General features: G+C 37.3%; 2 protein-coding genes across 3 annotated transcripts; both read right to left on the bottom strand.

The window, feature by feature from the left end:
* Positions 1 to 19,601: 19,601 nt before the first annotated feature.
* On the bottom strand, positions 19,602 to 26,641 carry pnrc1 (proline-rich nuclear receptor coactivator 1). Its single transcript, XM_059356744.1, has 2 exons — positions 26,010 to 26,641; positions 19,602 to 22,166 (listed from the first exon to the last, which is right to left on the bottom strand). The coding sequence occupies exons 1-2, from the start codon at positions 26,334 to 26,336 to the stop codon at positions 21,687 to 21,689; spliced, it is 807 nt and encodes a 268-aa protein (XP_059212727.1). The 5' UTR covers positions 26,337 to 26,641; the 3' UTR covers positions 19,602 to 21,686.
* Positions 26,642 to 29,244: 2,603 nt separating this feature from the next.
* On the bottom strand, positions 29,245 to 45,858 carry LOC131991695 (cysteine-rich protein 2-like). Of its 2 annotated transcripts, XM_059357196.1 has the most exons (8): positions 45,676 to 45,857; positions 37,654 to 37,748; positions 33,321 to 33,378; positions 33,101 to 33,229; positions 31,405 to 31,473; positions 31,161 to 31,255; positions 31,022 to 31,079; positions 29,245 to 29,866 (listed from the first exon to the last, which is right to left on the bottom strand). In XM_059357196.1, exons 1-8 carry the CDS (start codon positions 45,716 to 45,718, stop codon positions 29,802 to 29,804), a joined length of 612 nt encoding a protein of 203 aa, XP_059213179.1. In that variant the 5' UTR covers positions 45,719 to 45,857; the 3' UTR covers positions 29,245 to 29,801. The 2 variants fall into 2 exon arrangements, with proteins under 2 accessions (XP_059213179.1, XP_059213180.1); XM_059357197.1 differs by lacking the exon at positions 33,101 to 33,229 and having other exon boundaries at positions 45,676 to 45,858.
* Between the last annotated feature and the right edge of the window lie 26,231 nt (positions 45,859 to 72,089).

Raw genomic sequence — 72,089 nt, 5'->3', positions numbered from 1 at the left:
TCATTTATCCTTTACTTCTTGAGTAATCATTGAGGGCAACCCCTAATTTACAATAATGTCGAGAGCACAAAGAAAACATAAACAAAATGAACAAACAGCACAGACAAAACACTTGAAAAACATTAAAAACAGTTAGTGAAAGGCAGAGTTATTGGTTGTCATAGTTTTAAACTGGCCAATGTTAAGATAAAAAGTCAAAACTGTCACATCGCCGGAAAAATAATAAATGTCCTCCCCCAGAAAACAACCCCCAATTTGTCATTTTGCAGCTTATAAAGAGGGAACAATATGTTGTATTTTTGTCGTCCAACCCAGAGGTTTGCATCACCACGGCATCTATTGAGAATTCTCCTGTGGGAATTTTGCATTGCACTTTGGATCATTGCAGAAAATAAGTTCTGTGGCAAACATACATTTCTGATGCCGACTCCTTTCGTTCAGGAGGATACTTTTTACAAATGAACACCACTTTTATTAAGTTTGAAGTGTTAATGCAGACGACAGAAGTAAAAAGCTAACGTTATGCTTTAGCGAACTACAGCAAATTGCCATTTGGCCAAACAAATCCACGCGGCGATAGTGTTGGCTAATGCCTCTTGCTAGTGTAACCTTAAATAACACAGAAACGCTATCTTTCCGTCCGTATTATGCTTAGCTGTCAGTTAATAAAGTTTTGTTTTTACTGTTTTCAATGGATCAAACTGATGCGGAAGAAAGGGCTTAAATCTCCACTTAGCATGCTAATCGTGAGATAGCACAATACGCAGTGTACTGTACTAAAAGTTCATTAACATGAACCCAATTAACTGATACTATATTGCATCTCATATCAAATGATTATGGGCATTATGCTAAGCAACATGAATGTCATCCCTGAATTACATAGTAATGCAACATAAGTGAATGAAGCTAAATGTCTGCTTAGCATGCAACAACGTCTGCAACTCCATAAAACACTTACCGTAATTTTTGGACTATAAGCCGCGCCTTTTTCCCCATTTTTCGATTCTGCGGCTTATATAACGGTGCGGCTAATCTATGGATTTTTACAGCTAACGGTCACTAGGTTGCCTCCTAAATCTATGGATTTTACAGGTTACAGTCCACCAACTTTAACTCTATGGGCTCTATGACCGGTCCGCGAGGAGCGGCGGGCTCCAGCAGGAAAAGCTGGAGGCAGGTGTACGTACCAGATCGGCTCGGGGTCCTTCATATACTTTTAAGCTATTTTCACTTGTCTGTGTGTATTTGTGTCGAAAGCTACTTAGTTTGTCGGAGTCGCCGTGCCGTAATCAGCGGCAGACGAAGGACCCCGAGCCAATCTGGCAGGGCGCCGGAAAAGAGTGAAACAGGTAGCGGCAAAAATAAAAGTGAAACTGAGAGTGGTACGAGAGACAGAACGAGAGACAGACCGACATTACGAGAGCGAGATAGTTTGTGCAAAGGAAGTTTTCATGCACAAACCCTCATTATGAAAAACAACCGTAGAAATGCATATGATGCAGCTTTCAAGTTAAAGACAGTCAATCTGGCTGTAAAAGAAGCTTCCTCAAGCAGCCATCTCTTTCCCAACAATCCTCTCTGTGCACGAACCCTTACATATGGTAATTAAACATTAAAACACCTGCGGCTTATAGTCCAGTGCGGCTTATATATGTACACATCATTCAATTTAGCTGCTGCGGCTTATACTCCGGTGCGCCTTATAGTGCAGAAAATACGGTACTTCCTAAGGTACGCACACCATCCAGCACATACACATTGAACATTGATATTCGCTGGAAACTATTTGAATATTATTGGAAAATCAAATCTTGTAGCGCACTTTAAAACTCCAAGAAAGGTAGGCTAAACAGATTTACAGATGAGATGAGTCAGGCATGGAAATCCAGAGTGAATTGTGTTACTGACCAGGTGTAGGCCAATCACAAAATGGGGCGGAGCTCCCCTAAAAGGCATCTGATCGAAAACAGTCGAATGCCGCAACACGTCCTACGTAAATAATATTTTGAAAAATGAATTTAAAAAACTTCAAAATCGAGGATGCACACCTTCGTGCCATGCGTAAGCTACATACGAAATCTGAGGTCAGTCTGACTAACGGTCAGAGAGATATGCCCTAGTTTCCATGGTTTTATTGATAATAATAAAACCAAAACCAATAAAACCATGGAAAATGTCTAGATATCAGCTCTTAAATTAAACTCTTTTGAGCTATTTTTGTTGTCATTATATTTGTCCAAACAAATGTATCTTTAGTTGTACCAGGCATATAAATGAACAAATGCAATGAAGAAAACAAGGGTGGTCTAATAATTTTTCCATGACTATATATAGGATGAGAATGGGGGGTGTCCTACATAGGTCAGCAGAGAACGACGGCACTTTACGTATCATCAGTGCACAAATAAAATAACTTTAATCAGGATTATTGTGACGTTTCAGTCGTTTTTTTTCTAACAAGACAAATATTATGATGTGAATACTCACCGGTAACAGTCAGATCATACTGTGCCTCTTCACCGCACTTGTTGCCTTCTTCGTTGAACCTTCTGCAGGTGTAACGGCCATCATCTTCAAATGTCACCTTCTTTATAATCAGAGAATAATTCTGTGGAACACTCAGTCTGTTAGCTCTGTCACCTTGGAGAATCTTCCCATGTTCAAACAGCGCTGTTGTTTTGTCTGAGCGACTCAAGAGCCAGGTAACACTGTTGCATTCACTCTGGTCGTCATTTATACAAGACAGATTAACGTGACCTCCGACAGCAGAAGAGATGACGATTGGATTCTCTACAGTTTCTGGTGACAGAATGAGAAAGAAACAACTTAAATTTGAGTATCTATGTAATCTTATGTTTAAGGCCAGGATTTTAACGTGTTAATTAAGATTAATTAATTACACAAAAAGTAACGCGTTAAAAAAATTGACGCATTTTAATTGCACTTATTTTTGCACCGTGGAACGTTTCTCACTGGATGAGTTTCAGGTGGACCGATTATACTGGAGCACCAACTAGCGTTGATGAGTTCAGACAACAACAAACCACAGTGAACATGAAGGAAGAAGCTGATGAGACCTTTGGTTGGCCCCGTGGATGATGGGACATTTAGTTACTAAAAACCAACGGATGGAAGCGTCGATAAGAGCATGATTGTGTTGCTATGCAACAAGGAATTTGCATATCACCGCAGCACATCCAGCCTCAAGTATCACCTCAATGCTAAACATATAGCAGCTAGCGGCTAGTGTTGTAGCTAACGTGGATTGTGTTTTACTTAATCAAAGTATTCTAGTTTACAGAAGGTCTACCTACCTATAGGCTACCTGGATTTATGAAATGTACTATATTTATAAATATGCTATTGCTACACTTAATGGCAAAAATTGCACTTGTCTGTTGGACTTGAACAAAAATAAACAATATTTGTGTTGCTTAAGCTTATGTATTCAGTCATTATTCAATGGTATACTAAAAAATCCATGTGAAAAAAATTATTTCTCACTGTTCTCAGGTCAAATATTTATTATGCGATTAAAATGCAATTTAATTTTGATTTTTTGATTAATTAATTACAAAGCCTCAAATTAATTAGATTTTTTTTTTTTAAATCGAGTCCCGGCCCTAGTTATGATGCTTAACTTCTAGTATAAATTTGTCTTGACTCTAAACTAAACTCAGCAACTTTTTCCTCCACTACCATTAAGTTACTTACATTAACAAAATTTTAAAATTGCATCCTTACCTTTAAACTGAAGCACGAGAATCAGAAATAAAAAAGTGTTCATCAAGCTGGCTGCAGCCATCACTCTTCCCCGTCTCTCTGCTGTTGACACTCTGAGCTGAGCGCCTATAGCCTCTGCATATATACACACTACTTCCTGTGACGAGTGAAGTGTGACTTCCTCATAACGAGTTTGAGTCAGTTTGCTTAATGTGTGTAGGTGGAAGATTAGACTGACTTCATCATATGGAAATTTGTCCTCGGGGAGGTCATCTACAGGTTATGCACATCATTTAAACCACGACATCATGACTTCTTCGCCCCCACTTTGAGTTCATTTCACTTCTTTGGAAACTAAATCTAATTTTATACAGTCTATGATTAAAAACAAAGTTATATCCATCCATACAAACTTAGTTAAGACCAGTGGTGCAAGAAGTATTCTGATCCTTTACTGCAGTAAAAGTACTAATACCACACTGTGAAATTACTCCACTAGTAGTAAGTTAAGTAAGTTAGTCCTGCATTCAAAACTTACTGAAGTAAAAGTATCAAAAGTAACAGCATCAAAATGTATAAAGTATCAAAAAGGAAAAGTACTCGTTTTGCTGGAACACCATTAAAAAAACACCACATTTTGAGATGTCCAAATAAATGTGTGGGGAAAAAAAAATCACGAAATTTTTTAAATGCTCCAATACTCTCAAAATAGTCTTATTATAGTCTGTTGATACATGTAGTAGGGTGGCATTTCCATAAATAAATAAAAAACAATGTCAAAAATTTGGAATTTGAAAAAAATGGACCCACTCAGATTGTTATTTACATTCTAAATATATTATTAAATTATTTGTATCTAAAGGTAGGGCTCATTTGAACTACTTAATATACTGTTGTGAGCCTAGATAAAATTCAAAAATGTAGTGGAGTAAAAAGTTCAATATTTGCCTCAAAATGCAGTGAAGTAGAAGTATAAAGTTACATAAAATGGAAATACTCAAGTACCTCAAAATTGTATTTAAGTTCAGTACTTCAGTAAATGTACTTTGTTAAGTTCTACCACTGGTAAGGACAATAATCTGGTTTATATATCAGCATGAATCAAGCAACAAATTAGAGGTCAGAGGTCACAGCCTGGAAGGAGATTTTTGTGTTGAGACAGAGGACTGATGTGTTTCCAGACGAGTTCTCAGGAAATTGATTGCTCAGGCTGGTGACAGAACTTCTCCTTCGGTCAGAGAAACTTCCCACAAACACACAAATTAAAGTACAGTAAATAACTACAGGTACGTCTCAAAAAATTTGAATATCATGAAAAAGTTCAATATTTTTTGCCAATCATTTTAGAAAGTGAAACTCATACATTATATAGATTCATTACACATATAGTGAATTATTTCAAGCCTGTTTTTCTTGTAATTTTGATGATTCTGGCTGAGACATAATGAAAACACAAAACTCAGTGTCTCAGAAAGTTAGAATATAGTGAAAAAGTTCAATATGTGAGTCTACAGTCAGTGGTGATTTGGGACAATGTCATTCATTTTCCAACAGGACTTGGCACCTGCCCACACTGGCAAAGGTACCAAAAGCTGCTTCAATGACCATGGTGTTACTGGGCTGGACTGGCCAGCAAACTGGGCTGACCTCAACCCCATAGGAGTCTATGGGCTGTTGTCAAGAGGAAGGTGAGAGACACCAGATGACCTGAAGGCTGCTATAAAAGCAACATGGTGCTGTAGGCTGATCTCCTCCATGCCACCAAGTATTAATGCACTAATTCATGCAAAAGGAGCCCAACCAAGTATTGAGTGTATAGAAATGAACACTTTTCAGAAGCTTGACATTTGAGTTTAAAATATCCTTTTTTTATTGATCTTATGTAATATTCTAATTTTCTGAGACAATGAGTTTTGTGTTTTCATGATCTGTAAGCCATAATCATCAAAATTACAAGTACAGGCTAAATACTAAATACAGGCTTGAAATATTTCACTCTACGCATAATGAATCTATATAATGTACGAGATGAGATGTACCTGTATGTACAGAGGGCTGAAAACGTAGGTATTAGTCCAGTATTATAAAGTTTGTAGAATCGATAAAATACATTTCTTCCATTACTGTATACCTACTTTTGCAGCCTCCTTTTTATGCTTTGATTACCACAAGCTGAGTGCCATTATACTCAAGAGAAAGCAACACACACCAGAACAACCTATACCAGCGGTCTCAAACTAGTGGCCCTTGTGACGATATTTTGTGGCCCCCACCTTGATGTGAAAGTTTAATGTGAGTTTTTATATAAATGGCACTTTACCGTGTTGTGTGTGGAAGGTCTCTTTAATCTTTTAAAAAGTCTTTTTTTAATAATTGTGTCTTTTTTTTGTAATTTAGTGTCTTCTTTTGGTAATGTTGTGTCTTTTTTTAGTAATTTTGTATTTTTTTGGCAATTTTGTGTCTTTTTTTTGTAATTTTGTATTTTTTTGGTAATTTTGTGTCTTTTTTAAAATAATGTTGTGTCTTTTTTGGCAATTCTGTGTCTTTTTTGGTCATTTTGTTTATTTTTTAAGTAATTTCATTTGTTTCTGTCATTTTGTGTCTTTTTTTAGTCATTTTGTGTCTTTTTTTGGTCATTTTGATACTGCCTCCAGCGGCCCCAGGTAATTTGAGTTTGAGACCCCTGATCTAGAGTGATAAACAGGACTACAGATAAGAAAAAACATATGCATTTTTGACTTAGATTAAACTATCCCTTCAATGTAGGTGTGAAGTTAATTTCTGACAACAAACCATCTGTGGCTCATCATCCGTTTCCAATAGCTCACTATTGACCTCACTGGAAAAACTATAATTATGTGTTAAATGGAGGTTAGTCACATCTATCACAATCTATTCTGAGCTGCTGTCAGTTATCAGTAACACATCACTTCCTCATTGTGGCCGTTTTTCTGTTTAAGTTGCCCAAGTTATGTTCCTGGATGCTCTGTCGACATCACCGTGTCTTCAACATTTACAACACTCTTATCCACACTTTAGTAAACAGGGCGGATCCACCACCAACAACAATAATAATTATCAAGCAGTGTTAGAAGAAACAAGCAGAAAATAAAGTTTAGATATAAACCGGAGGAGAAAAGTAGAGGATAATGCTTTTAAAACCTTATTGGCGACCGTTTAAAAATTCCCTATATTTGTTTAATTATGTTATATTTGGATAATTACAAAAAGGCCAACAGCTCAGATAATTGGCTCCACCGTAGCTTTGCTCTTTCCCACAGGCCTGTGAGAGAACAGTTTATGTTCCCACAGAATCAAGATGTGACTACAAACTGTATTTTATCTAGTTTATGCTGGGCTGACACCAAAATATTTCCACAGTCCCAGACTAAAAACTGAAAGTCTTTAGTAAATCTAGGAGTTTTACTGGAGTCACAACGCTCCCGTCATCTCCATCGTTAGTTTAAGGTAGTAATCTGCACTGTTTCATATCAGTCTTTTCCTAGTCTTGGGTTTGGATCATATCAAACGTGTTTGATGTTATCTCAAGTCTCATTGATGTAAAACAATCACCAACCAATAGATGAGCGGGGGAAAGGTCCCTGGTTCCAGACCGGCCAGTAAAACCACTTCCACAGGAAAAAGTAATATCACAATAATGCTAGTAAACTCAGTCCTAAATACATATATAGTTATGTCATATATTTATGGCCACAAGCGGGATTTTGGGGGCGCTGTTTCTTAGTAAAGAGAACAGTAAGGAGACCCAGTTAAAATGTATAAATAAATGTATACATAAATAAGTAATAAATAATTGATGATTAATGTGTGATTAACTAAATGAAACTTGATAGAGCTGATAGATATAATTATTCAATTAAACACATTATAATCAAATAGGACATAAATGTATATCAAGAATTCATTTCTAAATGTTCCTTTATTTTTCCTGTAAAATAGTCAACTTTTCATGTCAGAAAAACAGAAACCCTTTTTCAGCTTTGTGAGGGGGCATTCACAGTTCTGTGATTTCCCTGATGTTCATGAACGCGACATTCACTAAGGGGCTGAGAAGCCTGTCAGTCATGGTCGTTCCCATGACAACGGGTTGTTTTGAGGTGGGCGGGAACTGGGGATGTCCTGAGAGCCGGTGTTACATCCCTACTGGTTTCCACACCAACTGGTTTCCGTACGCGTGCGTGCGTCAACATCAGCAGCTGTGGCCCCGCTCTGTCGGCAGATTCGTCACATATTTATAAACATAATACCTGGCGTTTTACGAGTCGCATCTCCTATCTACTGGGGGGAACATCGTTTAATAAGTGAACACTACATCACAGCTGCCTATAAAAAAAAGAAATGTATGAAAATAAAATGTTTGAGAGATCACTAAGAGCTGGATTCGAACTCACCTAAGCAAAATTAAATAGCACATTATCCATCAGCTATACAGGTTGAGCCATTCGTCTTCTTTTGGTCTCCGTGACTTCAATTATCTATCCTTCAAGTTGCTTACGTCAGTGTCCAGGTAACATTTTGTTTCGGCCCGATCTAAACCAACTGGTTTCCTTGAGCTGAACATAAACAAATACCGAACGTATTTATCACGTTTCTCCCTCTCTCTCTCACTGCCCGTGTCTCGACCGAGGCCATGTCATATTAACCACTTTATGAACCCCATATGAAACATATTGTGACAAATAAATACTTTTAAAAAGTGACGATCTAATTCAGACAATACTTCTCTGGTCAAAATACTCGAACTTGTGTATGTCCATGCTTTTCAAATGCACAAAGTCCACGCACACGTCTTGTAATTTTGTTCCGACTGTACATCATAATCCGGATGGAGCAGTAAAGTAGCTAATCAACATTTAGCACGGAAAACGAGTTTAAAAGATAGATTCGAACTCGCCACAGAAAAAAATAAAAAGCTTAAAAATATTTCTGAGCTTCAATTATATATTCATGAAATTGCCTACCTCAGTGTCCAGGTAACATTTTGTTTTGGCTCGACCTAAAACAACTGGTTACCTTGAGCTGAACAGAGAAAATTACCGAACATATTTATCAAGTTCTTCCCTCGCTCACTCACTGCCCCTGTCTTGACCGAGGCTACTGTCCAATTAACCACTTTATGAGCCACATATGAAACATATTGTGGCATATAAATACTTTTAAAAGTGAAGATCTAACTAGCCAATTTTAAAAGTAATACTTTTAAATACTTTTTGAAGCTCATGTGCATTTGAAAAGCATGGACATACACAAGTTCGAGTATTTTGACCAGAGAAGTATTGTCTGAATTAGATCGTCACTTTTTAAAAGTATTTATTTGTCACAATATGTTTCATATGGGGTTCATAAAGTGGTTAATATGACATGGCCTCGGTCGAGACACGGGCAGTGAGAGAGAGAGGGAGAAACGTAATAAATACGTTCGGTATTTGTTTATGTTCAGCTCAAGGAAACCAGTTGGTTTAGATCGGGCCGAAACAAAATGTTACCTGGACACTGACGTAAGCAACTTGAAGGATAGATAATTGAAGTCACGGAGACCAAAAGAAGACGAATGGCTCAACCTGTATAGCTGATGGATAATGTGCTATTTAATTTTGCTTAGGTGAGTTCGAATCCAGCTCTTAGCGATCTCTCAAACATTTTATTTTCATACATTTCTTTTTTTTATAGGCAGCTGTGATGTAGTGTTCACTTATTAAACGATGTTCCCCCCAGTAGATAGGAGATGCGACTCGTAAAACGCCAGGTATTATGTTTATAAATATGTGACGAATCTGCCGACAGAGCGGGGCCACAGCTGCTGATGTTGACGCACGCACGCGTAAACCAGTTGGTGTGGAAACCAGTAGGGATGTAACACCGGCAGGCGAGAGAGCCGAGCTAACGGTTGGTAAGTTCATGATAATGACAGAAGTTGGTTAGCTTGTTTTGGTGTTAGCTACGGCCCACAGAAGCAGGTTTGTTCACGAATAAAGCACCGTGAAACCAGCTGATGGTAGTTAATATACTGAGGAACGGTACAATATATTAAAATATACCAACAATCACCTGCTATGCTAGTTTCACTTGCCGGTTGGCGTTATGGTGGCGTCGGTCTCCTTCTGAGAAGCTTCATCTTCATCTTCATCTGGTTGTTTGTATCTGTTTTTTTCTCCGGCCTGTTCTGCTGAAGCTGCAGTGTCACACGAAGTGTCTGTGGGTTCAGTGGCACACTTCAGAAAACACTGGAAAAGTGTCTGGCGTTGTTTTTGTTTCATCTCGTTGTAGTTCACGCGCTGATTTTCTCCTTTGTGCCGAGAAAGCCCGCGAAATTAATTTATTGCCGTTTTCATCAACGGACAACGGAAGCCTCAGAGGTCCAAACATCATGTGAACACAGACTGCGTTGATTTAATGCAGCGGTTCCCAAACTTTTTTTTAGCCGCGCACCCCCTTCTATGTCCCATTAAAAAAAAAAACACACCTTAAAAAAAAAAAAAAATGCAATAAGCTTTTTTATAGCCATATTAAATGTGGCATGTTTAATCATGCTCAAATGACCAGAACACGCATATAATAAAATAATCACAATCACAACAATGCGTTCTCCCATTTAGTATTCATCTGAAACACAGTTTCAATATAATGCAAGAAAGTTATGCGCAATCTTCCACTTTTAATAGCAAAGAGGATGAATGACAGGATCAGAGGCAGAAAGCAGATATGCCTGCATTTATTAATTAATTTATATTACAGTTTTTGATTTTACATTTTACAATGGAAATGTTTATTTACACGTCTTTATTGTGTGTGTGTGTGTGTGTGTGGGGGGGGGGGGGGGGCACTTTGGGAATCCCTGATTTAATGAATTAATCAACATCTGAAAACTCTTATTGTTACTGTATTGCTCTCGAATCAAGTGGATATATGAAAAATAAATAAATAAATCTAGCGAGTATATAGAGTATACTGGCGTATCAGAATAAACCACTGGGTATACACGCAAATCACTCCCCTTTTCCAGTGGGTATACGGCGTATACCTGTGTATCACATAGACTACACCACTGTGTTAAATTAAACTCTTAAATCACACCTCACTTTGACTCATGCACTTTTTGGTTACGTAACAGTAACTCTGGGCAACAATATCCACAGAGCTGAGAGAAGAGGACAGGAGAGGCTGGAAACATGACAATACTTCAATATGTACAATATGTGGAGACACACTCAATATTCATGACATTTCTAGGCAACTGAAAAAAGTGTTTATATATAAATTCCATTTTATTCATTTTTTAAAAAATGAAAAATAATTTATTAGAGAAATTCAATTTTTTTTAAAGATGTATTTATGATTTATGTCATTCTAACTTTGTTATTCTGCACAAAGACATATTTAAGTTGTCCCCACTTCTAGCCATGATTGTGCTGATTCCATAGAGCTGCAGGACTTATAGATTTATATATATTTGCAGTGAAATACAAGGACATGGTGAGGAAAATGTAAAAAAGAGCACAAAAACACACACCCTGAAACAGCTTGTTGGAGCTCAGAAGGTTAACACAACATCTCAAAGTGAAATTCATGTTTTCATATAAAACAATGCTGTGAAGAGATGTGTAACAGCAGTGGTGGACTGGTTTCTCTGGTTTCTTTGTGGATCAGGGGAGTCTGACAGAAACAGAAGGTTCTCCGATGTTTTCATAGTTCACTGTCCCATCATGTCCATCTTCATGAGCCTGTAAAAAACAAATAAAAGATCAATCGAACATAAAAACGTTGAACTCAAATCATTTTGTTATGACGACCCCCCAAAAAACTCTTTCAGTTTGAGTTCATAATAAGTTCTTATTAACTCACCTTGTTGTCACCAGCTGCTCTCTGGCTCCCTGGGAAATAAAACACAGTTTAGATCATGGGTCTCAAACTCGCGGCCCCCGGGCCAATTGCGGCCCTCGTGATGATATTTTGTGGCCCCCACCTTGATATGAAAGTTTGGTCATTGTGTCTTTTTGAAGTAATTTAGGTTTTTTTCTGTCATTTTGTGTCTTTTTTATAGTAATTTTGTGTCTTTTTTTAGTAATTTTTTTTTTTTTTTTGTCATTTTGTGTCTTTTTTTAGTAATTTTTTTTTTTTTTATCATTTTGTGTCTTTTTTAAGTATTTTTTTTCTGTCATTTTGTGTCTTTTTTTTTGTAATTATGCGTCTTTTTTTGTCATTTTGTGTCTTTTTTAAGTAATTTAGTTTTTTTCTGTAATTTTTTGTCATTTTGTGTCTTTTTTGGTCGTTTTGTGTCTTTTTTTAGTAATTTTGTGTCTTTTTTAAGTACTTTAGTTTTTTTTCTGTCATTTTGTGTCTTTTTTCTTTTTAGTAATTTTTTCTCTTTTTTTGGTCATTTTGATACTGCCTCCAGTGGCCCCCAGGTAATTTGAGTTTGAGACCCCTGGTTTAGGCTGTAAAAGTGACAGTTTGTGTGAATCAGTCTGAACAAGATGTTGGTGTAAATTTTGTCACCTCGATCTGTGATGAGAAGAACAGTGATCACAGTCACCAGGAGGAGTTCAGCCACACGCATCACCAAAGCCACGTAGTTCAGAGCGGACCAGCCTGCAACACACAAATAAAACCAGAGAAGAATCAGATCTGGATTATTGCAAAACAGCTTTCACACACAAGGATTTTGCTTTGGTGCGTTCGTGCATAACAAAAAATGGATTAGAAGAAAAATACATGTACACAACATAGCTTTTTTATTTTTAAATGTGAGTTGTTCCTCCACTTTGTTTCTCAACAACTATTGGCTTTAAAAATGTGCATCTAAAATATCTGGATTCATACTTCCAATACTTCCAACATTTTGGTGCCAATCATGTATGTTTCACACGTTACAAACAATAATGTGTAAATTGGCAAAATTTAACTGATTGCTCAATGTTTCACATTTTAAATGATGAACAAAAGAATACCTTTATAAAAACGTATTTGTGATATCAACTGTTGACCTGCTATCTCCCCCTAAAAAACACCCCTGTCTCCCGGCCCCAATTCTCAAGAAAAAATTAAGCAGCATTTGTGGGCTTCCAGTAGAGGTGCGAGTGAAATTACCGTCATGTCACCATGTTGACTGTAAAGAACAACTTCTCAGCTATCAGAAACCCTTTAAATTTTTCTGATAGCGTAAACTATTTAGTAATTATGGCAATCTAAAGTGTGCAAAAGGGTTAAACTTGCATTCTCTTTAATGACCAGCAGGAGGCAACTCCAATGGTTGCAAAAAGAAATCAATTGGTATGAAAGTCAACAGGAAAATTACCCTCTCACAATAAGTTTATGATCTCAATCACATTAGGCCTGTCACAATAACAATTTTTGTTAGATGATATATTATCCCAGAAAGTAATTTTTTTTTAAGGTTTCATAATGTACAAAAACAACTTTGCACTTATGTGCAAACTTTTGTCTGAAGCTGCTGTGACACTATAATTTCCTGTAAATCTAAAAAACTGAAGTGGTGTCCAAAAACTTGTCGCTTTGACACAAATTAAGACACTTGAAATAAAGCAGCATTTGTGCATAATTAACATTGCCAGCTCACATATTTGTTCTATGTTATGAGTAAATTACTCACCCTCATGTGGGCATCCTGTTGTTTCTGCATCTTCACCTTCTATACTGCTTGAACTATTGTCATGTTTCGAGCCTCTCCTGTCCTCTACCCTCAGCTCTGTGTAAACAGATTTTCAGTGAATATTTGTCACGTGAACGTTCGTCTCAGCAGAATCAATCATGGCTTCACAGTGTCTCTGAGCAGCAGAATTTACTGTTTTTTAACAGGATCTAGTTATTCCAAACAGTTTATTTTTGGTAATTTTTTTAAATGACACATGTAAAATAACGTGATTCTGACAGAAATATCACAGCTCCCTCGTTTTCTTACCTGACGGCTGGGCACTGAAGTCAAACAGAGTCCCTTTTCCGCTGTTATCAGCCACTTTACACTTGAGCAAACCACGATTGCCCAACGTGTAAATAGGATGAGAACTTGGAAATGTCACATTGGCGGTGCAGTTAAACTGGGATGAGTCTTTACCCTCGTACTGCCAGTTCACGGTGTGTTTACACCGTCCATATGTCGCCACGGAGCAGTGAAAAGTCACCTTATCAGCATCCTTCTGTTCAGTCACTGGTGCAGAAGGAGATATTGTGAGAAAAAAAACAGTAAAAACAACTTTATCACTGTAATTATGATTATTCTAATGTTTCAGCATATTGTTCTAACATTGTCATTAGGGCTGGGCGATATGGCCAAAATCTTCTATCCCTTTATAGGTAATTTCATATCCCAAGAACGATATATACCACAGTATAGCATGTTTTCTGGTTATTTAGTTAATGAATATGAAATAACTACATGGTAAAGCCTAGTTTTGCATGCTCCATACTCAGTGTTCTCTCCAACTTTGCCCCCACCTGCAAGGAAAAGAACGTAAAGTGTCATCTAAATGACGTTAACTTGCTGTAACGCAATTTGTCTGCTGTTTTTTGACATTGCAATACAAATATTATAGAAAAAAAGTAATTTTATATTATTTGGGTGATAGATATTGTTATATTGCCCAGCCCAAGTCCTTGTTATTATCAAATTAGACAATGTAATTTTGTATCACGATAAAAAAAGAAATAATTTGGTATGAAAGTCTATCTATCTATCTATCTATCTAATTAACAATATTATTTATGCCACAAATATAATAATATAATAGGACTATAATGCAAGAACATCCTCTAAAAAGAAATGTCATCTAAATGACGTTAACTTGTTGTACCTTAATTTGGCCACTGGTTCTTGACATTGCAATAAAAATATTATAGATAAAAAAGTATATTTATATCGTTAAGTTGATATATATTGTCATATTGCCCAGCCCTACTGCTTGTCATTATCAAATTAGATAGAAAATGTAATTTTGTATCACAACATCACAATATTTGTTAAATATAATATGACTAATACCCTTTCAAAAAAACATCATCAAATGATGTTAACTTGCTGTAAAGCAATCGGCCACTGGTTTTTGACATTGCTATACAAACATTATAGATACAAATGTTAAAAGTTGATAGATAATGACATATTGCCCAGCCCTAGTACTTGTTATTATAAAATTAGACAATGTAATTTTGTATCAGGACATCTCGATATGTTTTTGTCCCGATATGATGAAAAACAATAAATTATTGTCTTGAATTATTGCCCAGCCCTAGCTGACATCATGATGAACATACTCACTTTTAACAACAGACAGAAGCAACTCAAAATATGAGGTGCGGCGTTCTCCTTTTTTGCGTTTGGGTTCACAGGAATAATACCCAGCGTCCTGCTCTGTGACGTTCTTTATAACCAGAGAACAGTTCTCGGAGACACTCAGTCTGTCTGATTTAGAGTTCCCTCCTCGACCCACGGACGCTGTTCTTGCTGTGAATTGTTTCCAGCCAATGACTGTACAGTTATCCAGACCAGTCGTCACATTCTCACAAGGCAGAGTGATTTTATCTCCAACTCGGACAGTAAAGATGCTGCTGAACTGTCCGTTAGCTGCTGCTGAGAGAATGACAGAGAAATATACAGAATAAGACTATTAATGCCAGTGTAAAGATTAGAGGTAGCCTGGGTATACCTATACTGCCTTGCACGCTCGATTTCATTTTGAACCTGCAGCCAGTCAGGCAACTACAGCCGTTTCTTAGCCTGTTAGCCGTTTCCCTGTTTTAGGGATCCAATCACAGAACGGGGAGGGACGGCAAGACGATGACGCGTACTACTCGGCAGACAGACTTGTAGTTTTGTAGTTTTTTTACGGATCCAACATGGCTGCAGCAGACGTGAAGCTCTCTTTAGCTGTAGACGGCGTTTTAAATAGTTTAGAGCCAAAGTTGATTTTAAAAGAAGAACAACGTTTGACTTTACACTCCTGTTTCACCACCAAAAAGGATGTTTTAGCCTTGCTTCTGACAGGATTTGGCCAAAGCCTAATCTACCAACTAGCCCCGCTACCGCTCGCTGCTGTAACCACGGTGATCTCGTTACGAGCCGGGGGACAGCGGAGCCCCCAGAGACCCCCAGCAGCTCGTCTACTGACCATAAAATCAGTGGATGTGTGGCTGAATGATATGGTGGGGAATAAGGCGTAAAAATAAATAATCTTGCAGAAAGCGAGAACTGGAGAAGCAAAGCAGCAGCAACACTCTCTCACAGACACACACACACACACACACACACTGCCTGTAGACTGTGAGCAGCCAGAGTCAGAACATGCTGCAGAAAAACTTTGCAGAAGCAGAATTGAGCATTTTAGTCTCAAAGTAGAGATGGGCTAGTCCGGCTATGTAAACATCCATTTCTGTCGCTCTACATACGTCATCTGGTATAAATGACGCCAAGTATCGATATTTAGCCGGCGGGCCGTCAGTATTTTTGCCTTTTTTGTTTTTTTCTGGAGGCTATATCGGGCTCACTTCTAGTAATATACTGGAGTTACGAGTTAGTAAGATCTAAGGAATCTATAGGCACCATGTGCGTCAGGATATGATGTCGGGAAGTTGTTGAAATAACGCTGCGAAGTTAGGCTTTTTTTATGCTTCATTAAAAAAAAAAATTAAGAGCAGTGAAGCTGCTGAAGTTGGGGGAAGTTTGATAAATGCTGCAGTTGTTGTCATCCAACATGTTTGATATCAGTTCAGTTTGACTGAATACTTTGTTGGTCATTCTGTGGGTTTGACTCTCATTGTGGAGAAATAAATTAAAAGATTTAAGGAATCTATAGGCACCATGTGCGTCAGGATATTGTTTCGCGAAGTTGTCGAAATAACGCTTCAAAGTTAGGCTATTTTTTTATTTTTCATGGTGATTTTCAAAACACTCGTGACCTCTGACATCATGCTATCTCAATGAAAATAGGCTCTCTGGGTTTCCACAAGTCTCCTATTTACATACATGGTTGTTTCTCAATTCAGAACGCATGAAGGAAATAACACAATCCATTACTTTCTTAATTTGCAAAGACTAGAGGTTGTGGAAAAAGATGGTTTTATCTACATGTTAAAGACACTGGAACCAGTTATGTGACTCTGTCGCAACGTTAAAAGTTTGATAAAATGCTGCAGTTGTTGTCGTCCATACATGTTTAATGTCAGTTCAGTTTGACTGAATACTTTGTTGGTCAGTCTGTGGGTTTGACTCTTATTGTGGAGAAATAAAAAGACTGAAGTGAGATGAATAGACTGAGAATTTTCTCTTATTTGACAAAACAATCCTTGATTTAATTTAATTTTGTGGACACAAAATGCAGTTAAACTGTTGTAAATTGTAATATATTGTATCACAATATTCACCATATCATAAAATGCTTTAAATCGCAATAATATCGTATCGTGACTCAAGTATCGGGATAAAATTGTACCTCTAATAAAGATAATTTTCAGTTTGTATCTGTGCCTCATGATTGGTTTTAAACAGTTTCTCACCAGAAAACATATAGAGAATAAGAAAGAACATATTTTTTAAGTGTTTTTGTTATCCTTACCTGTAAACTGAAGCAGCAGAACCACAAATAAAGTCATTTTAATCCATCTGAGTTCAGCCATAGCTCCTCTTCGACGTATCTCTGCTGCTCTGCTGCTCAAGTCTCTAAACTTCTGCTTCTTATAGAAATAGAAAATGTTGCATGGTGAGGAAATCGTCACTTCCCCTTTTTTTTTTTTTCCAAGTCAGTCATTTATGACTTGTTCTACCTCCTGAGTGAGAGTGTGAGTTAAGATAACTGTTTACAGTGATGAAACTTGTTTTCCTTTATAGTGTTGCTATGACGACGCGAAAGTGTCTGTTGCAAGTGAGCTGTCCGTTCCTCATTCTGCAGAAAGTTCCATAGAAAGTTACTGTTGCATCAACATTTAAAATTGTGTAAAATGTAATTCACCCCGTTACATTCTTTCTGCAGAAAGAGACGGAAGCCACTTCTTGTTTATTTTAAGACTTACAGTGTCTTGTAAAAGTATTCATCCCAATTGGATGTTTCAACCTTTTGTTGCTTTTACACATGAAATCATGGTCGATATAATTTGGCTTTTTTTTTTTTTTTTTTTAAAGAATTTGCAAAAAAAATCCTCTTTAATATCAAACTGAAAAAAGATTTTTACAAAATAGTATAAATGAATTAAAAATATATAAGGTAAGATATAATTATTGCATAAGTATTCATACCCTTTAAAGCAGCTATTCTCCACCTTGGGGTCACAAGATAATTTTCTGGTTTCACTGTGTTAAAGTGTTCATGTGTTTTAGTCTTTTTGGTCATTTAATGTATTTTTTTTGGTCATTTAGTGTGTTTTTTTTGTGTCTTTTTTGGTAATTTTGTGTCTTTTTTTGATCATTTTGTGGTCAATTTGTGTCTTTTTGGTCATTTTGTTCCCTTTTTTGGTCACTTCGTGTCTTTTTTTTTGTCATTTTGTGTCTTTTTTGGTCCTTTTGTGTCTTTTTTGGGTCATTTGTGTCTTTTTGTTGTCATGTTTTGGTCAATTTGAGTCCTTTGCTTAGTTTTATGTAATTTTTTGGTCATTTTGTGTCTTTTTTTTAATATTATTTTGTGGTCAATTTGATTATTTTTTGGGTAATTTTGTGTCTTTTCTGACAAATCCCAAAGTATCAAGTTATTACTTTCCAGGGAGTCTCTGGCTTGAAGCTGACTGTTACACACTCAGGAGGTCAGAATGGACCTTTAAACTGATAGCAAAGCACTTAGATTAAAAGTAACAATAAAATATGAATAAAATATATATAAATGCACAGACAGAGAGATGTTTTAGTTGTTGTCTGCTTCATTATTTCTCCAAAATTCGTCGTATCAACTGAGTTTGTATGAGCGGGGGTCGATGACAACATGCAGGTTAAATTGGGGGTCGCGACTCAAAAAGGTTGAGAACTACTACTTTAAAGTAACTAAAGAAGTAATTCAACAAAGTTCCAGCTAGTTGATGGCAGCAGTGTCACAGTTAGTGAAATGGAGATCACCTGAGTGCAGCTGACATGTGTCAAATGATTACAGTATAAAAAAACATGTGTCTGGGAGGTCCAGTCTCTGGTCCATCACTATTCCTGCTACAATTATACCATGAAGACAAAAGAACACTCCTAGTAACTCAGAGAAAAGATCATTGAACAGTATCAGTCAGGAGATGACTACAAAAAAATATCCAGCTGACTGGACAACCCAGAGTTCAGTTAAACCATCATTAAGAAATGGAAGCAGTATGGCACTTGTTTAAATCTGTGACCGAACATATTACCATAAAATAAATAAAAAATATAACATTTGTCTCTAAATGTGCAAGAAAAAAGGCCATAAAATGGAAACAAGGTACAGATGTTTGTTTGTTTGTTATCGCACAGGGCAATTCTCTCCTCTCTGTGTGACACAAATCAAGACACTTGAAATTAAAGAAAAAAGTATCAAAATCTGATGGTTTTCAAGGTAAAATATTTCACAGTAGAATATAAATTTAAATATTAAGTATTTAGTAATGATTAAATTAAATTATGACAAAATAATCTTTACATACACCAAAATGCAAACTGAGTGACAGGAAAGTAGTTTAATTTAGAGATTTATTCTTTTTTTTTTCCATATAGTTGTTCCTGGCAATAATTTTTGTGTCAAATTATTGTAGAATTTAAAATTTTTCTTCTTAATTTTTTTCCACTATTATTCTGTTCTAAAATATGAACGAGATTATCTCTGGATAAAACATGTTTTATATCCACATTTAACAAGACTGACATCAAATTATCTTGTAATAAACACAGGAGCAACAAATCATAGGGGTAACCAAATTTTAATAGAATTTTTTAAATTTAGATATGAAAGACTTCATAAAATATTTTTTTTTCCCGCAATTTTTTTTTGACATGGGAGCTGTGCTGGGAAGCATATTCTCATGACTGGAATGAAACAAATTTTAAAACACTGTCATAAAATGGGCAGTTTTTGCTACAGTAATACAACTTTCCATGTACGTGACGTCACAGAGGTCAAGAAACGAGATCCGGCAGCTGCCTGCATCCACAGAAACTGTTAAAAACAACAACGAAAAACAAAAACATGTGGTACATAATCACAAGATCATCTGTGCCAAAAATCCAACACATACTGCATCAACGTGCTTTAAAAGAACGTCACAGAAACAAAGAGGTATGTGAAATGAAGTGCGTGAAAATAAGTCCCCTTTAAAAAAGACAAAACACACAGACGGAAGTGAAACTGCGTCCACATGAAGCCATACAATCTTTAAAACGTGTAAAAACAACGCCGTCCACACTGGGAACAGGAAGAAAAAAACAGCTTATTCTCTTATTTTTCTGTCCTCCTTCTCTGCCCTCTTTGATTTTTGTCTTTTAATAGACAAAGTCACCATTTAATTGTCCTCACGTATTGTTTCTATTGCCAGGTATTTTCATAAATACATGTTCGCCAGCTCTCAGGTGCCGATCAAGTCATTATAGATTCTGATCACGAGGCTACAATCTGTTTGTTTATTTTCATAAACCGATTGTTTTCACCACGTTTATTTGCTCTCGATAGAACCTGAAGTGACATATTGAAATGTCTTATCGTGCAAATACTCCAAATTTGATTTAAAACTGGAGCAAATCCTTTTCCGTTTAAGAAGCCGGAAGCAGAAAGTTTTTTTTCGGAAATGACACAAACAATTATCAAAATAGGTGCAGGAGGTGTTTGTGTCGCTCGATTAATGGCTTAATCGGGACAAAAGAGCTGCGCGGGTGATCCATACCGACAATTAGAAACACTGATCGCAGAGAAAACACGATTTTTAAGCCTCGCCAACCCTGGATACGGCTCTGGGAAAAAAGCTTCTGTCAGTGTGGACAGGCAGTCAAGAGAAAAAGATATTTTCACTTAATCCGGCTTGATGTGAACGTATTCAGTGCAATAGAGATAAAAAAGAAAAAGCACTCTGTTTGGATGCTGGAGGCTGGTTCAGCAGCAGCTGGTTGTGAGACTTTTCACATTGTCGTCTTCTCTTCAGTTTGCAGAGGCGTCAGCGGCCTCACAGTCCCTGATTCTGATTCCACTCTTAGCTTTTTTTTCCACCGGCTGGACCCGTGTTTTCCCGGGAAGGGCGGGTAAAATTCGGCGGACCAGCTGGTAGATTTCCTGATTCGTCCTGCTATCTGAGCCAAATTCCTGAAAGGGTCTGGAAGTCCTCTCCTTGTGCGCTCGAAGCTGGCTTGTGAAATCATCAAAGTGGCCGGTCAAGACTCGGAAACAAACAACGTTTCTCCCGCCGCTTCCCAGATTTTCAGTGCAAATCAGTTAGAAAAGTCTCTCTGGTGTCCACTGAGCCGCACGCTGAAGGAGCTGTAACAAAGTGCCTCAGTTCGCAAGGGGACTTTTTTTTTTTATGTTCTTTTTTTTTCTTTTCTTTTTTTTCTGGAAAAAAAACCTCAGTAACAAAACTAGAATCTCAGTTAAAATAACAAGGAAAAATATACACAAATATATGTTTACAATATATTATGTACATTTACACGAGCTCCTTTTTTTAAAAAAAAAACTGCCTTTTTTCGAAAGCGTTTATAAGGAAAGTGCCGTAATCACTCGACGAGATGTAAACATGAGACGCTTGTTCGCGCTGCAGCTGGAGACCACCTCCGACTGATCACATTCATTATTTTATCGTTAATATTTGACAACCCAAGCGTGTCAGTCGGATCTCCAGCAACAACCGACGTCTCATAAATGTTCACAAATGCAGGCAGCGTGTTGAATTATGGGAAATTGTACTACAGTTAATAAAAACGCCCTATATTTTATTGCAGTGTGTTAAAGGCCAATTCACCTCTGTGTCTTTTTTTTTTTTTTTTTGTGTGTTTGTAAATCCGTTCATGATTTATCTTGAACCTTCAGCAGAGATTTGAGATGAACAGTCATTTGCTCTCGGCTTTGGTTGCTCTGTTGAGGCTCGTTTTCTCCGACCCAGTGGCTGGGCGGTTTGGGTAAGACACTCGGTGACGGCGGCTCGCTGAACTTTGCTCCAGCGTAGACCTTCTCGCCGTCTTTGAGGTATTCGGGCGCGACATCAGCAGGCGGCGGCACGTTCGCTAAGATCTTGACGTTGTTGGAGGTGTGCAGGGGCTTCTTCTGCTCTCGGAGGCGTGGAGGCTGGTGGAGAGACGGCGGCTTGTTGGGGCTGTCTCTCTTGGCTGAGGCGTGGCCGGCTCCCGGGGCGTGGCCCGGCTTCGGCTTGGGGCTCCGCACGGCCGCGTTCTGGGCGCTCTGATCATGTCGGGGCAGGTTGCGGGCTGGTTGGCCACCTGGTTGTGCAGCTCCGCGCTCCAGTCTGCCGCCTTTGGATTTCAGCAACTGAGCAACAGAAACACAACTCTTATTAATATTTTTTTTCTGATAATATTGTGATTCTATTACGGGACAAATCCTCATGCTGAGGATTAAAGTCGTTTTATGATCAATATTATTAGTCAGACACTGAAAAAATTGACACTTCTTTTATGTGATGCTTCATAATAAAGGTATTTGAAAGTTCGGGTGGTAGTGAGATGTCTGGATGAAGATAACTGCATCCAAAACAAAGTCTAAAATTGTGATATTTCTGTCAGAATCACTTTATTCTAAAAATAAAGCATTTGCACTAACCAGATCCTGTTAAAAACATTGTCAGATTTTGAACTTTCCAACGGTTCTTGAACAGATGATAGGTTATAAAAGTTTCCTTTAGAAAAAGTAACCAAAACTAAGCTTTAAATTGGCATATTTCTGTCAGAATCACTTTATTATACATGTGTCATTTAAAACATCAAAAAATATAAACCGATTGCAATAACCAGATCCTGTCAAAAACATTAAATTCTGCGCCATGATTGATTCACGTCACAAATATTCACTGAAAATCTGTTTACACAGAGCTGAGAGGAGAGGAGGACAGGAGAGGCTGATAACATGATAATACTTCAGTATGTACAATATGTGGAGACCCACATATTGTACATACCCACCCCTTGAAAGTGTTTAAAAAAAGTGCATATTCCATTTTTTTTCCAATTTGAAAAAATATCTGAGAAACTTGCTGTCACTTTTTTATAATTTGTCATTATAACTGTGTTATTCTGCACAAAAGACATGTTTGAATTGTTTCCACTTCTAGCCATGATTGTACTGATTCCACAGAGCTGCAGGAATTAAATATTGCAGTAGTACACAAGGCCACAGAGAGTAAAAAAAACTTTGAACTTTAAAAAACTCCCTGAAACAGCTTGTGGTTGAGAGGGTTAAGTATTCTGGTGCTGCAGCTGCAAATGTATTCTACAATGAGAATAATGACGAAAAAGTACTCATATAATAATAATAATAATTACAACAGGGTCCTCGCACTTTCAGTGCTCGGTCCCTAATAATAATAATAATAATAATTAATTGAACAACAAAAACAAAGTTGTTGAATATTATTATTCCCCCCTGACCTCACCCATTCAAATATTTAGTAAAATGATCCTCCCTCCTCCAAAAATCCCCACAAGTCCCATTCAACCAGTAAATTAATTGAACATGTGATGGAGGAATGCACTGTGCATATTGGGGGCGTGGTCTCTGTAGGGGGCGTGGCCTCTGCAGCCCTACAGTAAGCAGTGTGCTGGAATAGGAATAGCAGATATTCGGGTATATTTGCATGAAATCTTGTTTTTTTTAGTCAAGATTATGCTCAAGAAATATATTTTCCCAACTTTATTTAAGCTCCCTGTGAATGGCCAACTTTCAATTTTGTAAGTTCTGTGTTTATTCCCATAAATTCCCATTTCCAACTTTAAAAATTCCCGGAATTTTGCAACCATATAGTCCTGAAGCACCTTAACCCTTGATCGTTTTGGACTATTGTTGCAGTTTTTGACGCATATTAACAATATTTAAACTGCAACATCAGACAAAAATAAAAACAATTCTATTATTATTTCTATTTCTTTTTACAGATTCCTTTTTATTATTATTGTTTTATACTTAAAGACGGACAAAAATAAAAACTGCGTGGGAGCTTCATGCCGTTTGTCACACACACACTATGACTTCAGCTATTGGTGAAACCTGAAACCTCATTATTTCCTTTTGTGTGAAGTCAAGTTCCTCAGGTATCGTGTCAATAATAATCACCAGGTAGGGCGGAGGTGATGTCAGTGCGTAACTGTTTAATTAAAGGGCGTCTAAAGACAACCTTCAATTGTGCAACGAAGTTGAACAATTACGACATCATTAACATAGTTTGAGTCACATGAGCCCTGCTTCGTTACTCCCTTTAACTCTACAGACGAGCCTGTCAGCAGCCTGCAGCCTGAGGCTATAAACCGTGAAAGCAGGAAGACAGACGTGTGGTGAACAAGTCTTTCTTCCCTTTAATACTTTCGATTCTTCACAAAGATTAGTAACTGCGTCACTGCCTCTGGCACCACCGGAGACTTTATCATGACACTTTAGAACAAGAATACATGAAAAGACATCATGTTTTAGCTTGAAGCTTAAAAAATATTTATGCTGACAAGGATGGAAATAGGACTTTAACTGACTGTTTGAGCAGCCGATTGTTTTCTAGGCTAATGGAGCAACAGTTCAGTGTCAAACATGTCAGGAAATAGGGAAGTGTCTGATGCAGTTTCAAAGAAACCAGGGTTTCTTTTTGTCCCAACAACTGTCAAAAATATATTTAATTCACTGGGGTAATAATTTAGGGTGATTTATTAACCAGAAACAAACTCAGGATGTCTTTTTAGGTTGAAATACTCTTCAGACGGTAACTGGTTTCAAAGGAAAGATAAGGGTATGTTTTCTTTTTAAAGATCACCAAAAACACTACAAAAAAAAAACAGGAATTATCATCAGAATTTGAACTTTCTGACAGTCCTTGAACACTTCATAGGTGAGGAAAGCTACAATGCTTATAGTTTTGATTTTTTTTTTAAATTAAATTAATGTCACACTCAAAACATTGCCCAAAAAAACACATTAAAAAATTTCTGCAACCCAATAAAACCACGTAAAAGGGTTGTATATGTAAATTTCATTTTAGTGCATTTTTTTTAAAATAGCTGAGATAGTCAAGTTGCATTTTTGCATTTTTTATGCCATTATAACTGTATTATTCTGCACAAAAACATTTTGAATGTATCCCCAATTCTAGCCATGATTGTGCTGATTCAATAAAGGTGCAGGACTTCAATATTGCAGTGAAATTCAAGGCTACAGTGAGTAAAATGTGAACAAAAAACGCCCTGAAACGGTTCAGGCCTCAGAGGGTTAACAGAACTGCGGCACCGGAGAAAACAACAACAACAAAAACAACAACAACAACAATAAAATAAAAAAAAAAGAATACATTCAGAAATTAAGTTATGTGTATAAATGTGAAATGACACAGGGTTGTTGTCCAAAATGCACCAATATAAAACCTTTTTCACACTATATTTATTGCAGAAAACATCTATTTAGAAAATGCAGTGAGCTATTTGTTAATTTTAATTTATTCTTTATTTAAATGGACCGTAACTGACTAACACTGGAAATCAAATTTTATAGTCAATCGGCTTAGGAACAGATTTGAGAAGAATGGCACTGGATTTTAGGTCTTTGTTAAATGTAAGCCATAATCATTATAATTAGAAGAAATTAAATACATTAAGACATGAAATGTTTCATTCTGTGTGTAATTGAGCTCTATAATGTGTTTTTTCCACTTTTTGACTTGAATTACTGACATAAATAAACTTTTCTATGATATTCTAATCTATTGAGATGCACCCTGTTGAACTTGATCCCATTCACATTCGGAAATTAAGTTATGTGTATAAATGTGAAATGACACAGGGTTGTTGTCCAAAATGCAACAACAACAACAACAATAAAATAAAAAAAGAGGACAGTTACCTCAGCATTACACACAGAGACAATGACAGCACAATTAAATAAAAAGAACAACCTAGGCATACTTCAAGCAATAAAATATAAAAATACAATAAAATACAATAAAAATAAAGTGTCTAAAGAAGGAGTATGTATTAAGGAGTGGAATAGAATTCCAGTGCAGAATAAATATGAATATACAGTATAAAAATGTTGGTGCTATGAGTTATGTTATGATAACAACAACAACAACAAAAACAACAACAACAACAATAAAAAAAAAATAAAAAAAAAGAGGAGAGTTACCTCTTTCTTGGCTCCCTGTTTGAGGTGATGGAGGGTGAGGACTGTCTGTGTCCCGGCCGGCAGCTCGGCACCGGGCTGAGCGGCCACAGTGTTGTTGTTGTTGTTGTTGTGGTCGGACAGCCGGATGCTCGGGCCGCTTCTCGGCGGCTTCTGGTGATGCAGCGGCGCCGCCGACCGCAGCTTCCTGCCTCCTTTCTTCAGCAGCGCTGCCTGCCGCGGTTTGTTCACCCCATCGCCGCCGCCGGGAATCAACGAGATCGGGTTGTTGTTCTCCACGTTGCCGATGTTGTTGGCTTCATCGCTGTGAGCCGCAGATCCGTCCAACATTTCTCCGCGGCGGTGAAAACATAAACAGGCTGTGAATGAAATATCCCTCCGCGGACAAGTTAGTACAGCTAACAACGTCACAAGCTAACAGTTAGCTGCTGCTGCTTCTCGGGCGAAAAAACACTATATTACTAAACGAATATAACGTTATAGTGCCGTCTAAGAACTCCCTGGCAACCAATTTACGGAGTTTTAACAATTTATTGTTGTTTTTGCTGCTAAAAAAACGACGGGGGTCCTATATGCGGAGATGGCGTCGATGTCTGTGAGCTCCTCAAAGCAGAAGTAGCGTTAGCACAAATGTTAAGCTAGCCCAAACAAAATATGCGACTTCCGGTGGTGTATTTCAAAATAAGGCGGCTTATTTAGAATCAGAATCAGAAATATACAGTCGTGGAAAAAAGTATGAGACCACCCTTGTTTTCTTCCTTGCATTTGTTCATTTTAATGCCTGGTACAACTAAAGGTTCATTTGTTTGGACAAATATAGTGCTATTGACATGACATTTTCACCAGATGTTGGGACAACCCAATTAATCCACACATGCAAAGAAACAAATACATTCAGAAATTAAGTTATGTGTATAAATGTGAAATGACACAGGGTTGTTGTCCAAAATGCACCAATATAAAACCTTTTTCGCACAATATTTATTGCAGGAACCATCTTTTTAGAAAATGCAGTGAGCTATTTGTTAATTTTAATTTATTCTTTATTTAAATGGACCGTAACTGACTGACACTGGAAATCAAATTTTATAGTCAGTCGGTTTAGGAACAGATTTGAGAAGAATGGCACTGAATTTTAGGTCTTTGTTAAATGTAAGCCATAATCATTATAATTAGAAGAAATTAAATACATTAAGACATGAATTGTTTCATTCTGTGTGTAATGGATCTATATAATGTGTTTTTTCCACTTTTTGAATTGAATTACTGACATAAATAAACTTTTCTATGATATTCTAATTTATTGAGATGCACCCTGTTGATCCCTGGGGTGAAATTACTTTGTTACAGTTGCTGCTGTATAAGAATAGAATAGAAAGTAATTCTGTAAATAAAATAAAGGTTAAAAAGCACTCTACACTAAATATGGAACAATATAAATACAAATTCAAGCCTTAAGTAAATGAAGACATGTACAAATATAAGTATGAAGTATTTTGATTTTAGTGATTTTGATATATACACACATTTCACTTAATAGATGGGACACATCTATAAATAAATAATTTAAATGTTCAGTTTTAAATGTTCTTTTTTACAGTAATTAAAGATATTTGCTTTCATCTTATTCATGGAAGAAGTATTTTGATCGTTGACTTAAGTAAGTAGAAATACCACAGTCTTTGTACTCATATATTCATGCACTCATAACTTTTCAATTGTATCTTATATCAAATGTAATAACAACATCAAGCCCAAACCTCTTAAAGCTACTACGAGTGCAATTGTGGGAGAAATATAGTGAAAATAAATATGTAAATATTAATGGAATACGATTTTAGGGAGAGAAATACTGAAATCAGCATATAAAATACTTAACTGGTGTGTTTAGACCTTTAGAAGAGTATTCATCTTCATTGTTTAATGATGTGATACATGTTTTTTGGTCAGGTATTTAATAATATACTATATTAATATCTTGATAAATGCATTAGTTACATCTCAATGCTGTAGCTTGTCCTGTAAAGTAATTTAAATTGCGAAAAATATGTCTAAAATCATTTTTTTTAACATATTAATATGCTGGTGAAATGTTTTCTAGATATGAAATAAGAATTTGCAAAGCTGACAGATAAATGTACAGCAGTCAAAAGTAAAAGCTAGAAAACGTAGTAAAAGCATAAGGTGTAAGTACCTTGAATTCTTGCATAATTTCCTCATTTTCCCCACTTGTTACTGCAGCATGTTGATACAGTTCATTGTCGTCACTTTATTTTGTAGACAAACTCTCCCAACTTCCGATAGTTTGTCACACACACTCTTTTTAACTTGACAAATCTCCACTTCCGGTAGATCAGTTTCCAGTAAGGGGCGTTCCTAACTGCATCCTGTCTGTGACGTCTCACCGTCTTATTGGTTGAAGGCGGGGCATAGATAGACAGGAAATTATTTATTTAGAGTTTTGACAGGGAATAAACCAATAAAAAAAGATTCATTATTAATAAAATAATAAATTATTAATTTGAAAAAATAATGAAAAAATACAGGTATTTTAAAATTATGTTTACAAGTAAAAAATGATATATATATATAATAACAAATAATAATAATAATAATAATAATAATAATAATAATAGGAGCCCAACAGATGACATCACTGCACTAGTTTCCAGTCTGCACCAAACCTGAGTTTAAGATGTTTACTTTGTCTGGTGAAGCTGTTTTGAATTTAAAATCCCTTTTTTAAATTTTATTTATTTAATTTTGCCAATATATTCTATGCACACTTGGTTTAAGTATGTCTCCTTAATGTCTCTATCAATGTAGAAATTATTTATTATTATAAAGCAGCATAGCATATGCTAAGAATAACAACATTTCTAAAATTTCAGGAGAATTATTGCTATTAACAATAAATAATTATCAAGGAGAAATACCAAACATGTTGGTTGGAGCTTCTTCGTTGTTGTTTTTCTCTGTTTAAATCATCGTAAATGAAATCATTTAGGGTTTTGGATCGTTTGTCTTACAAAACAACCAATTTGCAGACATTTGAGCCCTTGGAAATACGTAATTTTTACTATTTTCTAAACTATTAGATGCTTATTTAAAACAACAGGCAGATCAATAGTAAAACGTTTTAAATATTTATTTCCTTGTGTATGAAATGCTCTACATAAGTAAACATTGTGCTGTTTTTTTTGTAATTAATAACTCACGGAGACACAGAACACACAGGTTTGGCTTCACACAGTTTTACTGTAGAAAATGTGATGCACAGTTGAACACTTTTTATTCCCAACAGACCTCCAACTCACCCTCATAACATTCAGTAAAACTCACGTCTCTGTGTGTACAGTCACACCTCATCCCTCTTTTAGAACCAGGAAGAACCTGTTCAACAACACTGACAATACATTGGTGCGCTGGTACGTTTCATACGGTACATGTCATAAGTGCACAAAAGTCTGAAAAACTATGAATCATTAGTGACAGAGGCGCTTTTAATCCACTACATAATAATTATTTGGCAAAGAGAACCAAGAAACCGAGAAGGCCAATCTGAAAGTCACACGGGAGGACATGTTAAAGGTTTGTATCGGTACAAAAAATAGATATATAAACAATATACAAATACAACAGAAACATCTAAATATCCGTCCCTGTGACCGCAGTGCGTATCATCTGTCACCAAGACTGAAGAAGGCAAATCAAAGAGACACGGAGGGTCCTGGAGGAGTCGGAGGCTCGCGGGGCCCTCAGGGGCCCTCAGGGGCCTCAGGGCCCTCAGGGGCCTCAGGGCTGGGCCTCGGCCTCAGGCTCGTCGTAGATGTAGCTGCCCACACCTCCAGTGTTCACACCTGAGAGAGGCAGAGAGCAGCTTTCACTTTAAAGGGTCACTTCACCCAAATAACAAGTCCATTAGTCATATATTACTAGATGAAATTGTCTTTTTTAATTTTATCTTTGAGTTTATTGTTATTCATTTATGTATCTTTTGGATTTTTTGTTGTTTTTCATTTATGTAAAGCACTTTGGTCAACCTTGGTTGTGTATAAGGTGCTCTAGAAATAAACGTGACCTTGAGCTTGATTCAAGAGAATTAATGCTTTTTGCTCTTACATTTTACTCATTGTAGCACAATCATGGCTAGAAATGGGAACAACTCAAACATGTGCAGAATAACACAGTTATAATGACAGAAATCATTGAAAAAGGAAATAATGCAAGTTGAATTTCACTGATAAATTATTTTTTTTTAATTGGAATAAAATGGAATTCATATATACAACACTTTTCCAAGTGCCCACAAGTGTCATGAATATTTAAGGAAAAAAATGTGTCTCCACATATTGTGCATATTGAAGTATTGTCATGTTTCCAGCCTCTCCTGTCCTCTCCCCTCTGCTCTGTGTAAACAGCCTCTCCTGTCCTCTCCCCTCAGCTCTGCGTAAACAGATTTTCAGTGAATATTTGTCACGTCTCCCTTCGTATCAGCAGAATCAATCATGTCTTCACAGTGTCTCTGAGGAGCAGAATTTAATGTTTTTAACAGGATCTAGTTAGTGCAAACAATTTATTTTTGGTGACGTTTTAAATGAGACATGTAGAATAAAGTGATTCTGACAGAAATATAACAATTTAAAGCTCCGTCTTGGTCACTTTTTTTTTTTAATGAAGAGTGACGTAACCTTTGTTCAAGGACTGTCAGAAAGTTCAAATTCTAATAATGATAATGCCTTTTTTCTGGTTTCTTTCTATGATAAATGATGCATTTTGGGCAATTTTCAAAATAAAACTTTTTCACCCAGTGGGGTTCAGAGGGTTAATATATATGTGAATTTTGTTGGTGTATTCAAACGCACACCTTCAGTTTGGTAAAGAATCGTGAATTTACTGTTTTTACAAAGAGGCTCATGTACATAGAAAGGTGCAGAATGTGTGCATTTGATCTTAAATACGATCCTGTAGGAATAACAGTATTTGTTGTCTTATTTGTGCTCCTGACTTCATACCTTTGGGCCCAAACAGCACAGCGTAGCACGGCTTGTGGCAGTACGGTTGTCCATCATGCTGCAAAAGAAAAAATCCTGTTAATTCCTCCTTGAGAGTAAAACCTTGAGAAACACGAGGAAACATCTGGGCGTGTCTCACCTCTGCGTGGCTGCCGGGAGCCAGAGTCTTACTGCAGCGCTCGCAGCGCAGACAGGGCCGGTGCCAGTTCTTCCCAAGAGACGACACCTTCTCAGCTGCACACACACACACATATGCACCACCATGGAGATAGTCACTATGGAAACCAGCTGCCTTAGTCACTCAGACACATTCCAGCACATAATATAGCACGTGTACAGTACAACACACCAACTGTGAGATAAGAAGACACCGATCTGCTCACCGAAATAAACCGTCTTGTTGCATCGGGGACAGATGTTGGGTCCTCCGGAGAACGAGGAGAAGCTCGCAGCTGAAAAAAAAAAATCACATAAAATTAGACACATAATCTCTCTGATCATCCTCGTACCTATTTTTATCTCCCTGTTTTTTTTAAACGTCTCCGTATGATCACTTTGCCTGAAATTGGCATGACATTTTCTTGTACTCACTCACCGGCCACTTTATTAGGTACACCTGTTCAACTGCTCGTTAATGCAGAAATCTACTCAGCCAATCACGAGGCAGCAGCTCAATGCATTTAGACATGTAGACACGGTGGAGACAAGCTGCTGAAGCATCAGCATGAGGAAAAAAGGGGATTTAAGAGACTTTGAACGTGTTATGGTTGTTGGTCTGAGTGTTTAACAAACTGCTGATCTAACAACCATCTCTAAGGTTTACAGAGAAAACATCCAGAGAGCCTTGATGCTTGTTGATGTCAGAGGTCAGAGGAGAACGGACAGACTAGACCAGAACCAAGGTCTGCAGAAGACCGTCTCTGAACACACAACACGTCCAACCTTGAAGCAGCAGAAGACCACAATGCCACTTTATTAGGTACACCTTGTAGCTAATAGTGTCTAGTGAGTTTATTTTCTCTTTCTGTGACTTTCAGGGCCGTCCTTCACAAGAAGGTCGTCAACTGAATTAGTTGGGTTATGTAACAGATCTGTAAAACTGAGTTTCTCCACAAAGAATCATGCAAAAAAAGAAACTATTTGTGCTCATGAGTTTCTTGGAAATCAGTCATGAAAAAATGTCTCATCAACTATAGAAATCTAAGACCAAAACAACCAATTAGTCCTCTCATCGACTAAGACTCATATCTTGTCATTCTGCATGTTTATACCACTTAAAAATGATTTCTTTATTTTAATTTTTTATGTATATATATATATTTTTTACTTTAGACTGAATGGATCAACATTTTAAAGCCAAAAAAACACACGAAAAAACGTAAAAATCTGCTAAATGTTGGTTAGAAATCTAACATACAACATCTTATATCTGATATAAAATGAGGTGAACATCTAGTTCTATATCTTTATACTAAATATATTTGACCTTATCTCTGGTTTTACTTGGCCGATCATCATCAAACAAAAACTGGCCTCATGGAGTTTAGAGTCAGAACTTTAGAGGGAAGCTGAGGGCAGGAAACACGCTGCTGAAGGTTTTATGTCGTGACGTCATAAAGAAGTAATGTATGAAAGCAGAACGCAGTTAAGATCAAATATAATAAGTATAAAAACATAGAACTAGATTTTATCCTCATTTTACCTCTTATATATTATATCTGTAACCAACACTTAAAATTCGTCACTGAACATGAATGTGTTCCGAAAGTATAATAAATCATTTTCAAAATCAGATTTTTAGGTTTTTAGGCTTTTTGTGTGTTTTTTGGCTTTAAAATGTTGATCCAGTAAGTCAAAGTGAAAAAAAAATATATAAAAAAATAGAATAAAATACTTAAAAAATGTACTTATAATAAGCTGTATATACATGCATAATAAAAAGTATATAAAAACAGATGAAACAGCAAAGGTTTATTAAACTAAACCTCCTTGCAGAGACGCTTCTCTTCTAGCAGATGTTGCAGATTTCTCTTCCCAACATATGACAGTTTTTCTATTTTTACTCCACATATTTCTCACCCTTCACTGGTCCCCGTGCGGGGGCTCTCTTCTCCTCTGGCTTGGCGTTGGTTTCCATGGAAACGGCAGCGGGAGCCTCGTTGACAGGGTTGTCGTACACGTAGGAGCCGGCTCCCCCGATGTTTACGCCTGAAACGCATTTATAGAGCTGACAGTGACTGAAGGTTTGTTTTAAAGTGTAAAAAATAACAATAATAATAATCATAACAATAAACGGCACCTTTTGGTCCAAAGAGGGCGGCGTAGCACGGCTTGTGGCAGTACGGCGTCCCGTCATGCTGCAGGACATAAAAACACAGTCGCTGCTCTGAGTGTCTCAGGTTTAGTTTAACACATTTTTCTATTCGGTCTGTTTGGATTCACATAATGCCACATTACAAATGACTTGTCTGCTCTGTTATTTCTTCCGTTATCTCGCATCAGAGGCCGTTCTGAGGTCTCTTTTCCTCCATTACGTGTTAAAATTCTCTCTGAAAGAAAGAAAAATGACACAAACGGTTTGATAACTGTTGTTTAACCCTTTGATGCACAACATGGGTCTAAAGTTTTTATGTATTATTTTATTTTTATTTTATTCTCTATCTCTACAACATATTAATTTCATCATTCAGTATTCCAGGTTTTCTTCAATCTACTTGTTTTTGATCATTATACATCTTAAATTTTTGTTTTAATTTCTTACTTTTTGAAATAAAACCTTTTTGTATCACTACCTTTCTAATGCACAACATGGGTCAAAAATGACCCATATTCATTTTCAATGTTATTTCATGTATGGCTTCTTTGAAATTAATGTATTTTATCATTTATTGTTCCAAGCATTCAGTAAATATCTTGTTTTTGTTTAGCACAAATCGACTTTTTTTTTTTTTTTACAAAATGATCTGTTGTAATCAAAAACAAGGTATTCAAAAAATACTTGGACTATTCAATCATAAAATGAATTGATTTCTAAAGAAAGAGCAAAGAAACACACAGCCAGACTGAAATAACATGGGGAATGAATTTTTGAGCCATGTTGTGCATTAGAAAAGGTGTCCATATGTTGTGCATCAAAGGGTTAAAGGCGCAATGTGTAAGATCTGGACAGAATTACTGTTTAGAATAAAAAACCTTATGTGAAGAAGTGACAGTTGTGACGTTATGTCAAAGATGTCTCTGTCTTATGTTGCAGAGATATCTACTGTAATTAGCATGTTTAGCTTCAGCCCATCCTGTAGTCATGCAACAAGATCCATTTTACAGTTTGTCTCCTGCACGGACCACTGCTTTGATTTTGTGTCCATTGGCGAAGCTTAAAAACTTCACCTAGATACTTATAACTTGGTGCCAAGTCATTTGAATATATGGAAAAAAGGATTCAAAAGTTATTGCATTCTGTTTTATTTACGTCCAATCCAAGGTTATAATAGTTTTGGGTTTTTCATTAGTTTTAGTTTTAGTTTTGTCATGTTTGGTGCGAGATTCAAAGAGGTCATAATAAATTTTGCCTTTATTTCCTTTGCCTTATCCATCTCAGCCCTAATAAGGTTATTAACTCTTACAGTTCCGGGTGTTTTTTTTATTTTGGTTGGAGTGTAGACATCCCAGTCTCAGTAAACATATTCACCATGTGTTTCTGCATGTTCACAAACCAGCAGCTATTTGGTCGGAGCTAAATAAATACAATTCATATCAACCAAAAAGGATTATCCAGCATCGCCCCTGTATGTATTCTGCTGGATTATCAGCGCCGCCCCCCAAAAAATGTGATTTGTAATATCATGGCCGAATTTAAGACTTTCACTTGCACACAGTGAAAGCAGTGAGCGTTACCTCGGCAACACGTTTAATAACTGGACGATTTATGCTATCCGAAAAATTTCTGTTTTCTGAAAGCAGAGAAGTTGCTCTTTACAGCCAGTATGGTGTCATCTATCTATCTATAAAAGCAAGAAGCATCTGTGTGTGTGTGTGTGTGTGTGTGTGTGTGTGTGTCTAGTTCATATCTCTCTGACCGTTAGTCAGACTGACCTCAGATTTCGTATGTGGCTTGTGCATGGCACGAAGGTGTGCATCCTCGATTTTTATATTTTTTCAAAATAACATTATTTACGTAGGACGTGTTGCGCCATTGCACTGTTTCCGATCGGACGCCTTTTAGGGGAGCTCCGCCCCTTTTAGTGGAGCTCCGCCCCATTGTGTGATAGGCCTACACCTGGTCAGCAACACAATTCACTCTGGATTTCCACCCTGACTCATCTCATCTGTAAGTCTATTTAGCCTACCTATCTTTAGGAGTTTTAAAGTGTGCAACAAGGTTTGATTTTCCAATAATATTCAAATATTTTCCAGCGAATATCAATGTTCAGTGTGTATGTGCTGGATGGTGTGGTACCTTATGAAAAGTAAGTGTTTTATGGAGTTGCAGACGTTGTAGTGGTCTGCATGTAATGTGCAAATTCTGTTATTCATGATTAGCATGCTAAGCAGAGATTTAGCTTTATTCACTTCTTATGTAACATTACTATGTAATTCAGGGATGACATTCATGTTACTTAGCGTTGATATGAGATACTTACATGCAATATAGTATATCAGCTAATTGGGTTCATGTTAATGTACTTTTAGTGCAGCATACTGCGTAATGTGCTATCTCACGATTAGCATGCTAACGAATACATACTTCCTACGGGCACTGCACTAGTTACGGTAATTTAACTCCACAATTTAATTCCACAAAGCAGGAATACACACACTCAGCGGTGGAGAAATAGAAACACTGGATTACGTATGAAAAAAGTTGACAAAGACGAAAACTAAGGACATTTTCACTACAATTTTAGTTTCGTTTTTTAACCACACAATACAGTTTCAGTTAGTTATTGTAGATTTTGTATAAAAACTCTCGTTTTAATTTTTATTTCAGTTAATGAAAGTGTTTTTTTCTATTCTAGTTTTCGTTATTTCGTTAGTTTTCGTTTCCAAACCCCTTTGAATCAGTGCTGTAGTGATGACACATTATTATTGCCTTCGGTTAGTCATATTGCACACGATGTTGCTTTCATGTGGACACAGAAACAAAAAAAGAGAAGCTCCCGAGATGAATCAGCTGTTCATGGTGACTCAGGCTTTCACTTGTTGCCTTTGACCACAAATATTGGGACCCAGAGAGGAAGCAGATGTGGTTTCTCCGCGGTTAGACTCAGTGACATTAACAGACTTCCTCCCGCGGTTAGAAAGTCAATAGAGAAACGGGAAAGTCTGACCACAATGAAACCCTGAACTTCCTGTTGGCGTTATCTTCTCTTTATTCAGAGGCCAAGTTATGTTTTTGGCTTGGTTTCAATGATTAATTACACTTCTTCCCCTTCTGTTGTGATCTATTTCTGCTGCTCTGTCCTGAGTCAGACTTTAAAATGAGAATCATGGACCGGAAATTATGTTTGGTGACACATAAGTTTGGGAATAACATGTAAACTTTAAACATATTACAATTTCTCTTAGCCCGAATACGCACTTTCACTCTCGTTTTATCTCTTGCTCTTTCAAAAAAACACTTTCTGCCTACACACTTCAAGATTTGGTAACACTTTACAATAACCATCATTTATAAATGGTAAACAGATAGTTTATTAATGTTAAATCATCATTTATAAACCGTATATAGGCCATTTAGAATGGTAAATAGATCATTTATTAATGTTTAATCATCATTTATAAACCGTATATAGGCCATTTAGAATGGTAAATGCATAATTTATTAATGTTTGACTAATTAAATAATTTATAAATGGCAAATAGATGATATATTAATGTAAGTTACTTTACCATTAACAAACAATACATTTATAATTAATAATTTATTAATTTTAGTTGCACTCATTATAACATTTTTAACACCTTATTAATGATTTTGAAATGATTCATACACCTTTAAGAAATCAGTTGAAAACATTTAACGATTAAAAAAAAAAAACATATGAAAATAATATTTTGAGAAAAAAGTTTACTTGATTAAAGTGGTGAATCTGCAAGAAAAAAATTGCTTTTTTCCCACTTTTTTCTCATAAATCTGCGACTTTTTTCGCACAGATTTGCCACTTTAAATCTCTTAAATCTGCGACTTTTTTTCTTGTAGATTTGCCACTTTAATCTAGTAAATTTGCAACTTTTTTCTCGAAATATTACCTGAAGTTACCAAATATAGTTCTTTGCCCGATGGATTAAATTAGACTCTTATAAGCTATTTTTCCATTGCTTTTATTATACTTGTCCAAAAAAATGTACCTTTAGTTGTAACAGGCATTAAAATGAACAAGGAACTGAAGAAAAAAGGTGGTCTAATATTTTTTTCCATGACTGTATTTAGAAAAATATTTTCTTTTTTCTGTGTTTTTTTGCACTTTTAAGCAATTTATTTTATTTGTATGGACATAAAACCATATGTCAGAGTTGTATTGATGTTTAGCATATTGAAATGCTCCAAAAAATGGCACCAATGCATGTAAACATGTAAATATCTGCTCTGGCGGACTCGTTCTAGGTGATAAAGGGTTAAAGCATCATCGTACCTCAGCGTGGCCTCCGGGGTTCAGCGTCTTGTTGCAGCGCTCACATTTCAGACAGAACTTGTGCCAGTCTTTCCCCAAAGACGACACCTTCTCCGCTGCAGAAGAGACAGAAATTATGAATTTATATCAACCTGTAAAACAGCGTTGCATGCTCATGTTTTATGTTTTTCATTTAAGGGACTTTGAGAGCCGAGATAAAGATGCAGGTGAGATGAGGAGGTAGAGACAAGTAGACAAGTAAATAACTCAAATCTGAGAATAAATGCACCGAAGAAGGAAATGAAGATGCAATCATAGGAGCAACATCCGGAGGAGTCAGAGGTGTGTAAACAGAAATGTTCCAGAACATTATCACATCCGTGCCAAAAATACTTACAGGGAACCAGTGAAAAAAGCGGTATGCTGTTATATTCTAGGTTGAATATTAAAAGGGAGAATTGCATCTGTGAAACGCTGTATCTTGGAACAAACTGTAGACAAAGAAGAATCTGCTTCCCAAATAGGTGTACAGCAATCAGGGGAAAATTAGAAATGCTTAATTTGTATACAACATCCTGTTGGTTCTGGATTAAACTTCCATTCCATTGCTGATGTTATATATCTGCATTATATTTTCAAACAATCCGTTTTAAATATATTGTTAATATCATGCTTTTTTGCTGCAGTACATTTATTTGATAACTTCAGTTACAGTTTAATAGTGCACAATTTAATCAACAAACTCAGGTATTATTGTTGTTTAACCCTTTGAAAAGTATGTTTTCTTTAAAATAGTTTTTCGTAGAAACTGTAAAACAAGAATTATTGTTGGAATTTGACTTTTCCGGCAGTCCTTGACCAGATTATAGATTATGATCCATGTCGATTAGAAAAGGTAACCAAAACTAAGCTTAAAATGTTGATATTTCAGTATAATTATACATGTAAATGATATGTAAATGATATTTTGATGTTTACACAGAGCAGAGAGGAGAGGACAGGAGAGGCTGTTTACATAGAGCTGAGAGGAGAGGACATACTTAAATATGTTTAGCATGTGGAGACCAAACTTTTTATTTTCTAATTTTCATGGCACTTGAAAAGTGTTGCATACATAGTTTCTATTTCATTCCAATTAGAAAAAGAAATTATATCGAAAAATTCAATTTATCGTGATTTCTGTCATTCTGCACAAAGACATGTTTGAGTTGTTCCCATTTCTAGCCATGATTATGCTGATTCCATAGAGCTGTACTTCTGGTGCTTTCAGTAAAGTTTGATGCTGATAGGTTTGTATTTTTAGAAAGGACAGAAGGACAGACAGAGAGATAGAGGGAGAGAGAGAGAGAGAGAGAGAGAGAGAGAGAGAGAGAGAGATAGATAGAGGGAGAGAGACAGAGGGAGAGAGAGAGAAAGGGAGGGTCACCATCAGTCCCAGAATATCCATCCGACACACTGAGTCCCTGATAAAACATGACACTTCCTGTTTAGACTCTCCGGCCAGCCTGTCACACTGACATGTGACAGTAAGTCACCTTGGCAAACAGCGAGCACTTTGCATTGATGCTGGTGGGCGTGTGTGTGTGTGTGTGTGTGTGTGTTCTTATCATGCCATAACTTATGCTATGAACCCTAACAAACAGCTGACCCAATACAGTTTAACCCTTAATAGGACACTCATTGAAATACTTGCAAATTCCAAATTTCAACCCTAGAGAATATTGGAGGATATTACATACAGCCAGAATGTGTAAAAAAAACAACATACGGACCCAGGGGAGGGGGGTCATATTTTGAGAAAAAAGTTTACGAGATTAAAGCGGCAAATCTACAAGAAAAAAATATGCAGATTTATGAGATTTAAAGTGGCAAATCTGCTCAAAAAAAGTAACAGATTTACGAGAAAAAAGTGGGAAAAAATAAACTTTTTTCTCCCAGATTCACCACATTAAATCTCATTAATCTGTGCATTTTTTTCTTGTAGATTTGCCACTTTAATCTCGTAAACTTTTTCTGAAAATATGACCCCCCTCCCCTGGGCCCCTATGTATTTTTTTTACACATTCTGGCAGTATGTAATATCCTCCAATATTCTCTAGGGTTGAAATTTGGAATTTGCAAGTATTTCAATGAGTGTCCTATTAAGGGTTAAAGTGAATCTGGGAGAAAAAAGTTGCTTTTCCCCCACTTTTTTCTCGTAAATCTGCAACTTTTTTCGCACAAATTTGCCACTTTAAATCTCTTAAATCTGCAACTTTTTTTCTTGTAGATTTGCCACTTTAATCCAGTAAATTTGCAACTTTTTTCTCAAAATATTACCTCCCCACGGGTTTGTATTTTTATTTTTATTCATACTTGGCCCTAATATGCCATCATAGTCAAGTTCTCCTGGTACAAGTCATTGAAGAATAACTCTGTTTGTACGACTGTTTCTTGCAGATTTTTTTTCTAAATTTTTAATTTTTACATTAGAGGTCGAGGTCAATGAAGTTATTATTATTATATTATTAGCTGGAAGAAATCCATGTGGTTCTACGACCAAACAGAGAGACATGGGGACCTCATTTAGATATCCACTGAAGTTATCAAATATAGTTTTTTCGCCCGATAAAGGGTTAATAGAACATATTACAGTTGCAATCTTGAGATTTTAAGATGAAAGTTTCCTCCTTTTCCTGGCTTGTTTTCCTCTTTTTTGTGACTTTTCTTTTTCCATTTTAAACCATTTTGCTGAATGAATAAAATCCTGGATATGAAATGAATACAAATTATGAATCACACCAAAAAGACTTGATGGATGGTGACATGCTTGAAGCTCAAAATCCCAAAATAGACAAAGAAAAAGCAGACAATAGATTCCCCGTGCAGCAGCTCACACTGCCACAGAAGCAGATTTTTTTCTTTGTAAATTTACTGCAGAGTTTCAGGAAAGTGGGAAAGAAAAGGAACAGCATGTTTGGTTGCAGCTGCAGGGCGGGGTTGCTCCTTCCGCTGCTGTTCTCCAGAGATATGAAGATGAAAGAACAAAAGAAAATCGATCCGTGTCACGCACGAGCAATCAATAAATTATTTATAATGCCAGACGGTGTTCCTCCAAAATGAAAAAGAAGCTGGAAACTAATACATGGGCTATAAAGTCACACCTGAGCAAGATTATATCAACCTTTTTATCTCATTTAAAACCAGAAAACTGCTAAAAGAAGAGTAAAAAAGGCATTTAAAGCTTGTATTGTTACGTGTCCAAAGGGTAAAAAATGACCGCTTTTCACTAAACCCCTTAAATAAAGCAGATTAATTGAATTTTAAAACCCAAATCTATATTTTGCATGAAGAAACAACCTGTCAGTCATCACAAGTTTGTGAATATTGAGGTTTTCCCTCTTAACAGTGCAGAAAAGCTGGATTAAATCAGTGTAATCCACTCGTTTTTGTCATAACTGATTTACTGTTTTACTAAAGTAGGGGTTTATTTTTTGCTATTTTTATTGCTAAAGGTACTGCACTGGTGTAAACATATTTTTTATAGCAAGCATGCATGTGCACGTGCATGCATGCATGCATGCATCGTTTTTTATGGTTTTTGTGGTATGAAAATGATTTAATAGCTGCAAAAATGACTCCCAAGACAAGATTTGCACCCAGTTGGTGAACAGCTTTTATGGAAATATGAACAAATGTAATCTTATGTTGGGATCCTTCCAGGAAAAATCATCAAATTTATAGTTCAAAAAAGATTATTTCGGGGCTTTCCTCTGCTGTTAAACTTAGTGGTGGGTCATTTTTGACCCCGAAGACAACACAAGGGTTAAAGGTGGAGTTAAATGTAAAGTGATTTGTCGTAAGCTGTCAGATAAGATATACAGTTTAGGGCTGAAGCAAACAGGAGAGTGAATGGCTCCCTGTAATCTTATCCAAAGATAGTGAACCAATTATAGCTCAGTCTGCACCGCGTCAAACCAGTTTTAGGCCCGGACGCTCCGTCTGAGGCTTTAACTTTCATTTTATATTCATAGAGGCTAACTGAGGAAGTGCAGAGCAGAATTCAGATGATTATTAGATCAGGATGTCGTCTGTTGGAAGCACAGACTGACTGTTCCACCAGTGACTTAATAACTGATGCTTTGTTGCATTAAAGTTTTATTTGCTTGGGTTTTTATCTGTAAAACATGTTGTAACCCTGCAGGCTGCTCTGACTCGCTGCTCACAGTTAAAGATAGAAAAAGTACTGCATTATAATCTGTAGATAGACAATTTATGAGCCAGGAGGTTCAGGTTATTAGAACCCGTATTGGTGTTTTTTGTGAGGCTGCAACTTCTAGAAGCTTCAGTAATTATGATGTGAGGGAAAGAGGAAGTGAGGTTAGGTTTGGCAAAGTATAAACACAGAGAATCCATTTAGCTCAGGGGTCTCAAACTCAAATTACCTGGGGGCCGCTGGAGGCAGTATCAAAATGACCAAAAAAAGACACAAAATAAAAAAAAAAAAGACACAAAATGACCAAAAAAGACACAAAATGACCAAAACAGACACAAAATGACCCTAAAAAGACACAAAATGACCAAAAAAATACACAAAATTACTTAAAAAAGACACAAAATTATTTTATTAAGGCACAAAATTACCAAAAAAAAGACACAGAATTACCAAAAAAGACACAGAATTACCAAAAAAAGACACAAAACTAAAAAAAGACACATTTTTTTTAAAAGACACAAAATAATTTTAAAAAAGACACAAAATTACCAAAAAGACACAAAAATAATAAAAAAGTAATTAAAAGGACCTTCCACACACAACACGGTAAAGTGCCATTCATATAAAACTCACATTAAACACAAAATATCATCACGAGAATTTTTAAGATTATTTCTTCGGCATTTTCAGCTTTTTTTTATTAGCCAGTGACAGAGCGGGAGGTCTGGCCGGATTCAAACCCGAGTCCACTGTGGAAAATAGTCAGCCTTAAGCCCTTTACATACTCCAAGAACAGAGAAATTTGTTCTTGTTCTCTAGGCGGCAATAACAAGAAAAAAGTTCTTTTTGGAGAGTACATTTCATTCTTCACGAAAAACTCCACTGCAGAACTCGTGGTTCTCACAGGGCCCTCCCACTGCAGCACACTTTGTCTCATTCAAAGTCAAATTTTTGACGAGTCAAACAATAGTTCTTGGACACAACACAAGAACAAAGTTCTGTCCAGATGATGTGCCAAGAACAAATAAATGTGTTCTCTCTCCCAGGGCTGCAAGAACAAAGTGACATCATTCTGTTCTTGCAGCCCTGTGAGAGAGAGAGAGAGAACACATTTCTCTGTTCTCTGAACAAAATGTGGCCAATATCAGACTCCAGTGAACTGCTCACGGTCCTGTACTGACCTGCATTACACTAAAAGTTTGGGATCACTTAGAAATGTCTTTACTTTAGAAAGAAAAGTACCGTATACATTGTTAATGGTGGTAAATGACTATTAAAGCTGGAAAACAGCTGATTTTCCTATGAAATATCTATTATATGTTGTCCTGTGTTCCAGTGGCACATTAAGTGGATCATTAAAACACCTGAGCATTATGTTAGTGGAACGGAGTTAATGAGTTCATAAGAAATTTTATTCCACTTGCCATATAACAACGCATCTCTCAACAACCATGGTAATTGAACGCAGCACCCCTGTGGTTTAGGGTGGGGAACCCCGGGGGGCAGCTACAGTCGGACCTTCGTAGCTCCCTGGTAGCTCCGTCATTTTTTATATTAATTGCTTTAATGGAATGCAAATGGGTGGTTTGAGTTGTGTTTGTTTGAACATTTAGCTTCTAGCTAGGTCATGAATTGAATCATCACAGGACATATTTGGTTCAGTAATCCGATTCCACATCATTTGTTCTGTTCACACTTAAACCTACAGTTTGGACATAGCCATAGAGGCACCAATATTAAATTTAAAGAGTTTAATAACCAGCTAAAAGTCCCTTATTGTTGCTTTAAATGACTAAAGAAATGTACAACCTGTTGTGTCAACTTTCAGGTAATTATAACCAGAATAACTCAAGCTTGACTATAGAGGCTAATTTTCATGACTTTAAAACATGGACCAAATAAAGCAAAGATCACATCAACTCACAATATAAAAAAAATATATAAATATATTGCAGGTCCTCAAATTCCAGCTAGGTCATATATTTATCTCAAGAAATGTATATGATGGAAATAGTTACAAATTACTACTTAAAAAAATGTTTTCAATGCTGAAAAATTAATTTTTCACCATGTGGCCCCCACCTTGATATGAAAGTTTAATGTGAGTTTTATATGAATGGCACTTTACCGTGTTGTGTGTGGAAGGTCCCTTTAATTACTTTTTTTGGTAATTTTGTGTCTTTTTTTAAATAATTCTGTGTCTTTTTAATAATTTTGTGTCTTTTTTGGTAATTATGTCTTTTTTTGTCATTTTGTGTCTTTTTTAAGTAATTTAGGTTTTTTTCTGTCATTTTGTGTCTTTTTTTTGTCATTTTGTGTCTTTTTTTGGTCATTGTGATACTGCCTCCAGTGGCCCCCAAGTAATTTGAGTCTGAGACCCCTGATTTAAAGTGTTTAATAACCAGCTAAAATCCCTTATTGTTGCTTTAAATTACTAAAGAAATGTACAACCTGTTGTGTCAACTTTCAGGTAATTATAACCAGAATACCTCAAGCTTGACTCACAATATTAAAAATATGTATAAATATATAACAGGTCCTCAAATTCCAGCCAAGTCATATATTTTACCTCAAGAAATTTATATTTTCCGATTCTTGATCAGTCGGTTTTTGCCACTTACAAAGTGACAATTATGTCTAAATGACGGAAATACTTACAAATTACTACTTAAATTTTTTTTCAATGCTGAAATATTAATTTTTCATCATGTGATGTCATCACAATAAGACCCAGCCCCACCTTTAATAAACCCATTTCTTTAAAAATAACTCAGTCATGAATTAAGTTATCACAGGACATATTTTGTACAGTAATCTTATTCTAGGCGATTTATGCTGTTTACACTGTTATAAAACATTCTGAGCCACTTAAACATGCAGTCTATAGAGTTTAATACCCAGCTAAAAGTCCCTTATTGTTGCTTTAAATGACTAAAGAAATGTACAACCTGTTGTGTGAACTTTCAGGTAATTATAACCAGAATAACTCAAGCTTGTCTCAAAATATAAAAAAAAATATATAAATATATTACAGGTCCTCAAATTCCATCCAAGTAATATATTTTATCTCAAGAAATTCATATTTTTGCCACTTACAAAGTGACAATTATGTCTAAATGACGGAAATACTTACAAATTACTGCATTAAATTGTTTTTTCAATGGTGGAATATTAATTTTGCACCATGTGATTTTGAAGTTCATGACATGGGCGTGTTAGCACCATATTAATGTCATCACCATATGACCCAGCCCCACCTTTAATAAACCCACTGCTTTAAAAATAACTCAGTCATGAATTAAATCATCACAGGACATATTTGGTACAGTAATCTGATTCCAGGTGATTTGTGCTGCTCACACTGTTATAAAACCAATATTACATTTAAAGTGTTTGATATCCAGCTAAAAGTCCATATGACCCAGCCCTACTTTTAAAAAAACATTTGCTTTAAAAAGAATAATTTATAAAAGACAGTCACTAATTAAGTCATCACATACTATGTGTACAGTATTCTCGGATGCTTCTATAGAAAGTTGTTAAATGTTATTTAATTAAATTTATGAAATATCATAAAATACGATTTTTTTTTTTTTTTTTTACAAAAGGACAACCCATTGTTTTGTCAATGATACACGTCACTTCAGCCCCTCTATAAACTCTGCATAATAAAATAAATACAGTTTCATTAAAAACAAAAGCAGAGACATTAAGCATGATAAGATGTGCAGAATTAGAGGATATTGGGTGGAAACACTCCCACCAGCAGTCAAAGCCTTAATTTAATTCCGCCTGTAAATAACCTCGACGACGGGCGGTTACCCAGGAAACATGAAACATGCACTCACCGAAATACACCGTCTTGTCGCATTTGGGACATTTTGACGCCATGATCCGTGTGAACAAAGAGCAGCAGTCGGTGCTTCGAGCTGCAGCTCCGGCGGCAGCAGACACACCTCAGAGGATGGAGAGAGACACACACACACACATCCTCTGTGGCGCTGCCTCATTAACATAACCACGCCCCCACGGTGACGTCATGCTGCTCCCATCCTCACAGAGACATAAGAAATATGTTCAGGAACGAATTTAAAATACTTTTTTAATGTATGAAACGTATTATTATTATTATTATTGTATATTTATACTTTATTTTTTATTATATATTATTATTATTATTATTATTATTATTTTATAACTATACTTTTTTATTATGTAATAACTATAATAATTATAATAGGCTAATAATGTTAATAAATATAATAATTATAATACATGTATATATTTGTATTATATGTGGGAGTGAGTATATATATATATATATATATATATATATATATATATATATATATATAAACACAGTGATATAATGATAATAATAATAATAATAATAATAATATATTATTATTAATATTATTATTATGTAACTGTTCTATTGTGAAAACCTCAAATTAAGCTTTATTAAATATGTATGTATGTATGTATGTATGTATGTATGTATGTATGTATATATATATATATATATATATATATATGAGTCTCTTTATTTTGCAACAAATAAAAAATACATACTTAAATTGTTTTAATATTTATGTATTATTATTATGACGATGATGATGGTGATTTTTATATTATGATTTGTATTTTATTTTATTGTCTATTATAACTATTCATAAAACAGTTAATATGCAGTAGTAATACAGATATATATATACTATATACAGTATATTATCTATAATTTTAAATAAAAATAAAAAAATAAAAATATCTCGACTGTTATTTAACATTTAGACTTCTCACATTTTTATTTTAAAATGTTTTTTGTTTTAAAAGTTTTACTGTAAAAACAAACAAACAGTAAGTTGCCTAATTTTAAATTCTACAGTAATGTGTTTATTTTTTTGTATTTTTTTTTTTTTTACCATTGTGCAATTGAATAATACTGTAATAAATAATTTATTATATCCTGTTATATTAATTTACAGATTTCAACTTCCCTTTTATGGTTAAAACTAATTTACTTTTTCATGGCACATACACTTATTGCAGAAAAAAACAAGAAAATAATACAGTAAATTCCTGCAAAATAACTTGTCTCTGTGTCGTTGCAGGTGCCTTTATTTTGGAAATGTGATTCATCCCAAATCGTAGCAGTGTTTGCTCCCATACATCCGTCTGTGTCGCCTTCCAGCTCTGTTTGTGTGGTTGTTAGGTTACGCTGCCGGACAGCACAGCTCTTCACCGGGAATGTTAAGTGATGCTCTGCAGCTCCCGGGAGAGCTGCTCCGTACATTCCTGGCACCGAGAGACAAGAAGAGCTGATGTTAGATGGCCTTCTGTGTGGAGCTAGGAATAAAAAGACATACAACATTAAGATGCTACATTCAATTACATTCAATTTTGACCCTCAAGTCGATTAAGGAAAAACTTCTCATGACCAACTCTTTAAGAGGGGAAAATTTAAGAAACCTCAAGAAGAGAGACGGAGGAGGGATCCTCATTTATCACCATATTTATTCACTGCAACATCCTGAAAAGCTGCAATGTGGAAACAGATTCAATCAATCATTTTCCTTTATTTAACCAGGTAAAAGAAACTCAGAGATTTAAAACCTCTTTTCCAAGAGTGACCTGGCCAAGACGGCAGCACAAAAGCAAAATGGTTACGCTAAAACACAAGACACAAATAAAATACAGTCACACACTACAAGAAAAAACGAGTGTTGGATTATATGATTACACAGTCCAATCACATGATCAAATTTGAGCTTGTTTCTCTGTCTTTTAAAACTGACTTGAATTTCCCCAGAACTACAAGGTGTGTCAATTTCATCACAAAAATTGAAACAAATGAGCAGTTTTCACACCTGCAGAGTGGAAGTTTTGGCTCCCTCTTCTGGCAGTGAGTGTAATTACACAAACACTGTAAACGAGTGTTTATGATGTATGCCTGCAGGTAATCTCTATGTATTTTCTTACTGTCGAAGGCTTTCTTTTTGTAATTTTAATCCATCCTCAAAGGCTCTGTTTTATCTGGAATGGATCTGACTTATAGAGCATTCAAAGAGTGCAATAAATTAATTAATTCATTCTCCTTAACCTCTTATCCACACTCGGGTCGCGGGGGGCTGGAGCCGATCCCAGCTGACATTGGGCGAGAGGTGAGGTACACCTGGACAGGTCACCAGAATATCACAGGGCTGACACATAGAGACAGACAATCACGCTCTCATTCACTCCTACGGGCAATTTAGAGTCACCAATTAAACCTAAGTGCATGTTTTTGGACTGTGGGGATTTTTTAGTATCATTTGACTAATGACTGTTAGTTTCACAGAGAGAGGGCAAAGATTCAAAATGCTCTGTCACCACAAATTCGGTGCTTGGTCTCAGGGATCTGTATGCATGGGCTCTATAGGCTCATAGATATGAAGGAGCCATGCAGGATCCAGGTTTTTATGCATGTAAGTCTAACTTTTTTTGGCTTTATGCACCACTGAGCAGCTTTAATAGAATCAAACAGGGCCTCACCTCCAACAGATGTACCCATTGGTCTTTATGCATCCATGGGTGTAACATGTAACTTGAGCATGCTAGCTAATGTTTTTAGCAGGAGTTATCGGTATTCAAAATTAACAGCTGACTCCCTAGAGCAGGGGTAAGCAACCTGTGGCTCTGGAGCCACATGTGGCTCTTTAGGCCCTCTGCAGTGGCTCCATGTGGCTGTTATTAAAAAAAATTATACGACGTGAATGGTTATTTCTGTTTTCCCTATAAACGGTGTAGAGAGGTGTGTCGTCAATGTCGTCAGATCCATCTCGCTCCTCCACAGTCCAAATATGTATCAGAAACAAGATGGCGACGAGTGTAACGCTGAACTCGAGGCTTCCAACGGGCCACAAACCAACGGGTGTTGCCACGGTGACTACGTCCATTATTTATACAGTCTATAGTTCAGGCCTAATGGATCTACACAATGCATGTTTCGGGAGTAAAACTGAATGTCACCATAACTGTTGTCTGTTGAAAAGAAAACTCCAGACTTACTTTTAATAGCTTGCTCCAGCCATCACAAATCATTTTGCCTCCCCCTTTTGTCTCTATGACGATCGGCTTTCTGTTTGCATTTTCTCTCCATGTTCACCTCAGTTGCTCTCAACTATCTGGACTGGAGCATCTTGTGAACAACTTTCCTTTCTATTGAGTCACTTGGGCCGACAAGTGCATGCTGTATTTTAAAATGAGATAAACACACATAAACAGATTCAGCAAAGATGGAAACAGAAGCAATTCTTTTTCCACATAGTGGGACTTGGTCTGGAGCCACCCGGGGCCTGGGAATGCACTAATCTTAAAATAAACACATCCAGATTGTGTCTCTATGTAGTTTTGGCACAGATATTAACAGTGACTGGATGTCTGGGTTGTATTTATGTTAAAGAAAGAAGTTTGAAAATCTTGACAAATTGCATGGATGCATAAAAAAGATGACTTTATCTGCATAATACAAAGGGTCAGAGTGAAATTCTAGGTCACAGGAGGAGCAGATTTTATCTTAAGAGGCCAGGAACTTCCACTGTAGCTGAAGCAACAAGTGACAAGGAACAAAAAAGAGCTGGGGTTGATATGCTGCAGCGTTGATTCGTGGAGTGGGTCGCAGGTTTGCAGCTCAGAGCAGGTGAGCAATAACACTCTCTGAAGCCTTTTTAGCAAAGGACTATTATTACCTGGGGACATCAAGTTATTGTCTGTTTCTGTGTGAATTTTAATCCTGGTGAATCATGTCATGTCTGCAGTTATTCAGGGGAAATTCCAACACAAATTATAAACCATCTTTCCTTCCACTGCCAAAAAGGTGCGTCTAAAATCAAGTTAAAAACACTAAATCTGAGGGAAATTATCTTGCTGCATGGACAGATAATTTCTCTTGACAAGATTTCTTAAATTAAGATTGTTAAATCTAGAAATAAGCATTTTGAACGCTAAAAATAAGAAATGAACTCTTAAAACAAGAAAAAATATCTAACACTTCTAAATCTAAAGTTTTTTTTATGTTGGTAAGAAACAAATAATTGTCAGTGCACTCTGCTTGGGCCAGTTCATCGCTGCTTGCCGCTTTAATTGATCTTGTTTTAAGTTGTTTAAGTTTTAAGTCAGGGTGTAAATCCAGAGTGAATTGTGTTACTGACCAGGTGTAGGCCTATCACACAATGGGGCGGAGCTCCCCTAAAAGGCGTCCGATCGGAAACAGTGCAATGCCGCAACACGTCCTACGTAAATAAAGATATTCTGAAAAATGAATTCCAAAATTTTCAAAATCGAGGATGCACACCTTCATGCCATGCACAAGCCACATACGAAATCTGAGGTCAGTCTGACTAAGGCCGCGTTCAGACTGCAGGCGAATCTGATTCAAATCAGATTCCTACTCAAATCCGATTTTTGGGGCTGACTGTCCACACTTTATTTTAGCAAGTGTCCAAATCGGATATGGCTCTGTTCAGACTGGGCCACATTATTGACTGATCTGACAGGTTGCCATAGTAACGGCGTCAGACGTCATATAATTGCGACAGCGACAAGAACAACAACAACAAACATGATGGAGGCAGGTCTCCTCAGTATATTGGCCTTATCTGTGTCCAGTAGAGGTGCAGAACATCTCAGACACACCAGGGGAGATACCGGGCGGATGGACGCCCCCGTCAGGCCCGTATGAGTCGGACACCTCATCTCCGCGCTGCCGGCGCTACGCGTGCCGTGTAGAGTGACGTCATGGACAGTCAAAACCGATCTGAGTGTTTGGAGGTTCAGACTGAGACACATCTGTCCAAATGCGATCTGAAACTACCTCCCGAAGGTGGTTTCGATCCGGTTTGCAAAAATCGGATTTCATGTGATTTGTGACTGTTCAGACTTCAAAAGAGCCATCCAGTTCCAATCTGGATGGGCTAAAAAATCGGATTTTGCCTGGCAGTCTGAACGTGGCCTAAGGGTCAGAGAGATATGAACTAGACACACACACACACACACACACACACACACACACACACAGACGCTTCTTGCTTTTATAGATAGATGAGCTTTTTGTTGTTATTATATTTGTCCAAACAAATGTACCTTTACTTGTACCAGGCATTAAAGATGACCAAGAAACTCACATATGTTAAAAGAAAACCCTGCAACACCAAAGCAATACAATTCATCTGTCACTGCCATTATAAATCCAAACTCTGTATTTACAGCACTCTACATGATCACCCACTATATATCCATTCAGTATCTGTTTCCCTGCACTATTGTGAGGTTTGCAACCTGCAGAACACTTGACTTGTGCATGGACATTTTCTTTGTATTTGACTGGTCATTGATGCACTTTTTATATGTATTTATATAATATCCTGTTTATATCCAAAGTGAGATTGTGGGGACTTTAACTTATCCAAAGACAGTTCAATCAGACTCTCAACTAAACATACTCACACTTTTTATTTTCTGATGTTTTTCTGCTACTTATTAGAGTGTGAAACCTCCAGAGATCTGCCCAGATCCTCATCAACACACTTCCCCTTTAGTTCTCAGAAAAACAAACAAACAAACAAAAAAAACCCCACCCCAGTGAAGATGCAAAGAGGAACCAACAGGTCTCAGACCAGTAAATCATCATCTTGTATGTTTTCTCCCGGCTGCTACAGTATAAACTTGTTGCAACAACTGCATAAAGAGAGACATTTTGTTGTCAACGTCACTAGTCTGTTCTTTCTGATAAACCAAGCTGCATTTCTGCAAACATTTAATTTAGCTTACAATCTTCACACATTCAACTTCCTCTTTCCACTGCATGTGAAAACTTACCATCTCTATAAGTCACATGTGATAGGTGGGGTGATGACAGGAAGTAGATGCTGCCTGTGTTCATTTTAAGAAGCAGCTCGTCAGAGACTTTGACAGTTGAGAGCGAGAGACCAAGAGAGAAGCACGATGGCTGAATTCAGATGGATTATAATGTCTTCATTTGTGATGCTGCTGTTCAGCTTTAGAGGTAAGAACACAAGTTTAGTTTGTAACGTGGAGAGTTTAGTGAACTCTAGGAACCAAAGATGAGACACATTTATGGACTGATCCTAAATCATCGTCACATTTTATATGAACATCATAGTCAGATTGATATTTTAGCTTATTTTCTATCTTTTCTCAACAGAAGTAGCCTCTGTTCTTGTCAGAGTTGGAGATGAAGTTACTTTGCCTTGTGGAAATGTGAAACGTGATCAGGATAAGTGTGACAAAGTTACCTGGAAGTTCACAGATTCAAGCAAAACTGTAACCTTGATTGAAGACGGGCAGATTCACAAAGACGCTGCAACTAAATCAGACAGACTGAGTGTTACAGAACAATGTTCTCTGGTTATAAAGAAGGTCACAGAGGAGGATGCTGGTAATTACATCTGCAGCTCCCAGGTTTATCTGACTGTTGTTACCAGTGAGTATTAAATGAAACTGTTATAAGTAAGCATTACAACAATCATGCTTAAAGTGATGAAGTTAATTTGATTGTTCTCCATTTTCACCAGTGACTATACAACAAATAAACGATGAGTTGGAGTTACGCTGCTCTGTGTCGACACATAAATGGTGTGGACACTCAGTGAAGTGGCTGTATGAGGAAATAAACTCTGATCAAGATAAGAAAGACATCAAAACATCAAAGTCTGAGTGCTCGTGCACTGTGACATTTGCTGCCTCTTATCTCCAGCAGAATTCTCAGTATTATGACTTATTTACATGTCATGTGACAGATATTCACAAGGGGGGAGTACAGCTGTTCCCCTTCAGCCCCCCTCAGTCCTCAGGTGAGAGAAAGCAAATATATGTTTTCATATGTCGTTCTTTGTGATTTCTCTGATGCTTCAGTTTGTCTTAACCAGTGGTGGAAGAAGTATTCAGATCCTTTACTTCAGTAAAAGTACTAAAACGACACTGTGAAATGACTCCGCTACAAGTAAAAGTCCTGTATTCAAAACTTACTGAAGTAAAAGTACAAAAGTTCAGTATCTCTTCTGATGTTTTCCTGCTACTTATTAGAGGGTGAAAAACCTCCAGAGATCTGCCCACATCCTATTCAAAACACTTCCCCTTTAGTTCTCAAAGACATAAAGAGGAACCAACAGGTCTCAGACCAGTGAAACATCATCTTATCTGTGCTACAGTATCACCATGTTGCACCAGCTGCATAAAGAGGGAAATTATGTTGTTCACGTGTCAAACATCATCATGAATATGTTGTCTGAAGAAAAAACAAGCTGCATTTTTGCACAAGTTTTTTCTAACTGCTGCATTTTATTGCTGTACTTGTGGCTGCAGCCTTATGTAACATTTCTTTGCTTCCCTGTCACCTTCGCCTTGGCATCATTCCTAATTACAACAGCCATTGGAGAGTGCTAATAAAAATACACGTTAATATAGCTTCCTTTTGAATGTGCTGATAACAACCTGCTGGACCTACTAGAAGGTGGAGCTCCTAATCGCCTATACTTATGTATACATTTTCCTTGGTTTTCTTGATAAACTCTTTAGTTCTTTCATTTTTTTACTTGTACATTTAAAAGAAAAGTCATGCAAAAAAATAATATCTATAAAAAAGAATATACACATGAACATACATGCATGTATGGATGTGTACTACCGCTCAAAAGTTTGTTTTAGCTTAGAAATATCTTTATTTTTGCAAGAAAAGCAAAAAAAATAAAAAATAAAAAAATAACATTAAATTGATTGAGACATACAGTCTAGACTTTCTTATTGTGGTAAATGACTATTAAAACAGGAAAGGCTGATTTTCTAACGGGATATGTTTTATATTTTTATTTTTAGTGTTCCAGTGGCACATTGTGTTAATCCACGTTTATAGTGTTGAAAGGCTCATTGATCATTGAAACACCTGAGTATTATGTTAGCACAGCTGGAAACTGTTTTTGTGCTGATTTAAGAAGCAATAAAATGATCCTTCCTCAGGCTAGTTGAGTATCTAGAGGTAAAGTTGGAGATTTGTACAGGTTAAAATTATTATTTCTACCCTTGTCAATGTCTTTACTATATTTTCGATTCATTTTGTAACTCATTTCATGGAAAACAACACAGACATTTTCTGGGTGACCCCAAACTTTTGAGCGGTAGTGTGTATTAACGCCAATTCAATCATGTGATAACCTCCAAACTTGGTGGAACAGAAATAAATACACAAATAACAGATTTTGTACAATTTTTGTAATTTTTTTTTCTGACCCGGAATTAAATCACACCACCTCTGTGTGTGTTGTAATTTGAGCTGTGAGCTTTAAGGTGAGTAGAAACAGGATACTTCCTTTATTCCAATAGTAAGGAATTGTGGAGTCCTGTTTAAAAGCACTTGTGGATAAATACACAAAATATTTGTTTTTGTATCATATCGGTCTTTGTCATTTCTTTGATTGCAGATGCTTCAGTTTTTTTTCTAACCGCTGCACTTTATTGTTGTGCTTGTAAAGGTGAAGATGTATCTACAAAAACTGCTTCTACTACTACTACTACCACTAGTACTACGACAGCCACAGCAGCAAAAAAATGGACATCAGTGAAAATGAGCACAACAGAAGAGACAAACAGACCTGCATCTGAAAACAACAACGATGGAACAAACCAAGGAGGTGACTGAACTGAACAGAACGTGTGGTTACGTTGTAACCCTGGTTCTCTGAGTGAAGAGACTATCTCTCCAGCTAACCCGAACATATGAAATATGTAACAGAGTGGAGAGATAGTCTCGAGGCGATAGAGAACATGCGGTTATGTTGTAACCCTGGTTCTCTGAGTTTACGGGGTAGCTTGCCCCGTGGTGATAGAGAACTAGATTTACTAGAAAAAGACGTGCATGCAAAACATGCTTTGTTCATTCAGATATTAGAGATAAAGAAACAGCATACTGACACATGTCTCATCATCAAAACCACCTCTGACTGTATTTAACATGTTAAACTTCTCTCTTCAGGCTGGTCGTGGTGGCAGAGGCTCATCGTCGTGTTTGTGGCTGTTGCAGTTCTGCTAATTATCATTGTGGCTGTCCTCAGATGGAAGAAAACTAAAGGTGAGAACATACACACCTAAAACTTTTATCCAAAAAATAAAAGTTAGAATAAATCTGGATTTTATCTTGTCGAAGCTAAATCAAAATCTCTTTTTCTTCTTTTTTTTTGGTGGTGTTTTCAGGGAACAAAACACAGACGGATGAAAACATGGTGAGTTTTAAAGCTGAATAACCAAATGAGTTAATACAGTTGTGATTTTATAAAGGGAAGCAGGGGTTTGTGCACACGTTTCGAATGTTATCACACAATCGAACGGTGTTATCAGCCGTAATCAGCGATGGGCGAGTAAGGGCCTGCTCCACCTACTGGCAGGTTCAGAAGGTTGTTATCAGACCATTCAATGGTCGTTCTCTGAAAACGAAGCGGTTACTATTAGTTAAAAGGCTGCAGTTTCCTTAAGATTATTCTACAAAACCACTTCTCTAAGGTTAAGGAAAAACCCTCCTGGTAAGGCGTTATATAAGATAATTTAGAAGATGTAAAATAAATGCATGCAAATAGTAGAAGTAACATAGTTTGTTTAACCCCCTCGCCTGGCCTAAGAAGGCAAGGCAGGCAAGGCAAGTTTATTTGTATAGCACAATTCAACACAAGGTAATTCAAAGTGCTTTACATAAACATTAAAAACAGCAAGACACAATTGAAAACAGTAAAAACAGTCAATTAAAACAGGGAAATGGAAATAAAAATACAAATAAGCAGCAGGATAAGAAAATATATAAAATAATAAAATGCACAAGTCAAACATTACGTAGTTAAAAGTAAGGGCAGTAGAGTAGAGCAGATAAGTGTTAAAGTTAAGAGTATGCTGCAGTTAACAATAGTGTTTTAGTCCTGATTTAAAGGAGCTGACCGTTTGGGCAGACCTCAGATCTACAGGTAGTTTGTTCCACAGGTGAGGAGCATAATAACTGAAAGCTGCCTCACCCCGCTAAGAGCAACATTTACCGCTTTCACACTCTGTAACCCAACTTCTGTCTTGGTGTTGTTTCATATGTAGAGAGCGTGCAGCTATACAACACAAGTTACTATAGCTGCCCATTAAATGGACTGATTACAACCTACTGGCCTACCAGCAGGTGGAGCAGGCCCCTACTCCCTCATAATTATATAGGCTGATTAAGACCCATTTAATGGTCTGATACTCAGGGCTGTGTTTCCATTTGTTCTCTGAAATGTGCTTGCCTAAGACACAGCAAGAGGGAAGAGGGAAACGAACTATCCATCTAGAATTGAATAGGATTAAATAAGTGCATGCATGAGTTAGTGCAAATCCCAGTTTTACTGAGCAGCTGTGATGTTGTTTTCTCTGCAGGATGATCCTGAAGATGTTTCCTACGTCTCCGTCAGCTACATCAAGAAGAGCAACAGGAAAACCCAGGTCAGCTGTCTGATTGTTATAGTGGTAATGTTAATGAATTAAGAATCTCTTCTACCTTTAAATTGACATATAATATATGTATTTAACCCTTTATCGGCCGAAGAACTATATTTGGTAACTTCAGTGGATATCAAAATGAGGTCCCCATGTCTCTCGGTTTGGTCGTAGAACCACATGGATTTCTTCCAGATAATCAGCAAAGATCAAGCTTTGTTACTAGATTAAAGTGGCAAATCTACAAGAAAAAAAGTTGCAGATTTAAGAGATTTAAAGTGGCAAATCTGCATGAAAAAAGTCACAGATTTACGAGAAAAAAGTCACAGATTTACGAGAAAAAAGTGAAAAAACAACAACTTTTTTCTCGCAGATTCACCACTTTAAATCTCATAAATCTGCGCATTTTTTCCTCGTAGATTTGCCACTTTAATCTCGTAAATTTTTTTAACATTAATTTGAGATTTTTTTCTCATAAATTTGTAACTTTTTTCTCAAAATATTACCCCCCTCCCTGGTCCTTATGTTTTTTTTTGTTTTTGTTTTTTTTACACATTCTGGCTGTATGTAATATCCTCCAACATTCTCTAGGGTTGAAATTTGGAATTTGCAAGTATTTCAGTGAGTGCCCTATTAAGGGTTAAATGTCAGTCTCTGAGGTTCAAGAATACCCCCAAATAATTATAATACATTTCTGACGTTTGACCCCCCTCACCTTTCCTCCATTACCACTTTCAAACCAACAACTCACAATATTTTTCATAATCCAATCAGCGGATAAAAGCTGCACCAAAGAGAACATTTAATATGTTTTACAGCAGCTAAACCAGCACGTTGTGTGAGTGTTATGTCATGTGTAAGTTGTACTTTCTCCCTCCAGGGTCGCACTGATGATGATGATGATGAAGATGATGCAGTGACCTACAGCACCGTGAAAGCCCCGTTACGTTCTTCAACTGCTGATCCCAGCTACTTCTAAGCGTCCGTCACTCATTAAATGTTGTGAGTTTTCTGAATTGCAGCAGCAGCTCAATGGCTAGAGGTGGAGAGTGTAAATGTTGGGCAGAATTAAGCTTTTTGTCAAATTAATTCAGGGTTTTTTTCAACTTAATTTACTTACAATTAAACAGAATATTGCTTTTTGATGAGCAAATTTGATTACCCATGTGTGGCTTTATATAAATAATGTATATATAATGTTATGATATCCTGTTTGCTGCAGCCTGTTCTCTTGTCAAAAACGTTTATTTAGGTTGTGTGTACAGGCAGCGAAAAACGAGCTATCTGTCCGTACGTATATGAGTATGTGAGAGTTAAACAATGATGTAAACTAATAAATAAATACATATCTTTCCTGTTAGATGAAGTTTCACCCACAGGGGGCGTCTCTTAATGTCAGATCAGATCAAAACCTGAGTGTCTGGCTCAAAGTAAAATACTTTGTATAAAATACTTTAATACAGTGGAACAAGAAACACATTATTTCATGATTTCTTTGTTTTCTACATATGTTGAGCTGATATCTAACAGCAGTGGACTCTGTGCTGAGTTGATGTTGTTGACGGAGCATTTGTTAGCGTTAATTAAATTTTTTGATGCTATCTTTTTTTTCATTTCCCTTTAATCTTGAGCGGGATAACCCCTTTATGTCAATACAAAATATTCAGCAATGTGTCTTTTTTATTGTTCTTGTATAGTAACATCCACAGCTCAAAATATAAAATTAAATATTACACAAATCATAATTTGATTTTCAAAGAAATATAATTGGCAAAAAATATATTTATTTAAATTAATTAAATCAAATTTAGGAGAATTAAAGTGCGTAAATTAGATGTGTGCAGTGTGGAGGTCAGAGGAGTCAGTTGTGTTTTTGATGCATGAGTGAAAAGTGTGTCTGTGTGTGTGTGTGTGATGTTTGTGTGTCAGTGTGTGTCTCTGTTTGTGTTTGTGTGGTGTGTGTGATGTATTTCTGAGAATGTAATGTGTGTGTGTGTGATGTGTGTGTGTTTATGTGTGATTTGTGAATGTGTGTGTGTCTGTGTGTGATGTGTTGTGATGTGTGTGTGTGTGGTGTGTGTGTATGAATGTGTGTGTGTGTGTGTGTGTCCTCACAAAAATAGAAGTAAAAGCATGTGTGTTTATGTATCCCCGTTTTTCCTACATAGTGAGGACCAAGGCTTTAACCGACAAAGTGAGGACATTTTTTTTTCTAAGGCCCGTTTGAGGGTTCAGACTTGGTTTTAAGGTGCAGGTTATAATTTGGTTTAGGTGAGGTGGTTAGGGTTTAGTTAGGCATTTAGTGTGATGGTAAAGGTTAAACATATAAAATAGATATCAGGATACATCCTTCTGTTTTTCTGTAGACATAAAATGTTTGTATTTAGAGCACTTTACATGTTCAGCCTCATGCTTGATCAGATATATCCAATATTTACAAGAAATATTACGATGTACATGAAATAATTCCCTAAAATAATGAAGTAAATCTGCTGCAGCTTTAAACAGAACCAGTAAATCTTAAACTAACAGCAACAGGAATCCACTTTAGATTGTTGGTTCAATTCAACTTTATTGTTCAGCAAAAAGCAGCAACATGCAGAGTAATGTACATATAGTATTATATAACAGTAGGTGGATACGAATACACCAAGATATAAACAGCATGAACATGTGCAGCAGTTACAGCAAGCATTGCAGGTATAAGTATAAAATATATCATGCAGGTGTGAGTACAAGTAATGCTAATAATGACACATTATATAGAGAATAAACTGCATTATATGAATACTGTGTATAGACTATAGATCAGATATATACAGGGGGGACAAGAAGTATTAATATGTATGGGTATGTGAGAGATAAACAATGACGTAAACTAAGTTTCACCCACAGGGGGCGTCTCTTAATGTCAGATCAGATCAAAACCTGAGTGTCTTTGTCTGGCTCAAAGTAAAGTACTAATACAGTGGAACAAGAAACACATTATTTCATTATTTCTTTGTTCTCTACATATGTTGAGCTGATATCTAACAGCAGTGGACTCTGTGCTGAGTTGATGTTGTTGATCAGTGGAGTCTGATAGAGGCAGAAGGCTCTCCAACGTTGTCATAGTGCACCGTACCTTCATCTTCATCATCATCATTATGCTGCTGCGAGAAAGAAAAACAACACACTTGAGATTCTGACTGAAAGCAAATAGAAAAAATGTCATAATTTGTTTTTTAAACACACTGTTTTCTTCCATCTGTGTTCTGTTCCCTGAAAAGACAAAATAAAAGAGTCAACTTTAGCTTCCACCATAAAAATCCAGGTGAATTCAAACTTCCTGTTTTTAAAAGTGTCATCTGTGAACGTTGCCACCTTGAGTTCTTGTCCATATGTTGACTGCAACAACAGTTATGATGAGAGCTGCTAAACCCAGCGGCACATAGATGATCCTCCACCAGCCTGGAGAGAGAAGTTAGAAATGTTAAATATAGTCTGAGGTTTCATGATGATCAGACATTTGTTAGCGTGTTCTTGTGCTGTCCATATCTCTGAAAGTGACAAAAGTGTTTTCTTTCCATATGTACTTCTGTTCTGTTCTCTCTCTACCTTGTTGTTTTCTTCCATCCTTGATGTTTGTCGCGTCTGTTGTGCTGAATTCAAATGATGTCCAGGTAATTGTTGTTGTTGTTGTTGTTGTTGTTGCATCATCACCTTTAATTAACACAATTAGAAAATGTACATTTAAAACTTAGTTTGTGTAATTATCAACATCAGTTTGAAGTGAGTTTAAGCAGCTCATCATATTCTCACCTGGGTTCTCACCTGAGGACTGAGGAGGGCTGAAGGGGAACACCTGCACTTCTCCAGTGTAATTATGTCTCACTTCACATTTCAATAAGTCATTCCTTGACTTCTGATTAAAGTCAGATGTTGTAAATGTCGCTCTGGCTGAACAGACATGCCCTGATGTCTTTCTGTCTGTGACATCATTTCCCTCATGCAGCCACTTCACTGAGTGGACACACTCACCACTTTCAGTCACAGAGCAAAACAAGCTGACTGTATCAGTGTTCTTCTGTTCAGTGACTGGTGAAGATGGAGATATTGTGAGAGAAAGACAACAAGAGTAAAGTTAACTTCATCACAGTAATTATAATCATTATATGTCAGTATCTTGTTTTAACAAGACAGTAAAACTTTTTGACTTAAATACTCACTTCTGACAACAGACAGGTCAACGTAATCAACTTGTCCTGATCCGATCAATCGGCAGACGTAATCACCAGCATCCTCCTCTGTGACCTTCTTTATAACCAGAGAACATTGTTCTGTAACACTCAGTCTGTCTGATTTAGTTGCAGCTTCTTTGTGAATCTGCCCGTCTATAAACAGCCTGATTGTTACTGTAAAGCTTGAATCAGTGATGAACCAGGTAATGCTGTCACACTTATCTTGATCATGTTTCACATTTTCACAAGGCAAAGTAGCTTCGTCTCCAACTCTGACAGTGACAGAGGAATATTCCCCAGCTGCTTCTGTTGAGAAAATATAAAAAAAATAACTAAAATTAATTTGACTTATATTCATAATAAGTGTGATGATAGTTTGAGATAAGTTTGTGTATCTTTGGTTTCAAGGTAAATGTAGTTGTATAGCACCATTCATACACATAAAATAGACATTAAAAGCATCAGAAGTCACACTGTGTCTCATCTTTGGTTCCTAGAGTTCACTAAACTCTCCACGTTACAAACTAAATTTGTGTTCTTACCTCTAAAGCTGAACAGCAGCATCACAAATGAAGACATTATAATCCATCTGAATTCAGCCATCGTGCTTCTCTCTTGGTCTCTCGCTCTCAACTGTCAAAGTCTCTGACGTGCTGCTACTTAAAATATGAATACAGCATCTACTTCCTGTCTGTCCTTCTTGTTTCTTTGCTGTTCATGAGAATGTGGTTCAAACCTGCAGAGCTCTGGTGGGTTTGTCTTCTCATGCTATCCAAATAGACTTCAGAAACCCACAGTGTCTCACAGAACTGTCCTCACTACACCACATGTGGGAGCAGGTCTGTTCATGTTGTATAAAATTATATGATAAATACTTTTACACATTATTTGCACATCTAAAAAGTGGATGTTTTATCAGAGTTTATGCAACGTCACCACTTCAGGGTCTTTCCCCATCCTTAATGATGACTAAGAATAATATGGAGGCTGAATACAGAAACAGTCAGAGGTCATGTGCAACCACAATGAACACATATGTGCATTTTATTGTCATATTAGATGTATTTATATGTTATTTAGACAATTGTTAGAGCACAGTGTAAACAGTGTCACAGCCTGCCTGCTCTCAGTACTTTTCCACTCAGCTCACACCACTGGTTGGTCACTCCCACTTCATCAGTGTGGTGGAAACTTCTGATTAACAGAGGACTTGACAACAGGAAAGTGGTCTTTGTGGTTTATTAGAATAACTCTTGCAAGACGACACATCAACCCACACCACGAGTGCTGCAGACTGAAGTGTGCACGATCTGTGTTCAGATACTGTTTTATGCTGTGTTTGGTCCAGATCACACCCCTCCGTAGTCATAAAACATGTGACATCCCTGACCCCCAGGACTAATGGGACTTGGGGTCAGCTGAAGTTGTGACCATCATGTGTGGGTTAGCATACACGTGTGTTTTCAACCTTATCAGATGGTGTTATACCATATGAGGTTATTTCCCATCACAATCAGTCACCCCTCTCACCTGGACTCACAACTTATTGCAACCAGGGCAGTACTTGAGATGTTCAGTGAGGCCAATGCCACTTCCCTGCCTTCACACCACTCTTACAACTGTGCCAAAGACCTACAGCGCATTTCTTCTCCGTCACAACAACGTCTTTACTCCCTGTCGGCACCAAGCCATGTAGATATACGTTTTTGACTCTTGGTTGCAGTATCATTAGACCTCCTGCTCTCCAGCCAATACCTTAAAATGCATCTGCTTTTTCCCAGTCAGTGCTAGTTCATCAAATTTATAACTTTGCTTTGAGAATCTGAGTTCTGTCTATTACCTGTTTCCTGAAAGCCTGTCAGCTAAATGCCTGTCCGAACTTCTCCCTGAATCTTGGTCCTGACTGATGATTCTTTGCCTATCCCTTCATAAGAGTACCTTTTTAGAAGGACATTTTGGCTTTGATCCTTGCCCGCCCTGAGACTTTGAAAGCTTTTGCAAATTTTCCATAATTTTACCCGATCCTGTCTGCATTCTGGGTTCTTACGCCGTTGCCTGTATTCATTGGCCATGATGGATGAGTTAAAATGAATGAAAATAAAAATCAATCACTCTGTTTATCCAAACTGTAACAGTGACAACTTAAAAAAAGTTTTATTGTTCTTGCAAAGAGTATAAAGTACTGGGACAACAACATGCAGTTCAGCATCCAACCACAAGTGCAAAACACAGTAAAGTACAAAGTAAAGTACAGTATTATATATAATATACTGTGTGTAACATGTGCAGCAGTTAAAGCAGGCAATGCAGGTATAATAATAAAATATATAGAGCAGCTGTAAATATAAGTAATGCTATTTGTAAGAGATGAGATACAGAATAAACAGCTGGAGGTGTGATATGAATACTGTGAACAGACTATTGTAGGGGTAAAAGCTAATTTAGGTCAATTTTGCTCTCAGAAATTGACTAAATTAATATTTAACACTTTAAATGAATTAAAGTTATCCTCAGGGCACCACCTCTTCACTTCGGAAGAGGAAGGATAGCAAAAATCACTGTCTCAAATCTTAAAAGTCAATGAATATAATAATATATTTCATAAACAATACCAGGAAACTTCTTGTTAAAATAGGAAAAATATTTATTTACAGTAATAACATCAAAGTAAAATACTGTAAATTACAAGTACGGCACACAGTAATAGTTAATAATGGGAATTTATGTATGAAGCTATGTATGCGTGTGTATAACTATATATGTTTGTATGTATATAGGCGTCTATGTGTACTGAGATGAGTGTGTGTGTGTGTGTGTGTGTGTGAGAGAGAGAAGGAGAAAGAGGAGGGGTGGAGAGAGAGGGGAGCTTGAAAACGCTCCCTCCTTTTGGGTGTGTACTTGCAAGATGGCTGCCGTGTACGACCCAGGTGAAATAAACACGCCAACAATGGGGGTTGAGTGCCCACGTGGCGTCGAGAAACAAAGCGCACAGTAACGTGGGTGAATTAGCGTTGGAGTTTGAACACAACAACCAAATCAACCATGGAACAGCGCCTTGGGTTCTTTACGCACTTGAAAAGCGTGGACACTTCTAGACGTTGTTTTCCAGATGAGTTTGAGCTTTTCGCGTGAGGTAGCGTGTGGCAGGTCTGTCAGACAGTGTTCTATTTCCCTGAGGTAATCGTTGATGTTGGCGTCTTTACCATTTGGATCAAAACGCTCAACATCATGTGCCAAGGAGTCAAGCTGACGCGTGCTTAGACCACTGGAGCGTGATTCAAGAGGTCTGTCTGACCCGAGAAGATGAGCCTCTGCTCCAGCGGCGGTCACTGTGGCGTGACCGGAGGGAATGCCGCCTTGGTGGCGAGGACGATGCGCTGCCCGAAGAGCAAGAGGGAGACCGCCGAGAAGTGGTTCTCCTCCTGAGTCAGGGAGGCGAATGTGATTCCCACTGACCTGTGGGGATGTATTCAAGACCGGGACACTCAGGTGACGGGCGTCGTGTGCTGGTTGGACAGTAAGAAGAATGTTTAAGGGCACGGGCCTCGGGAGACCTTGCCCTATCATGGGTAGAGTGGGAGTGGTCAAGAGCCTCTCGGGCTTCCTGAAGCGTGACCTGTCGGGCCTTGTTGTCACTCTCCTCCTCTTTAATGATCTTATATTCCTCTGCCAACTTTCTCATTGTATCGTCACGATCGCGGAGTGTCTGTGTAAATTCACGCAAAGTTTCGTGTGCGTCTTCTAACTCATTACTTAAGGAATGGATTCTTGAGTCTTTCCGGCGTACCTCCTCCCTGACAGCTGCCAACTGTAGTTGGATCTTATGCTGTTGAAGGAGGAACAGCCTGCCTACCACTTCCTGGACAGTGAGTTGCTTCCCCTGTGGGTCTCTAATCTGTGCCACCAATTCAGCTGTCTCTGAATTGCACTGGGCCAGCGTGTAGCTGTTCAGTTCTTCTTTGTCCTCAGGGTGGACATTGAGGAGATCTGCCACCATGTTTGACAGCGTCTCCTCCTCTTCCCTAAACTCTGCAACTACAGAAGCTGAGTGGGAAGTCATCTCTTAGTTTGTCAAGAGGAATACAGTGAAATAATCTCCCTCTGGAGATTCACACCAATTCAGTGATTTACAACCACTCAGCTTCAAATCAGTGTCCACTTGGGGTGACCAATTTATTTTATTACCTTTTAGGTAATAATTAAAACACAGGGGCCGAACCTGTGGCTTAGAAGTACTGCTGTACTTTACTTGGACTGGGTGTCTACTGAGGAGCACCCACTACTACCAGGCAGTTTTAATTCCAACACTGGTGCACAGAGCCAGGCCTGTGGCTTACAAATACCGCTGTACTAAACAAAAAGGGGGTGTCTGCGAGGGACCACGCGTCACAAAGGGTCTTAAAAAATTAAATAAAATAATTATCTTTTGATAATAATGCACAGTTTACTGTTACTTGCTGTGTACTTGCTTTAGCTTAGCTGGTTAACAAACAAAACCAAAAGCTGGTTAAACAACCAAAAGAGAAGGGGCTGGGTATTACTAAAAAAAATGAATCCTCTCTACACAACAGTAACAGGCTTGGTGACAAAGCACAACAATAACAAAAACTCAGAAACACAAATCAATACTGCTGAGCTCAGTAACACAACGCAACACTGACAAAGCTTATAAACACCACACAATACAGAGCTTTGTAACACAGCACAATACTGCAACGCTGTACCACTGCAGTCACGACAATAAACTATTCTTGAATCTTAATCCTGTATTCCTGAAAAGGGGCAGGGAAGAGCTGTAGCTACAACCACTATATTAATTACAATTAATAATTACAATACTTAATTATTATAATTAAAACTACAACTAATATTTAATTATCATTTATGAAGTATTGTGCAAAACCAGCAATATTACTGCCTCACACGGGGCACCAAAATATGTAGGGGTAAACGCTAATTTAGGTCAATTTTGCTATCAGAAATTGACTAAATTAATATTTAACACTTTAAATGAATTAAAGTTATCCTCGGGGCACCATCTCTTCACTTAGGAAGAGGAAAGATAGCAAAAATCAGAATCTCAAATCTTCAAAAAATCAAGTCAATGAATCCTTGACGTGTCAGAGGTTGGCTTTCACACAATATTTCATAAACAATACCAGGAAACTTTATTATTATTATTTACAGTATATATTATTATTTACAGTAATAACATCAAAGTAAAATACTGTAAATTACAAGTAAGGCACAAAGTAATAGTTAATAATGGGGATTTATGTATGAAGCTATGTATGCGTGTATATAACTATATATGTATGTATGTATATAGGTGTCTATGTGTACTGAGGTGAGTGTGTGTGTGTGTGTGTGTGTGTGTGTGTGCGCGTGTGTGTGTGTGAGAGAGAGAAGGAGAGAGAGGATGGGCGGAGAGAGAGGGGAGCTTGCAAACGCCCCCTCCTTTTGGGTGTGTACGCGCAAGATGGCTGCCGCGTACTACCGAGGTGAAATAAACACGCCAACAATGGGGGTTGAGTTCCCGCGTGGCGTCGAGAAACAAAGCGCACAGTAACGTGGGTGAATTAGCGTTGGAGTTTGAACACAACAACCAAATCAACCACGGAACAGCGCCTTGGGTTCTTTACGCACGGCGCGTGTAAAAGAGAGGCAGAGAGAGGGAGAGAAAGTGAGGGAGAGATGGCGAATAACGCCGGTCGGGGGTCGCTCACAGTTAAACTGACCGTGCAGGTCAAACACAAATAAAACCTCTACAATGCAGTAATAACACCAGCAGCAAAATAGGAATAAGGAGTGAGAGAGAGAGAGATAGAGGGAGAGAGAGAAAGATGCGCCGATTGGAGCCGGTGCAGTGGGAGAGAGAGAGAGATGGAGAAAACAGCGCACCAAAGTAAAACAACTACAGTAACACAAACAGTAAAATTCACAATACAGATTTAAAAGAAAAAACGTTCTTAACTAAAATCTGCCCAGATATATTAAGCCCTTACTTGGGAGAATCCGTGATTTCTCAGCTGATTCGGTCAGGCGGCGGCGTGGAAACACGTGGAGTCGATCAGCTGTTCGTCGGCCTTTGAGAGTCCCTTGCAATGAGCGGCAGGCTTCGTGGCACGGCGGTGTTTAATACTCGTCTATTATCCTCGGATGAAGGGTGCAGGTAAAAATTGTCGACAAAGAAAGAGAAAAAGGAAATCTGGTCGCCTTTTTCCTTTGAAATTATAGTCACTGTCCCTTAGTGAATAAATAAACTGGTTGGTTTTCTGAGTCCTTTAAAAACGTTGCACAATGGTAGTTAATCTGAGTTTACTCTGGCCAAAAAGCAAACTTTAGAAAAACTACAGTCCCTTTGTCTTGTTCAAAAAAGGAGGGAAAAAAATAATCCTTGGTACCTGGACACGTCTCTTGAGGTCAATGGAAAACCCGAGAACGACCAGCCAGTGGAGCTGCGTTGGTTTTTGTAAACTGCGCTCAGCGCTTGCAAGCGTCACCGGTCAGTGGTCAGTTGGCCAACGGGTGTTGAGGAGAGGAGCCCCAGGGCGGGGCTTTGCACAGGTTGCGCAGCTTTCAAAATGTCTGTCAATTAACATAATCCCTTGTGTTTGAGAAAAAAGGGCAGTATAACCTGGCTTAAGGCCTTATAGAGCTGGCTTGGTCCTTACACTATAGATCAGATATTTACAGTATGGAGAGAAATGTGTATGAGTATGATAGAGTTTTAATCAAAGACATTTAATGAACGATGAAAGAAAATCATATTTTACCCCTCTTAGCTCAAGTTAAGAAGTTATGGTTGTGGTAAGCTGATATCTAACAGCAGTGGACTCTGTGCTGAGTTGATGTTGATCAGTGGAATCTGATAGAGGCAGAAGGCTCTACGTTTTCATAGTGCATCATACCTTCATCCTCATCTTCATCATTATGCTGCTGTGAGAAACAAAAACAACACACTTGAGATTCTGCATGAAAAGAAATTTTACACTGAAAAAATGTCATAATTTATTTGTTTAAACTCACAATGTTTTCTTCCATCTGTCTTCTGTTCCCTGAAAAGACAAAATAAAAGAGTCAACTTTAGCTTCCACCATAAAAATCCAGGTGAATTCAAACTTCCTGTTTCTAAAAGTGTCATCTGTGAACGTTGTCACCTTTAGTTCTTGTCCACATGTTGACTGCAACAACAGTTATGATGAGAGCTGCTAAACCCAGCGGCACATAGATGATCCTCCACCAGCCTGGAGAGAGAAGTTAGAAATGTTAAATATAGTCTGAGGTTTCATGATGATCAGACATTTGTTAGCGTGTTCTTGTGCTGACCATATCTCTGAAAGTGCCAAAAGTGTTTTCTTTCCATATGTAGTTCTGTTCTGTTGTTTATTACTGTTGATTGTGATTTAATTGTTTGTTATGATGTTGTACCTGGTTTTGTTGTTGTTTGTTCTGTTCCTGCATCTTCACCTTAACAAACACAATAAAAATATGCAGCAAACTGTACAGTCATGAAGATTTGCATGATGCAAATGACAGAAGGAAGTGATATTAAAACCTCAGATGTAAAAACATAGTTTGTGTAATTATCCACATCAGTTTGAAGAGAGTTTAAGCAGCTCATCATATTCTCACCTGGTTTCTCACCTGAGGACTGAGGAGGGCTGAAGGGGAACACCTGCATCTTTCCAGTGTATGTATGTCTCACTTCACATTTCAATGAGTCGTTCTTTGACTTCTGTTTGAAGTCAGATGTTGTAAATGTCAAAATGACTGAACAGAAATAACCTGATGTCTTTCTGTCTGTGACATAACTTCCCTCATGCAGCCACTTCACTGTGTGGTAACACACAGTCACAGAGCACAACAAGCTGACTGTATCATTGTTCTTCTGTTCAGTGACTGGTGAAGATGGAGATATTGTGAGAGAAAAACAACAAGAGTAAAATTAACTTCATCACTGTATTTATAATCATTATAATATGTCATTATGTTGTTTTAACAAGACAGTAAAACTTTATGACTTAAATACTCACTTCTGACAACTGGCAAGACAACGTAATCATTTTGTCCTGACTTGATCTTTCTGCAGGTGTAATAACCAGCATCCTCCTCTGTGACCTTCTTTATAACCAGAGAACATTGTTCTGTAACACTCAGTCTGTCTGATTTAGTTGCAGCTTCTTTGTGAATCTGCCCGTCTTCAAACAGCGTGATTGTTAATTTATTGCTTGAATCAAGGAACTCCCAGGTAACTTTGTCACACTTATCCTGATCATGTTTCACATTTTCAAAAGGCAAAGTAGCTTCATCTCCAACTCTGACAGTGACAGAGGAATATTCCCCAGCTGCTTCTGTTGAGAAAATATAAAAAATTAACTAAAATAGGAATTTGACTTATATTTATAATAAGTGTGATGATAGTTTGAGATTACTTTGTGTATCTTTGGTTTCAGGTTTTTTAGTTGTATAGCACCATTCATACACATTAAAGACATTAAAATAGACATTAAAAGCATCAGAAGTCACACTGTGTCTCATCTTTGGTTCCTAGAGTTCACTAACCTCTCCACGTTACAAACTAAACTTGTGTTCTTACCTCTAAAGCTGAACAGCAGCATCACAAATGAAGACATTATAATCCATCTGAATTCAGCCATCGTGCTTCTCTCTTGGTCTCTCGCTCTCAACTGTCAAAGTCTCTGACGTGCTGCTACTTAAAATATGAATACAGCATCTATTTCCTGTCTGTCCTTCTTGTTTCTTTGCAGTTCATGAGAATGTGGTTAAAACCTGCAGAGCTCTGGTGGGTTTGTCTTCTCATGCTGTCCAAATAAACATCAGAAACCCACAGTGTCTCACAGAACTGTCCTCACTACACCACATGTAGGAGTAGGTCTGTTCATGTTGTTTAAAATTATATGATAAGAACTTTTACATATTATTTGCATAATCTAAAGAGTTGATATTTTATTAGAGTGTACGTGAGGTCAGAACTTCAGGGTCTTTCCCCATCTTTAATGATGCCTGAGAATAATATGGAGGCTGAATACAGAAACAGTCAGAGGTCATGTTCAACCACAATGAACACATATGTGCATTTTATTGTCAGATTAGATGTATTTATATGTTATTTAGACAATTGTTAGAGCACAGTGTAAACAGTGTCACAGCCTGCCTGCTCTCAGTACTTTTCCACTCAGCTCACACCACTGGTTGGTCACTCCCACTTTATTAGTGTGGTGGAAACTTCTGATTAACAGAGGACTTGACAACAGGAAAGTAGTCTTTGTGGTTTATTAAAATAACTCTTGCAAGAGGACACATCAACCCACAACACATGAGTGCTGCAGACTGAAGTGTGCACAATCTGTGTTCAGATACTGTTTCATGCTGTGTTTGGTCACTCCCAGATCACACCCCGCTGTAGTCATAAAACATGTGACATCCCTGACCCCCAGGACTAATGGGACTTGGGGTCAGCTGAAGTTGTGAACATCATGTGTGGGTTAATATACACATGTGTTTTCAACCTTATCAGATGGTGTTATACCATATGAGGTTATTTCCATCACAATCAGTCACCCCTCTCACCTGGACTCACAGCTGCAACTTACTGCAACCAGGGCAGTACTTATGGTGCCCTGCATCGACTACTGGGGTCAACAACGCTCCAGCCATGTTCCAGGCCCTGGTTAATGACGTGCTCAGAGACATGTTGACCTGACTTTCTGCAGGACTAAAGAGCATATACTTCCTGTCTGTCTGACATCTGTTGGTTTCTTGTTTCTTTGCAGTTCATGAGAATGTGGTTAAGACCTGCAGAGCTCTGTAGGTTTTACCACTAATGTTGACAAAATAGACATCAGAAAACCACAGTGTCTCACAGAACAGTCCTTACTATAACACATGTAGGAGCAGGTGTCGTTTAAAATGATATATTAAGTACATTTATATATTAGTTGCCCCTCTAAAAAGTGGATGTTTTATCAGAGTTTATGTGACGTCATCACTTCAGGGTTTTTCCTGCTCTGCATGCTGCAGACATCTTTAATGATGCATGAGAATAATATGAAGTCATATTACAGATACAGTCAGATGTCATGAGCAACCACAATGAAAACATCTGTGTATTTTCTTGTCACACTCTGCCTGCTCTCAGTACTTTTCAGCTCAGCTTACACCAGTAGTTGGCCACTCCCAGTTCATCAGCCACCCCTCTCACCTGGACTCACAGCTGCAACCCATGAAATCAGGGCCGTACTTAAGCTGCTCCTGCACACACTTTCCTTGGCTAATTGCTCTTCACCTTAATACAAGACCTTCCAGTACCCAGGACTGCATGCCCGTTGCCAACCTTGCCTACCTTGGACTTACATGTTCTGCCTGACTTCCTGACTGCTACTGTTAGAGCGTAAGCTTTTAAAGCTTCCAACTCTCACCCAGGCTCTTTTTCCTGAACTTGGTCTTACAAAACACTCAGAACAAATGAATAAAGTCAACCATTTATTGAAAGAATAATATCCAAATGCAATGCTCAGCGCTGGACTCTGCAATGTGACCTCGATGGCACCACAAGACAGAGTGATTCCAAACTTACATATCTCTTCTCGGGTTTTGGCGAAACCCCGTACAATGGGTGGGCTCTTTAACGCAATTGGTCAATTTGTTTGTGGGATGCCTTCGTTACCACCTCCTTACCCGAGCATCTGGAGATTTAACATCTCACTGACCTTTCAAACTTTATGTGTGTGTCTGTTGTCTGCTGAAGCTTCCACATCCTGTCCCCCCTCCTTATTCTGCTTCTCCCCCTACATACCTTTCCTGAACTCTGAACTCCTATATATACCTCTCCTATCCTTAAGTGTCAAATCCTGTCATTGAGTAACCCGGTCATAATTTAGAAACTCAGTCAACCCAAGTATATTCCCCACTCCCACACTACTCCGCCTTCCGTCTCCTGGCTTTGAGTATTGCTTCTACACTACACATTCTCATATGCCTCTAACTTTGGCAGCTTTGTGTCTTCCTTCTATCCCCCTCTTGTTTGCCCAATCCTCACTGGTCAAAGCCAACCTCTCATGGTACCAATACCTTCTCACTGTTCAGAGATCGGGTCAAGTCCAAACACTTTTCTGAACCCTTTAAATCCTTTGCCTGGAAATTCATTAAAGTTTTCTGATGAACTTACCTCCCTGTTGTGCTGAATTTGGATCAGCCACACCTGCGTTACAGTAAAATCTCACCAGGAGATGGACCCAGCGCACTCCAATTCATCACTGGCTTGATTAGAGTCCATCAAGGACATTCTTCAACAACACAAGGTTCTTGCAAACTAGAACCAGACGATAGTCACTCAAGTCTCCAAGGTTCAACATATCATGGTAGCCATCAATCAGACATTTGCTGTTGCTGCTCCACCACCTGTTCCCTTCCAGTCTGCTCCTGCTCCAGCTCTCTTGGTTTTCCTCTTCTGAGACCAAAGTCAGAGCACCGGAACACAATGCTGGAGGATTGAAATGCTATTCCGACAAACTGTGATGAAA

The sequence above is a fragment of the Centropristis striata genome, chromosome 18 (assembly GCF_030273125.1).
Source record: "Centropristis striata isolate RG_2023a ecotype Rhode Island chromosome 18, C.striata_1.0, whole genome shotgun sequence".
In the NCBI taxonomy this organism is placed as follows: domain Eukaryota; kingdom Metazoa; phylum Chordata; class Actinopteri; order Perciformes; family Serranidae; genus Centropristis; species Centropristis striata.
The sequence above is the reverse complement of the archived record's forward strand: the minus strand, read 5'-3'. Positions and strand labels throughout refer to the sequence as shown.

Excerpts from the sequence above, each read along its gene's own strand:
- pnrc1 (XM_059356744.1), bottom strand. The coding sequence starts at position 26,336 with ATGTTGGACGGATCTGCGGCTCACAGCGATGAAGCCAACAACATCGGC. Across the intron at positions 22,167-26,009 it reads AACAGGGAGCCAAGAAAGAG|TTGCTGAAATCCAAAGGCGG; the intron begins GTAACTCTCCTC and ends TCTGTTGCTCAG.
- LOC131991695 (XM_059357196.1), bottom strand. The coding sequence starts at position 45,718 with ATGGCGTCAAAATGTCCCAAATGCGACAAGACGGTGTATTTCG. Across the intron at positions 31,474-33,100 it reads CGCACGGGGACCAGTGAAGG|CTGCGAGCTTCTCCTCGTTC; the intron begins GTGAGAAATATG and ends TTTTTTTTTCAG. Across the intron at positions 29,867-31,021 it reads TGTGCTGTTTGGGCCCAAAG|GTGTGAACACTGGAGGTGTG; the intron begins GTATGAAGTCAG and ends TGCCTCTCTCAG.